This window comes from Peromyscus maniculatus, chromosome 3 (genome assembly GCF_049852395.1).
Source record: "Peromyscus maniculatus bairdii isolate BWxNUB_F1_BW_parent chromosome 3, HU_Pman_BW_mat_3.1, whole genome shotgun sequence".
NCBI classification, from domain to species: domain Eukaryota; kingdom Metazoa; phylum Chordata; class Mammalia; order Rodentia; family Cricetidae; genus Peromyscus; species Peromyscus maniculatus.
In genome coordinates this window covers 152,100,297-152,172,385 of record NC_134854.1, presented here as the reverse complement: position 1 = coordinate 152,172,385, position 72,089 = coordinate 152,100,297, and the positions used below count along the sequence as shown (strand labels likewise).

The 72,089-nt window shown below is 38.1% G+C and overlaps 3 protein-coding genes across 9 annotated transcripts; 1 reads left to right on the top strand and 2 right to left on the bottom strand.

The window, feature by feature from the left end:
• Positions 1-16,207: 16,207 nt before the first annotated feature.
• Positions 16,208-27,757, top strand: Klrk1 (killer cell lectin like receptor K1). 4 transcript variants are annotated; one of them, XM_076568066.1, is made up of 8 exons: positions 16,208-16,486; positions 18,850-18,957; positions 21,304-21,342; positions 21,989-22,081; positions 22,499-22,534; positions 23,258-23,406; positions 24,040-24,143; positions 26,963-27,757. In XM_076568066.1, exons 2-8 carry the CDS (start codon positions 18,852-18,854, stop codon positions 27,078-27,080), a joined length of 645 nt encoding a protein of 214 aa, XP_076424181.1. In that variant the 5' UTR covers positions 16,208-16,486; positions 18,850-18,851; the 3' UTR covers positions 27,081-27,757. The 4 variants fall into 4 exon arrangements, with proteins under 4 accessions (XP_076424181.1, XP_076424179.1, XP_006996451.1 ...); XM_076568064.1 differs by having other exon boundaries at positions 18,803-18,957; positions 23,255-23,406; XM_006996389.4 differs by having other exon boundaries at positions 16,210-16,486; positions 23,255-23,406.
• A 14,504-nt stretch (positions 27,758-42,261) lies between these two features.
• LOC102922550 (natural killer cells antigen CD94-like) lies at positions 42,262-56,516 on the bottom strand. Of its 3 annotated transcripts, none has more exons than XM_076568062.1 (7): positions 56,324-56,516; positions 50,770-50,857; positions 49,220-49,312; positions 49,014-49,076; positions 47,191-47,342; positions 46,021-46,124; positions 42,262-43,246 (listed from the first exon to the last, which is right to left on the bottom strand). In XM_076568062.1, the coding sequence occupies exons 2-7, from the start codon at positions 50,774-50,776 to the stop codon at positions 43,126-43,128; spliced, it is 540 nt and encodes a 179-aa protein (XP_076424177.1). In that variant the 5' UTR covers positions 50,777-50,857; positions 56,324-56,516; the 3' UTR covers positions 42,262-43,125. The 3 variants fall into 3 exon arrangements, with proteins under 3 accessions (XP_076424177.1, XP_076424175.1, XP_076424176.1); XM_076568060.1 differs by lacking the exon at positions 56,324-56,516 and adding an exon at positions 54,884-55,421; XM_076568061.1 differs by lacking the exon at positions 56,324-56,516 and adding an exon at positions 51,406-52,819.
• Positions 56,517-59,028: 2,512 nt separating this feature from the next.
• On the bottom strand, positions 59,029-70,134 carry LOC102922857 (killer cell lectin-like receptor subfamily E member 1). Of its 2 annotated transcripts, XM_015989737.3 has the most exons (8): positions 69,884-70,134; positions 69,435-69,495; positions 66,047-66,246; positions 63,538-63,642; positions 63,022-63,060; positions 62,217-62,362; positions 61,030-61,130; positions 59,029-59,274 (listed from the first exon to the last, which is right to left on the bottom strand). In XM_015989737.3, the coding sequence occupies exons 2-8, from the start codon at positions 69,446-69,448 to the stop codon at positions 59,154-59,156; spliced, it is 726 nt and encodes a 241-aa protein (XP_015845223.1). In that variant the 5' UTR covers positions 69,449-69,495; positions 69,884-70,134; the 3' UTR covers positions 59,029-59,153. The 2 variants fall into 2 exon arrangements, with proteins under 2 accessions (XP_015845223.1, XP_076424174.1); XM_076568059.1 differs by lacking the exon at positions 69,435-69,495.
• Positions 70,135-72,089: the final 1,955 nt, after the last annotated feature.

Here is a 72,089-nt window from a genome sequence, read left to right as displayed (position 1 = left end):
GATGAGGAGGAACTAGATTGAAGGGCTAGACGAGAGAGCTAGAGGAATGAGATGGAAGACAAGGAGGAGCCAGATGAGAAAGAACAAGATGAGGAAGAAGGAGATGGGAGAAGAGCTAAGATGGGAAAGAACTAAATGGGGCAGAAGTAAGATGAAGGAACTAAGACAGCACACAGAGGGGTCAGCAGATGAATGTAGAGAGAAAGTGGGCAAGAAAGGAGCTACACATGACAGCAGAATAGAAGCTGTGTAGAGAGAGAACTGGCTCAAAAGAATAAAGTGTATGGACTGAAGAGTTTTGTGTACAAATTCATTTCTTATTGTCAAAGATTGAATTACCAGAATGTTGTAGATTCTTCCTGGACCCTGGGAGGAGATTATAGAGGGGCTAGACCCCCACATAGTCCTTGTTAAATGTGGTGCCGATTGGTGAAGGAAAGATTAGTCCGGGGGCTGACTGGTGGGAGGCTCGAATGGTTAGGGACCTTACAGCTGCAGGGTTGGGGGAGCTATCTTTAGCTAGCAGTAGGCTTAGGGGCTCCTGCTGAGCCAGTGGAAGGCTGAGGAGCACTGGCTGGTTGGTTGCTCCTAAGTTGTGGTCTTCCCAAGAACTGCTTGCTCACCTTCAGCCAGTCCTAGTAAACCTAAACCAAAATTAAGTCCTGGTCCCTGGCAGGGCTTTTAGAAACCTGTCATGGCTCTGGTCTGGCTCCCCAAACCTCTCAGAGATCATAAAAGGAAAAGTTATTTAATAGCAGTGCAGGACTGCTTCTGACTAATGCAAAAAGGGAACCTGCCTTGAGAAAAAAAAAATTACCCGTCTTTATAGAACTTAGGTTGACATTCTCAAATCTCTTTAGGTCCCGGACCTAGGTTACACTTTGAACAACTTAAATAGAGAGACAGGAGACTGCAAGTCTTGCACACTGGGTATCTGTAGACCAGGCTGGTCTCAAACTCACAGAGATCTGCCTGCCTCTACCTTCCTGCCTCTGTCTCTGTGCTAAGATTAAAGGCATGTGCCACCACCACCGGGCTAGGATTAATATTAATTGCAAACCATTTGGCCTATTGGTCAGGCTCATTATTAACTTAAATTAACCCATTTCTATTAAACTATGTATTGCCATGTGCTGTGGCATTACTGGTCTGCTAGCATCTTGCTCCTTGGGTGGGTGGCTGGCTTCTGCCCCTGACTCCACCCTTCTCCCTGTATCTCTGCTTGGACTTGCCACCTGGCTCTATCCTTGCCATAGGCCAAAGCAGCTTTATTTATTAACCAGTGGGAGCAACACACATTCACATATTACAGAAAGACATCCCACATCAACTTGCGCAGGTAGGAAATGTACCCAGAAAAGATACTACTAGGACTGTTTTCAAGCACACCAGTGTTATCCATTCTCATTCTTCTCCTTCTTCAGAATATTTTTATTGAAAATAATTTTTTTCACACATTCTAATCATGGCCCCCCTCCCAATTCCTCCAAGATCCTCTCTACCATCTCACCTACCAAAATAATCATAAGAAACACATGTATATGTACACACACACACACACACACACACACACACACACACACGCCCACAGAAATCCCCTAAAAACACAAAATCAGAAACCATAATGTATAAGCAAAAGCCCTGTAGGGCAGTGCTACTGTTCTGCCTAATAGTTGTTATCCAGATTCATGTTGCCTACATAGTAGAATATACTTTCTCCAATAAGAGCGCAGGAGAATTAGTTGCAGACCAAGACTTAATGATGGCTGTGACCCTGTGCTGTCCTTTTTAGCTGCCATTTAGAGACAGGTTCCTTGAATGGACCTAATGGCTAGTTCTTAGTGAGGGTTGTCTCCTTTTGTGTGATGAATGGAGCCTAATTGGGGGTCAGTTTTGGGGAACAAACATTAGAAATGTTTTTCTCAGTAATCCCAAACTTTTATTACAGTCCAAACTTTTCTTTCCTACTATTCTAACAAGCCTGTTCATGTGGGAGGCACTGTTTAGTCAGTTAGCTAAATTCTGCTTTGCGTGACTTAATACTTCCTAAGCATGTGTATTAGTACATCCTTTAGAGCGTCCGTTTTATAACTTCAAGCTTCTCTTATATCAGTAGTTCTCTAGTGATGCAAAGACTCACTAAAAGACTCCTCTCTTCTTCTTACTGCTACATTGGAAATAACATTTCAATATTAGTTTTGAAAAAAGAACATATTAAATTCATAGCATTCAATTCCTGCCCTGCAATCCATATCCCCCCCCCATAAAGCAAGACATTGAATTTCACAAAACAGGCTAAAGAAGTCCAATTTTTTTCCAATATTAACTCAGAATTCTAAAGTCTGAAATTTTGTCTGTGAACCTGTGAAATCAACAAGCCATCCACTCCTGTTATGCAATGGTGACAAGGAGAAAGTCTAGACCTTTCTATCCTCCAGGGGAGAACTGTATCAAGAGTGTGCATCATTGCCAGACAGGGTCCTGAATATGGCAGGTATCACCATCCCTATGCTTTTGTTGAATTAAGTTTCTTGGGTGTAGGTAAAAGCTGAATGCAGTAGTTTCCCCAGGTAGGCATTGCAAGCTACCAGTGGTTCAGCTCTGCTAGGACCATGAATTCAGCCTTGTTTACATTGTCCACAACAGAAACTTAAACGGTAAATACCACTTCGAAGTCAGTTTCTACCAGGGCTCCAGACCCTCTGATGAAAGGTTTGAATTTTAAGGAGGAGGGAAGTCATTCTCTAACGGCTCTAGAATTTTGCACACCTGAGACTTACAATTGTGTGGAAGCCATAACTGTGAGACACACCTGGAACATGTTGAACCATGGAACCAAAGAACCATAGATGTTGGACTTTGAATGTTTTGGAATTGTTATACTGTGGAAACATTAAAGTTAGACCCAATGCATTTTATGTTATGGCATGGTTGTAAATCTATGTGGACAATGAGTGGAAAGTTGTGGCTTAAAGTGTTTGGGTATCAAGTTGCAAAGGGGTAGGTAGGGTTGTTATGGTGAGTGTTAATTGTTAATTTTACAGAATCTAGAATAACCCAAGAGGTCAGCCTCTGGGCATACTTCTTACTTTGATTGCATTAATTGAAATTGAATGACTGTGGGTGACCCCATACAGGGATCCTGGACTGTATGTATGGAGAAAGGGAACTGAATAGCAATATACATTCATTGATATCTGCTTCCTGACTGTGGATTCAGTGTGACCATCTGCTTCAAGTCCCTGCTGTCTTGACTTCCCTCTGAACTGTGAGCCAGAATAACCTCTTACCCCTGGCTTTCTTTTGTCAGGTTATATTAGTATAATAGCAAGAAAAGAAATTAAGATAATAACATGTTAGCATCTTATAGATTGCATAAACTACAGGACCAGAACATCTGTTGTGAGATAGTGTCATCTGTATATAACTTAGAGTTACACCTATGAATTCTCAACAATATTGTTCCTAAAGTAGATGTGAGAAATCTCAGAAGGCCTCACTTTTAGATGAAGAGCTACAGGTAACTAATGGTTGTTAAAGGAGAGAGAATCAGTCTTACAGGATGAGTCCCCTAATCTAATCTAATCTAATCTAATCTAATCACAAGTGGTCTGCCCTAAACACATATTCATGTGAGCAACACTAACTGGATTCACTAGGATATATTTGTAAAAACATATGAATATGTGCATTTATATAGATGTGTAACAATAATAATTAGTGTTCATGAATTAAGAGAGAGTTGGGGAGCAGGGAGAAGAAGGAATAGGGAAAATGTTAGGTGGAAATGGTGTAAATAAAGTATTCTTATAGAAAACTCTCAAAAAATTAAAATGATAAAAATAAGAAAAAAACCACCAAAATTAAACCTACCAAAAATTTCATGAATGAAACCAGAACCCTGATACCAAAACCAGAGAAGGACACCCACAAAAATTAATAAATAAATAGATAGATAGATAGATAGATAGATAGATAGATAGATAGATAGATAGATAGGTAAAACTATACACCAAATTTTCTAATAAACATAATGAAAAATCTCAACAAAACATTTGCAAACTGAATTCAATGACACATTAAAAGAATTATACAACATGATCATGTTGTTTCATTTCAGTGATGCAAGGATGATTAAATAATATGTACAAACCAATAAATGTGACCGAGTATGAAAAGGGGCTTAAAAACAGAAATCTCATGACTGTCTCAATAGATGCACAATAGTTCAACATTCCTTAATGATAATAGCCCTGAAGAGAGCTAAAGCCAACATTATGATAAATGACGAAAAACCAAAAGCATTACATCAAAAATTTGGAGTGAGACAATATTGTTCTTTCAAGTGTTATTCATCCTAGTGCTTAGAGTCTTTGCCAGAGAGAGAAAATTACTACATACTTTTTGAAATCTTTCTCTTTTAACTGTCATGAGCTATTTTACTTCTAGTGCAATATGCCACACATATCCAAAGATTTGGCTCTGATTTTCCTGTTCATTTTTTATGTACTTCATTTGCTCAAGTATTTTTCAGTCTGTCAATTTTTCTTGTCTTTCATCAATTCAAACATATTTCTGGAACGGTTGAGAATTTCCACTTAGCCATAACCACATATCTGCTAGTTTCATTTCTGAGCAAGTGTCCAGTGACTACATCTGATAAGCCAGTTTTAGATTCACAGTTTGAGGTGAGCATCCTGCCCGCCTCTCTCTTTCTCACCCTAAAGGGCACATTAGCTTCAGTGGTGTTCACAGGAAGAATTGGTTGCCAGGAGGTTAGTGACCAAGGAAACCATTATTTACATCTTGGTGGTCAATCTCAAATAATAGGAGAGCTTTATAGTTTGTTGTGTTGGTGGTTTTCTCAAGTGACTTGTACCCGGGCTTTCACAAAGCACAGCATGTTGATTAGATAATTATGTCCATACAATGCCCCTTCATGAACTTGAACAGTCAAGTTACTACTTATGCATGAATTCTTTTTGGTTTTTCAATTCATATGAAAGGATGTCTCCAGAAGGCTATGCTACATACTTTTGCAATTCTACAAACCAAGAATAATGTTCAGTGGTGGTTCACACATGATGATTATAGACTGTAGTAGACCTGGTAGTAAGTACTGAAAATCAAATGGGAATTTCCTTTAACATGTTTCTTTAATTAATATTTTTAACCTACCACCATACTCATCTCCTTGTGCTCCTCTTTAAGATCCCTTTCCAGGGCTGAAGAGCTGGCTCAGTAGTTAACCACTCCCTGCGTATTGGATCTGAGGATTGGAGTTCAAATACTAGTATCTACATTTACAATTTCAGTGTCCTGGAAAATATACTCCAACTTTAAGGAATCTAATGACCACTTTTACCCTCTGCACACATTTGCAAACCTGTGTATATACTCAATCCTTACACATGTAAATAAAATCTCTAAAAAAAATGTTGAAAAAATTCTTTTCCGTAGTTGTGTTTAGGATGTGTATAATATAACACCATCAGCTCTGTGCTCATCTTCACCAAGGTATTCATTTCAAAGAATTTCTATGTATAAGTAAGTGTATTTTACTGACTTCCCAGGCTGTACATTACTGTTTGAAGTAAATACATGGTTCTCAAAAAGACATGTGCTGAAACTACCCTCAGACCTGAAGACGAAAGCCAGCTGACACTCCTTAGAGTGGTACTCTGGGAAACCAACAGCCACAGGAACAAAAGCAGCACAGCCATCAGAATCACTAGGGCAAGCCATAGGGCACATCTAGTTTTACCTAAGCATAGTCACAAAAACACTTTAGTTAGGAGCACCAGCTGATATGCGATGCATCTAGATTTGATTGTGTCACATGGAGTGAGCTCTTCTGAACAGGGTGCTTGATGAGACAGAAAGATTCAGAACTGCCAGAGTTCTGTTTAGAATCTCACGGTGTGGCCCTGGATTTGGAGCCTGTACACAGTATCTTCTGTCAAGTCAAACTCATAAAACTCAGGCCGTTACTGTCTACAGCTCAGCAATAATCCCTGCTGTAGATAAATCCTGTTCTTGTCTGAAGTCCTAGAGAAACAAGGGGTTAGAACCACCTGATGGATGGTCTGAAGAAACAGAATACTAAAGGAAAGGTGTTTTAAATTAGCAGACATGGTTTCAGGACTTGCCTCCTGTGGGAGTTTCTGCTAGTTCCAAGCAATGAGAATGAGGACTTGGCACCCAATAACGCTGAACACTGACATCCACCAAAATGGCAGATCTGATCCAACTGCCCTTGCTGAAGCAGCTTTCTCTCATTTCTCACTTTGTGTGCAAAATCACCTCCTATTTTTCATCTACTCATAAAACTTCCTCTTGTCTTTATACTTTCCTCTTTTATTGGGCCAATCTCTGCTCTCATATCCATTTCTCTTGTATAAGATAGCTTTATAGTTTGAAAGAGAAGGTTCTTTGATGAGAGGTGAGAGCTCCACTCACCTGTGGGTGTAGGGATAGGTGTTTAGAATGAAGTGAGGAATTATGCTGGTAGGGGAAGTGGCAATAGTAGGATCTCCTCTAAGAACCATGAACTCACTAGCCTTGGGTAGCTGGCTAAGCTTCCAGTACCAGGCATGACTTACCTCCTCTTGAGTAGTCTTGATGCTCAATGATACAGCTGTTATTTACTGCCAAGATGAGTGCCATTGTTGCACCCTTAGGGATATCTTGCCATCCTGGTCATTCATAGGTTCAAGGAACATTGAGTCAGAGGGGGCAAGAAGATTGTTAGAACCAAAGACCCAGCAAAGCTGCTATGAGATTGTATCTCCTGGAAATGACAGATGTAATCATGACATCTCAGGAATGCAGCTGCCTACACAGGACCTGAACAAGTACAACATTTACAAACAATGCTGACATGGAAGAGCAAAATGTCATGGTGTGCCACCACAGACTGCTGTATTTGGGGGGGGGGGGCAAAGAGGAGTTACTCTTTACTGTTTGAGGACCTGCCATCCAGCTTCCAAATAAACACATAGAGGCTTATTATGACTTAGGGAATGTCCAGTCTTAGCTTGAATTATTCCTAGCCAGATTTTCTTAAATTATCAAATCTACCTTTTGCCTCTGGGCCGTCATCTTTCTCTATTCTATATAACTTTCTTTATTTCTTACTCTGTGGTTTTCTGTGTAGCTGGGTGGCTGGCCACTTGCATCCTCATCTCCTCCTTTTCTTGCTCTTCTTTTGGTCTCTTGCCTCTTCTATTTATTCTCTCTACCTGGCAGCCCTGCCTATGCCTCTTCTATGAAGATATTGGCAATTCAGCTCTTTATTAAACCAATCAGGTGTTTTATGTGGACAAAGTAACACAGCTTCACAGAGTTAAATACAACATAAAAGAATTCAACACATCTTTGCATCATTAAACAAATATTCCACAGCATACAAGAATGTAACACATCTTTAACTAATATTCCACAACATTTTCCCCTTTTTGTCTGAATAAAAAAGAAAGGTTTTAACTTTAACAGTAAAACTACATAAAACAAATACAGTTATTGTGGTGATATTTTATTTGCATGTTAATAAATAAAGTTTGCCTGGAGATCAGAGGAAATAGCAAGCCATTAACACAAAAGTGAGGCAGTGATAGCACACATCCTTAATCTGATCACTTGGCAGGCAGAGTCTCTGTGTTTTCAAGATTACACTAGGGAACAGGGCCAACCATGGTGACACAGGCCTTTAATCCCAGTACCAACTATAGAGACCTGGAGGTCTGTACAGACAGGCAGTGACAAGGAAGTGATGTAGCTGGGCTAAGAGCCAATAAAGGCAGTAAAACAAGGCAATAAAGGCACAGGTTAGACAGGAAGTAGCTTGCATTTGGAAGGTACAGAGCTGGTGAGTTGAGGTTGGCTGGTGTCTATTCTTGTTTCCCTGTTCTCTAAGGCTTTCACCCATATATTTGGCTCTGTGTTTTTTGTTTGTTTGTTTGTTTGTTTGTTTTTGTTTGTTTGTTTTTGTTTGTTTGTTTTTAGGTTTTTCGAGACAGGGTTTCTCTGTGTAGCGTTGCGCCTTTCCTGGAACTCACTTGGTAGCCCAGGCTGGCCTCGAACTCACAGAGATCCGCCTGCCTCTGCCTCCCGAATGCTGGGATTAAAGGCATGTGCCACCACCACCTGGCCAGGCTCTGTGTTTTTTATTTAATAAGACCACTTAGAAATTCATCTACAAGTTATCAAATAAGAATGACATTTACAATATTCAGTCCATTTGTGACTGGTAAATTTAGAGAAAATAATCCATTATCTATTGTATCTTAGTGAGTGCAGTTTTATACCTAATTTTCTTTCCATCATAACTAAGAAAAACTGCAATTCTAATTATTTAGTCTTTAATTCCATCAAAGACCCCAGAAGGATGTAATACTACCTAACAAAGATATCTGACTGCCTGGACAGTCACATAAAGTTCGTCTGTAATGTTGGGGCATCCATCTTCAGCCTACAGGCCTAAAATATCTAGCAGACTTTTCAGTGAGGCAGAAAATTTAAAGGACTGTCCCACTTTGTATTGTCAAAGTTCATCAAACACTTTCCTGTGTGTCCTGCAGAACCTCTGGCAGACTTTTCTGTGAAGTAGGAATTTTGAAGTTCTGTTCTCCTTGTTTTCAGAAAGTTCAGCAGTCACTTTCCTGTTGGTCCTGTATGTCCAGTTTGCACAGCATACTGTAGACAACCAAGACAAAAGTTTCTAGCCCAAATGGCTAGCCTTGTCACATTGAAAGCAAACTCCATATGGAGTTTCTTTGATGCCAATCAGATGTGTCTCATTGTCATGAAAAACCTTAGTTTATTAAACAGCTTAAATGCCATATTCTATAGGTCTTCAAAGTGTTTGAAAACTATCTATTTGTCTAAAATACACATATTTAATCTTGAAAACATACCTAATGTGACTACAAGTTTGATTATTATAGATTAACTAATAACCTCATTTCTTAACTATACATTGCATTTTTAAATGAGCTGCATTAGCACAATACCCCCAAACAAGTGTAAATATTTATATATATATATATATATATATATATGTGTGTGTGTGTGTGTGTGTGTGTGTGTGTACATATATATAATAACAAAAAATAACTTTTTTCTTTCACTATACCAAAATTCATGGCAATGAAAAATATCTGATATTAATAGTTGTCTTTTTAGTCTATATTCCTATATTCCCCTTAATTATAACAAATATCCATGATCAACCAAATAACCAAAAACCTCTCACACCCAAACTCTTGGATGCTGTGGGATGGTCTGTATGTCAAATTGCTCTGATTGGTCAATAAATAAAACACTGATTGGCCAGTGGCCAGGCAGGAAGTAGGTGGGACAAGGAGAGAGGAGAGTTCTGGGAAGCAGAAGGCTGAGGCAGAGAGACACTGCCAGCCACTGCCATGACCAGCAGCATGTGAAGATGCCGGTAAGCCACCAGCCATGTGGCAAGGTATAGATTTATAGAAATGGATTAATTTAAGATATAAGAACAGTTAGCAAGAAGCCTGCCATGGCCATACAGTTTGTAAGCAATATAAGTCTCTGTGTTTACTTGGTTGGGTCTGAGCAGCTGTGGGACTGGCGGGTGACAAAGATTTGTCCTGACTGTGGGCAAGGCATGAAAACTCTAGCTACACTTGGAAACATGGGCATTATTTTCTCGAGACTGCTTCCTGTTGTCTGTAAGTGAAGGCATCTTTAAGGGGCCCTAAAAGATTGAGATAACTGATAAGTCCTGGGAAGATCAACAGTAACCTGTGTTGATCTATATATCACTTGTCAAGATCCAGGAGGTCATCCCTAATCAAACCTTATCCATATTAATCTGGAACAAATCTATAGCCTCTTGTTAGCCATGGAAACAAAAGCAAAACCTCTTCTCCAAAGCATTTTTGATTTCCATTTGACAAATGGAATACATTTTTTGACTTCTTTTTTAAAGTTAAGATAGCCTGAATGTATCTAGGTTGGTTCAGTTTTGCAGTCCTGTTCACAATCCCATGTCTCCCAGCAGCTGCTGTTTGCTTATCAGCAATCAAAAAATTTAAAAGCAACACAATACTGTACTCTCTGTGTATTTTCCGTGGTTATGTGGCTTTTTCTTTTATATGACCATTACACTTTTTTAAAAAAGATTTTATTTCTATTTATTTCTATAACTGTCCACATTTTTTTTCTTTCTTTAAACTATGCACATTGTTAAACACACTGGAACCTGTCTAGAGGATTTTTTTTCCATCTGGACCTCTTTTACTGTGTATACTTTAGCTCTTGACTGTGAGCAACCTTTAACTGCCAGTCTACAGCTGGGTCCTCCATGTGGCTCTGGAGGTTGGCTCTGCAGCTCTGGTGGCTGGCTCCGCCCGCTTCTTGGATCATGAGAGCCAAGCCTAAAGCTCACAGCCTGGTTGAAAGTTTGACCAGGAACTTCATTCAAACCCCAGAAATCTAGAATGCTGATACTTGTACTGTCACAGGCTGGTTTTTTTGTTTGTTTGTTTGTTTGTTTGTTTGTTTTGTTTCTTTACTGATTTTGTTTCTATTTATCAAGAAAAGGCCTATTTAAGTACTCTGCTATATGGCAGTGTTTTTTAAAGGAGCCATTATCTTTTTTTTTCAGCTTTCTCAGGCCCTAGGAATATTCAAGAGCCTCACATTGGTATGCCAAAATGCAGTTGGTTGTTCTTACTCTTTTGTCGGGACCCACCATCCAGGTCCCAAATAAACACATGGAGTCTTATTATTACTTATAAATGACTGGCTTTAGCTAGTCTTGTTTCTAGCCAGCTTTTCTTAACTTAAATTGTCCCATCTACCTTTTGTCTCTGGGCTTTTATCTTTCTCTGTTCTGTATAACTTTCTGTACTTCTTATTCCATGGTTTGCTGTGTAGCTGGGTGGCTGGCCCCTGATGTCCTCTTCTCCTTCTCTTGTCCCTGGATTCTTTCTTCCCAGATTTCTCCTACTATTTATTTCCTCTGCCTGACAGGCCTGTCTATCTTTTCTCATGCCTGGCTATTGGGCGTTCAGTTCTTTATTAGACCAATGAACTATTTTAGGCAGGTAAAGTAACACAGCTTCACAGAGTGAAACAAATGCAACATAAAAGAATTTAACACATCTTTACATCATCAAACAAATATTCCACAGCATACAAGAATGTAACACATCTTTAACTAGTATTCTACAACAATAGACAATGAACTACAGGAAACTAAGGAATGCTGAGATTGAGGGGAAATAGTCTTCCTTAGAGATGAGGTCCCTAATTCATTATCCAATACCAAGTGGTCAGCCCTGAATCAAATACATACAAGTAGCACTAAACAGACTCAGCAGGTTGTATTTATATATTTATTGTGCATGTATCTGTGTGTAGATAGATAGAGAGACAGACAGACAGATAACACAAAGAAAAAGCATGAATTTGAGATGAAACTGAGGGGATATGGGGACATGGGAGAGTTTGGAGAAAAGGGGGAGTAAGAAATTATGTCATTATATTTTAATTTAAATTAAAGAATAAAATGGGTTTTTAAACACTAATTTTTAAAATTTCCATGTGTGTGAGTCTTTTGCCACAAGTATGTGTATATGTGCACCATATACCTACCTGATGTGGGTAGAGTCCAGAAGAGGGTGATAGTTCCTTCAGAACTGAAGTTATGGACTCCACCATGTAGGTGCTGGGAATCCAACTGAAGTCCTCTGCAAGAACAGCAAGTGCTTTCAATTTCTGAGCCCTCCCTCCATCATAACGAAATAATAAATAAGAAAAATGATGTCACCAACTTTTGTTTCTTCAATTGTGGCTTCCTCGATGTTGGCTATGTACTTAATACACACTGAAGATTTTCCTACAAAACCCAGACTATTAATTGGAATTAAACCAAATACCTAGGACATGGTAGGAATACTTGACAGCTTTATGAATATTCAGAACCACTGTAAATTTTTATTTTGTTATTTTTAGTGTTTCCTATACAGTTACTTGGTAAGTTCCACATAGGTGTGCTTTGTATTTCCTCACAAATGTTTCACAATGCTTCTACTCTTAGTTTAACTGTACGTTTATTAAAATGGTTGTTTCTACTAATCATTTGTCTTTAGCAATAAGGTAATATTTATAAATTAATGCTACACTGTTATGTTAATACTAGTCCTCATAAGGGAAAATTAAATTATCTTTATTTTCTATGGGCATAGGCATATCATCAACCTTAATGGGGTTATTACTGCGTAAACATTTTCTATTTTCATATGTTGGCAGAGTTTTCTTATTGGGACAGTCAGTCAACCCTGTCCTGCCAGTCCACTCCCAAATAACTGCACAGGGATTTATTATTAATTACAAATGTTTATCTGATAGCTTAGGCTTGTTACTAACTAGTTCTCACAACTTAACCCATATTTTTTATCTATGGTCTACCATGTGGTTATACCTTTTTACAGCATGACATATTCATCTCCTGCTTCTTCTGAATCATCTGGTGATGCCTCATCACTCTGCCCTTCTTCCCTGCACTCTCCACTTGTCCACAATTTCTTAACCTCTACCTGATATATATATATCAAAACAGTTATCCCATAAGAATTACAGTTACAAGCCGGGCAGTGGTGGCGCACGCCTTTAATCCCAGCACTCGGGAGGCAGAGCCAGGTGGATCTCTGTGAGTTCGAGGCCAGCCTGGACTACCAAGTGAGTCCCAGGAAAGGCGCAAAGCTACACAGAGAAACCCTGTCTCAAAAAACCAAAAAAAAAAAAAAACCAAAAAAAAAAAAAAAGAATTACAGTTACAATATCCAATCCATTTATATTTGGCAAATTTAGAGAAAATACTCTATTATCTATTTTATTTTTGTGAGTCTAAAGTTTTATACCTAATTTACTTTTTATCATAACTAAGGAAAACAATAAGTTTAACTATTTAGTCTTTAACTTCATCAAAGACCCCAGAAAGACGTGATATTACATAATGACAGGGATATCTGGCTGCCTGAACAGTCACCCAAAGTTCCTCTGTAATGTTGGGGCATCTGTATTTCACCTAAAGGCCTAGTATATCTGACAGACATTTCTGAGAAACAAGGAGTTTTGAAGGACTATCTACCTTGACTTGGCAAAGTTTGGCAGTCACTTTCCTTTGCATACTGCTGGTCCAGTTTGGAAAGTATACTGTAAGCAATTGAGGCAAAGACAGATTTGCTGTGGATATCACTCTGTATAAATAAACACTGATTGGCCAGTAGCCAGACAGGAACTATAGGTGGGATTAACAGAGAGGAAAATTGAGGAAACAGGAAGGAAAGGGAGAGATTGCCTGGAGTCGCCACCAGGACAAGGAAGATGTAAGGTACCAATAAGCCACGAGCCATGTGACAAAGTATAGATTAATAAAAATGGGTTAAATATAAGAATAAGAGCTAGGCAATGATAGGCCTGAGCTAATGGCCAAGCAGTTTAAATAATGTAAGAGTTTGTGTGTTTATTTTATAAGTGGGCTCCGGGACTGGCGGGACTTGGAAGCTGGAGAGAAATTCTCCAGCTACACAGTTTCTTTGCCCAGTGGCTAGCTTTAGCCACAAAGAAAGAAAACTCTATATGGAATTTCTTTGATGAACATCATCTTTTCTGAAGTCAGCTGGTGCTGCTAGGGGCAGATGTGTGTCATTTTCAAGAAAAGCCTTATGTTTTTAAAACATTATAAATGCCATATTCTGTAGGTCTTTGAAGTGTTTGAAGCCCGTCTATCTATCTAAATCTATCTGTTTAACATGGAAAACATACCTAGTATTACTAAAAGTTTGATTATTATAAAGAACTAACTGCTATCCTGTATTTCTTAATTATATATTATATTTTAAAGTCATCTGTATTAGCACAACACCCCAAACAAGAGTAGAAATATACATAAAGAATAACAAAAATTACTTTAAATTTATATCAATAAACAAAAATCCATACCAATGTAAAATATTTTGAGATTAATAGTTGCTTTTTTATTAAAGTAGATTTAATAATCTATCCTTTTATGTCTTAATTTCTATATCATATCCCCCTTTTTTAATTTAGAAAGAGATCTTTGAATTGAACTCCTTTGTTTAGCTTTTTTTCTGACTATAACCAATAATCACCACCACCACCCACTTTAAATGATGACAAACATCTATAACTCATCTTTTGGGAATATGAGTATTGCTTTTACTAGACTGCTTTCTATTATCTGTGGGTGTTGTTGGGATCATTGGCATAACCTTGAGAAAATTAGGATAATAGTTAAATCTTGGCTAGAGAAGTCTGTGAGGCTGGATCATCTCAGGCAGCAGTCTTGAAGATGTTCTGGATATATAACGTTTAGAAAACTGCAAAAAAGTTGCTCTGAAATGTTGGATCATCTGGGCTATCATTTTTTATTGATGTCTGGTCCCCTTGCACTGAAAATACAATAGCTTTTAAAGATAACATACATATCTGTATTAATACATATATACACTGTCTGTTGTACACAAGTCCAGAAAGATGATATTTTGTTTTATTTTATTTATTTATTTATTTATTTTTGGTTTTTCAAGACAGGGTTTCTCTGTGTAGCTTTGCGCCTTTCCTGGAACTCACTTGGTAGCCCAGGCTGGCCTCGCACTCACAAAGATCCACCTGCCTCTGCCTCCCGAGTGCTGGGATTAAAGGCATGCGCCACCACCGCCCGGCCCTTGTTTTATTTTTGAGCAGGTAAAATATACATCATGTGTCTCACAGTTTTTCTAGGTTTATTTCTTTATGTCTGTAGCAAGGATTTTTTAGGGGGCCTTCCTCAATCAAAACCAATCATCTTCAACCTTGAATGAATCCATAGTCTTTCATATTCTGTGGGAACAAAAGCATAATCTCTTTTCCAAAGCAACACAACCTTTGACATATATTTTGAAGTCAAAACATTTTTTAAATATTTAGGTTGGTTTAATTCAGGAACCTCCACAATCCAGTGTATTTTAGCAGCTATTGCTTGTTCATCAATTATAAAAATATATAATAAAGACAACATAATAACATATAGGATCCATACTCTCATGTATTTTCCATTGTTATTTGGCTTTTTTTACTTTATTCATTTTTAAGGACTTTATTATTTGTAAACTATTATTTCTATATGACTGTCTAGACCCTTTCTCCTTTTCTTTATAAGTCTATGTATATTTTTAAAAACACTGTAACTGCTTAGAGGTTTCTTCTGTCTGGATTTGACTTTATTAATCATTTGGAGTGTTCTCTGATTGCATGAGATAGATCTTAAGCTGCTATGTAAGCACTAGGTGTAGCTTAGCTTAGCTTAGTGCATGGCACTAGACCATGATGACTAGCTGCTGGCTCCATTTCACAGGCAACTGCCAGAAGACAGGTCTCTGTGCTGTGACCGGTATGAGACTGTAAGACTAAGAAGCCACATTTACTTCCATTTTTGTGTGTTTGGAACTTCTTTTTTAAACTTTTTTTGGGTTTTATGTGGAAATTTGTGTCTCACGTTAAAATGGCATTTGTAGTCAGAGTTTTCTTCTCAGGGCTGCCAGTCAGGTCTTTCCTGCCAGCTCACTCACAAATAACTACACAGAGACTTATTAGCAATAATAAATGCTCAGTTGATAGCATAGGCCTATTACTAACTAGTTCTTACAACTTATACTAGCCCATATTTCTTATCTACACTCTACCATGTGGCAGTACCTTTTTTTAGCACAGCAAGTTCATCTCTTTGCTTCCATTGTGTCTGCTGGTGATTCCTCATGACTCCTCTCTTCTTTTTCCCTGTTCTCTCTTTTTGTCCACAAGTCCCACCCAACCTCCACCTGCCTAGCTATTGAACCCTTCATTAAGCCAATGAGAACACCAAATATTCAGTGTACAAAACGATTGTTCCATAGCATACATATAACATATATGTGTGTGTGTTTCTATGTGTGATCAGGAAAAATAGTTTCATGGTTCCAACTTACACAATGCAGCAGACTTGATCCCAATCAAATGAACCAAAGCTTGTGCACAGGGTGGGTAATGAATGTATTTATTGTTTCTCTGTTTAATTTCAAACAGAGATTGAAAATCATGTTTTACATTGTTTTTACTTTTGATTTCCATCTTATATAACTCCATGCTACTGCTTACCATTAAAACCATAATTTTCAAGCCCTAAAATAGTGTTAGGGCATGACATTTATCCACAAACTGTGATCAAAACTCACTCACCAAATAAGTCAAACTATGTGTGCACAGGAAATACAAAAGTGTTGTGGTTTTATGATGTTTCATTACAGGAAGAAGAGACTAACCTCTACGTTATCAGTCTCAGAGATAGAAATTACCCAGACATCTCTACTTTCTGTTCCAATTCATTTCTGGGGACAAAGCTACATTTTCTAGTTGAGTAGAAGGCTTTGATTCACAAGAAACAGGACCTACCTTCTCTGCCCAGGTCTGTGAGTGTACATGCTTATGCATGTGTTTCTAACAACTGTTTTCCAGGAAATAAAAGTTTTATGTCAAGTTAGGAAAGTTCTATAATTATTTACACTATAAGGTAATTCTAGCTTAAGTGTTTGAGTAGAATTGCTGAATGAAAAGAGTGTTTTTCTTGTCTGAGTTATTGATATATTCTTTATCACAGTATCCAGTGTTCATAATCAGGACATGTCTACTGAAGAGTAAGGAGTTGTATTGCTGAGATAATAAGCCCTACCTCTTAAGCAAAATATCCTTTGGGGATTAGAAGGCTGACGTTTGAATGAGAATTCTCACATCTTATGGAAGGTGCTTTTGCTTCTGAGATAACACAGCTCCACACTCATGAAAAGACAGAAGTTTTAATTTACTAAAAGATAACAAGAAAATGTATCACAGAAATTCATGTATCTGACATGACTTTATCTTACAAAAATATTCATCACAAAATAAAAACAGAAACAGAAAATTGTATGTGCTGATGTTCAAAATCAGGAAGCCAAATATTTTTAACTAAGTATCTCAATGTAAGTGAATTAAAAATATTTATTATGTTTTTATGGTATTTAGAAACAATGAGTCTTTATTTTACAATGAAATGTTAATTAATTTCCCCTTATCTTGTTATTTCTACTATTTCATGTTTACAGGATTTTTTTCTGTATTTTACTTGTTCAACAAAAATATTTCATCTCAGTACAAAGATATCAGAAAAATATTCTGATACTCTACCTTATTTTTTCAAGAGTCCTTTGTGCATTACAGAAATTAGATCAGAGAGCCAAGAGTGGTGGCTCATGTCTTTTATTGCAACACTCAGAAGGCAGAGACAGGCTATCTTTAGTAAATATAGCCAGCCTGGTTTATGTTGTGAATTCTAGGATAGCCAAGGCTGCATAGAGACACACTGTCTCAAAGCAAAAATTTAACTAAATAACAAAAACCAGAACCTGGATCTGTTTGTGAAATAAATGTGTCATAATCATCACACGATGACATTAATTCATGATCGAAAGTCTCAGCTCAGCCCAGGTACATAATGTGCATGTAAGCGTATAAGTTTACTGCTTTGTAATACAAAACAATGGAAGGCCTTGGAATCTACTTACTGCTATTCTCATTATATTTATTTCATGTTGTGTTTATATTTTATTTAAAATTTAGTTTTTGTGAATGTGAAAAGAGTTTTCCTATTTACTTCACCATTTATCTACTATGAAGTCATTTATAACAGGATAGCTTGAAATAATGAAAGGACATGAGAACTTGAAGTCAAAAGCGCTGAGTTTTAATCAATCTTTCCCAGCTTTCCATTTTTAAATTGAGACAGTCCAAGGACTCTGTGGATTTTTATTTCCTTTTCTACCAATCAAAAAGTAAAGACTCCTGGATTTACCTGAGCAGAATTCTAGACTATGCAACACTTAGGATATAGAATTTGAAAGTGCTTATTATTCTAAAAGTGTTATGAATTATTCATAATTTCTAATATCATGAAAATAAACAATATTATGCCGAGTATGTCTGGTATTCAAAATTTTCACCCAACATAATAACTGGTACTATTTTCTTCAGGTTAATAATGGAATTATGTGCAAGCAATGTTTAGGGCTAATATTTAAGCCTAAAAGAATATGGATACTGTCTTTTCTTTTACAAATTGATTCAATTAATGGTGGAAATTTCAAGAAAACAGCTAAATGGCTTTGTTTAACTTGCTTTCTTCAAAGGCAAGACTGTCATATTTATTCATATTTATTCTGAGACTTTGGAGTCTACTATTTAGGCCTTTGTGTGTCCCTGACTCTCAAGAAATTTGGCACTTTAGATTTACCATTTGTATGCAGTTATCATTATTGATACCAAGTTCACATTTCACTTAATTGCTATAATGTCCCTAGGATATTGTGCTGGGGATTCACCTTTTATCTTCTGTGATGTAGGAAACTTAATACAGATTTTGAATTACTTCTGTTTATCATTATTACATGTGTGTGTATGGTATAATTAGGTTTGCCTTCCTATATTATTTCCTCTCATTATATAAAGCTTGTTTTGATGTCAGATTTCATTTTACATTGTGAATTGGTTTACTTCAAAAGTACATATTATTTTGCTGACACTAATTCTGCAAGGAATGAAGATTGTTATATCCATGTTATGAAATATAAGCATCTTAATAATGAGATAACAGAAAGCAAAAGAAAACTCGTGCTGTCTCTTAAAAGGATGCTCATGGGAAGTATATCCATAGAAAAACAAACTGAAAGGTAGAAACTTATTCTTCAAGGGGCAGAAAGTCCATAGAGTTGTGTCAGCTTGAAATATTTTCTCCAGAGATGAACAAATATCATAATTACAAACTCAAACCAACAAAGAGGGGTGCTTCTCAAGGGTGGCCGAAACAAAGATCTGCACTACCTACCAGGCAACCCAGAGAGAATGGTAAGTCTCGGGTTCCATTTGTCTCCTCCTGATGGACTGATGTGAATGTAAAAACCATGCTATTGTCAGTGACAGCACTCATTCTTACCTCCCCAGGGAAGTAAGTTGTATTTGCTCTAAAATAATATTAGGAATTAAAATCAAGTTACAGGTGATGAGATAATTTGTCATAAGGACAAGTGAAAGGAGAACTTGAGGGGTGGTCTACCTTTAAGTAAGAATATCTAGAAATAAACCATAGAAAAGAAAACTTAAAAACCATCCAACTATCTTGTTAAGCATGATAGAAGCAATAAATTGTAGCAATTTTCAGAGATCTTTCAGAATGTAGTGGAGACAATCTGTACTCAAACTATTTTCAAGCCAGAGTAAAATTTGTGATGGTTTTTACAAAGGGGAAAACCTGAGCTTGGTGTGGTCACACATGCCTGTCAACCCAGGACTTTGTAAGTAGATGCAAGGGAAGTGGGAAGTCAGGTTGTCCTCAATGACAGAGTTCAAGGTCAGCTAGGTTACATGAGACACTGTTTCAAAAATGTGATGGAATAAGTCATTTAAAGAGAAAGATTAAAAACTAAAAATTAAATTAGTAACCAAAGTTATTTTAAAGGGATAATTTGGGGATTCGGTCACGTGATATGCAATAACCAAAGTGAATGCTTACGTAGTTGTATACATGATGTTGAACAGACACTGAATAAAAGTTGATACAAAGTCTCATTTTATGAGACTTTGGTCTTCAAATTTCAATAAACATAAATGTTGTTTTTAGTATATATGTGAGTGTATAGACACATAGACTATATAAAAAACATCCCTTATTATACTATAAAATGTCAGGAAGACATTTCAATATAATTATTAAAATGCAAAAATGCTGTTGTTGCCATTTTTGAGCATTGTTTCAATATTGTTAAATTACTATTCAAGACAAGGTAAAAATGTAATATTTATCACATCAGAATTTAAAGCAAAAATATTATATTTGTAAAATATATTAATCAAAATATTTGAAAACTTGTAAATCGATACTTCCTAAATGTTAAAATTGGTAGTAATAGAATTTGAATGTAGGCTTGACAAAAATTAAGACACAAATTAAAATCAAATTCTTTTCTAAATAAAATATAAACAAAGTATAATGCAAATAATTTTCTGAACAAAGATTAAAGATAAAAGTAAAAAAAGTTTTATATTAAAAGTAATCTAGAAATAACTCTATTACTTACTTCAAATTGCTCATGAACATAGAATACGACACACAGAATGGAAATAGAAACTATTCAAAGGTAAAGACATCACCTTACAAATAAAATCCTTATATGTATACAAAGTTAAAATGATTCTATTTAGATGTCAATACACCATAGTTTAAAAGTGTCACAGTCTTGAAAAGCTCATTTTAAAGATTTTGTTTATGAGCTGGGAACAGAACTCAGGGCCTGTAGAAGAGAAGTAAAGCACTCTTAATTGGTGAAACAACTTTCCAGCCCTTCATTTAAAGTCTTAAGGCATAAGTAAAGTGCTATAATACTCATACTAATATGAAAAGGAACGGAAATATGCTGTTATAGGATAGGCACTATTAAATATTCAAGCATTTTATGAAGGTAAGAAAGTTGCACATGTATGGAACAGGCAGGCTGATTAGCAGATGTATGAATAATACATATATAGTAGAGCCATAATATACTAATGAAAGCACTTCATATAAGTGACAAGATGCAGATTTCTTCTATAAGTACTGCTAGAAAATTTCTGTGTGCATTCTACAAAGAATGCCTCCTGTAAATTTCATTTCTGCCAAATATCACACACACAAAATCAAATGGCCCAAATAACAGTAAATATGTGACATTATTATAAATGCATTTTATTCATATCTAAAAAGCATGAGCCATTAAGGGAAGTTTGATCAAGTTAACCTGGGGAAAAAAAAGCAATTCCATCCCTGTGAAGGTATCATAAATGTAAATGACATCTGTAACATATGTATACAAAATATATGACAAGGTATGGTGTCATATTCACCAACTGAGAAGTATAGAACAAGCCAGTAACTTGATAAAAACAAGAAAGACCTCAGAGAAATAAAAAAAGTATTATTTAAACATAAGTAAAAATTCCTCAACTTATTCCTAACAGGAAATAAAAAATCAAAACAGAAAAATATTGCATACTAAGTTTATACATTAAAACAAGAAAATAATGTTCACTACTGAGGTAAATGCAACTGAGCAGAGAATTTCATTTGTCTGTTCTATGGTAAAAATTAGTGTAAGCTTTGTGTATTGAAATTTTCAGTCACTAGAAAATGTAACAAGGGTGTGTCTTTTCATACACTAGCTATCATAAGAAGAAAATCCTCCATAGAAGAACTCAAAAGTGAGTATGAAACATATTATCTTTTCTAACACTGAGACTTAAAATACAACTGAAATGTCCACTAAGAAAACTAGCAGTCTATTAAAAGACTTGGTGCAAATATCAGTGAAAGTGAATACAAGTATTTATGCAATTTCATCTCTTTATATATCAAAATATGGCACGATCCTAGAATGTTGTCCTAACAAAAAACATATAGAATATTTTCCTAATATCTGAAATGCATGTTTTTAAAACCACAATTATGAGTATTCATATTTAATAACTTTTGTATCTACATAGAAAATAAAATTGAGAGATGTGAATTATTCTAAGAGAGGAAAATTGTGGTATGATCTGTAATCCCACAACTCAGGATCTGTGGTTGGAAGACTGCAAATTTGTATACAGTCTGAGGCTACATAGATAGACTTTGTCTAACAAAGAAAAAAAAGTTTAGAAAACTTGAAAAGATTCGTGGAAGTGGTTACCACATTTTGTACTCTTATATTTAAGTCATTTATAGAGTATTTATTCTGCTTGGTCTAAGAAAAAGCACTTCCTCTACCTTTTCATAAAGATGCATACCAGCATTTATACTAAACCGGAAGCAGGGTTGTCCATTAGCCTGCCTTTTGCTTTGATCTTTCCTGTTTTTCTTTGACAGTATCTCCATTGTTCGTTCGCCGAGTCATTGCTGCAGCCATGGCAATACGCTTCGTTATTATCACACTGATATGGTTTGCCATTTTCATAACCTGTAAGTTAATCAGTGGGGTGTAATGTGTTACCTTGACTAGACTTCAGAAGCACACTGGGGACCAGAGAGATGGGTCAGCCAGGTAAAGGTACTTTCTTCATAAGCCTAACAACCTGAGTTTGATCCCCAGAAATCTCAGAAAGGTGGAAGGAGGAACTGACTCCACAGAGTTGTTCTCTGACTGCCATACTCATTCCATGGCACACAGGTGCCCTCACACACATGCCTACAGGCACGTGCAGATGGGCACACACGCAGTTTAAGAAGTAAAAGTTAAAACAGAAGTATGGAAACACACAGTAGCAATAGTGAAAGTGTTTTTTTTTTAACCATAGTGCTGCTGTTCAACAAACATAAAAGTCACTTTTGCTTGCAGTAGAAGTGACTAACTTTTAAAAATTTTAATTATTTTGACAGTGTTATGCAACAATGAGGTTCCAATTTCTTCAAGAGGTGAGTGAATCTTTTTAACATTAAACACAAATTGCATACCAGCTATGTGTACTAGGCATCCAAAAGACAGAAATGAAATAGTTGGGTTTTGTCTACAACTCACTATAAAATTTATTGCTTTTAACTGTGGAGGCCAGGTAGTGAGTAGAAGATCCAGTCATGGTATTACATTCCTTTAATTCCAGCACTTCACAGGTTGAGACAGGAGGATCAAGAGTTCACAGCCAACCTTGGCTGTGTAGAGTTCAAAGCCAGAATGGGTTACATGAGGCCCTATGTGGAAACAATAATGAATAAATTATAGATTTTGCTTCATCTATTACATTTTATTTTGTCATATTTGGTGGTTATCTTTTAGAAGCCTGTTATTTTCTAAATGAGGAACGGAAAGGGAATGGATCTGGATGGGAGGGGAGGTTCAAGGAGCTAGGAGGAGTAGGGCAGGGAAACTATAATCAGTATATATTGTATGAGAAAAAAATCTATTTTCAATAAAAGAAAAACAATAAATAAATAAATAAAAAGAATCTATTTTCAGTAAAAGAAGAGATAATAAATAAATAGTAGAAAACCCTTAGTTTGGGGACATTCCTTCGTTTATATTATAATGATTCAATTATTGAGAATTTCAGAGTTGAAACAGGAGATGTGTTTAACTTGCCCAGATAAAATCTGCTTCAATAGTCAGGTGATCATAGAGTTAATCTATTCTCTTTCTAGAAGGTTACTGTGGCCAGTGCCCTAACAACTGGATATATTATAGAAACAACTGTTACCATTTTTTTAATGAGAGAAAAAACTGGAACCAGAGTCAAGCTTCCTGTTTGTCTCAAAATTCCAGCCTTCTGAAGATATACAGTCACGAGGACCAGGTCGGGTATTTAATTCCACTTAATTCTAATACATGAGGTGGGTAACTCACTGGAGATTGTATTGGAACATACAAGAAGCACGAAGATGTTCTAACATGCACTCCAGACAATACTGATAAAAATTAAGGAAGTAGGAGCTGGGGAGGGGCCTTATTGAGCTAAAGTATTTATTCTGAAAACTTGAGAATGCAAACACAAACCCCACAGCACCCATCAGGCATTGCTGCACATGTCTGTAACCCTAGCACTAGAGTCAGGGACAGGTAGATCCCAAATGCTCCTAGCCAGATAGCTTAGCTGAAAAGGTTTTTGCTTCAGTGAGGGGTCATGTTTCAAGGCAATAAGGTAGGGAACAAATGGAGGAAGATACCTGATGTCTTGTCCTACCTTCTATGTGAAGAATGATCTGCTGCACAGTCGTAAGCATACACACCACACAACTGTTGACCACCTCCAAAGAGAGAAAAATTAAGAGAGCAAAGATACTTTGCGATTACCTATGGTTAAATGAGAATTACGCTGGCCCCGGTACAATGCATCCTTGCCCAAGTGGGAAGTGAGTGATGTGGCTTTGTGTTTCTGATGCTCTGAGCGTCTTGGGTTTCATCTTACTTTTCTTGTGGTTTCTGATAGGATTTCTTGAAGCTGGTAAAGTCGTATCACTGGATGGGACTAGTCCAGACCGAAGCAAATGGCTCCTGGGAGTGGGAAGATGGCTCCACTCTCTCACAAGACCAGTGAGTCTCAGACCAGCAGGTTTTGAGCTGGGTGTCTGTTCAGCTGCCCCTATGAGCACTCATTTGTCAGTTTCATTTTCACAATCCGATGCATTATCGTATTCTAGTAGAGTTTGAAAAAATACTTAGACCCGAAACCTAAAGTGCAGGGAGAGTGGCAGAGCAGCATTAATTGGTTACTTTGGGCTAAGTGCTGAGAAAGATTGATCTTATATTATGTTCATTTTATAGATAGGAAGATGAAGCACCACATATTTTTATGTGGATATTTGTGACCAGAATTATGGAGATAAAACTGATGTACAATAAGCTGTACCCTTCTGTAGCATGATTCTTAACAGGTCTTATTAACAAAACCAAACCCGGAGCCAGGTATTAGGGTGAACATTGAAAGATCAGAGAGACAGAACAGGCCACAGCTAACCTCACCTCGCCAACTTCTCAGCTGAACTTATATCCTCAAACTGGAAGCCTCTGAGTCCTCATCCAAATGGATCTCAGATGAAATGCTGCTCAAAAGCCTAGAAGCTTAACCAGCTCTAGTTCTTGGTCCTCGTGCCTTATATGCTTTTCTGTTTCCTGCCATCACTTCCTGGGATTAAAGGCATGTGTTACTATGCCTGGCTATTTCCAGTGTGGCTTTGAACTCACAGAGATCCAGATGGATTTCTGCCTTCGGAATGTTAGGGTTAAAGGTGTGTGCCACCATTTTCTGGCCTCTATTTCTATCTAGCGGCTGTTCTGTTTTCTGACCCCAGATAAGTTTATTAATGTGCACAATATATTGGGGGACACAATATCACCACATCCTTCCATCCCTAGTAGCCCCCTTTCTGTTTTCATGTTTACAGATATTTTAAAAATGATGTAACTTATTATTAGCTGTAGGCACTATGTTGTATAATGGCACAATTGAAATAACAAATGCATGAGGCCCCAGAGATGCTAAATATCTTCATATGATCAGTACATGACATTTACGTGTATCACATCATGAGGTTATACTCCACATATACATACAATTATAGTGACAATTAAAAATTAATAATGGATGCTTAATGTGCTTGGATCAAAACCCACAAAGAAAATTCCTAAGAGAAATTCATCCCGTTAAATGAGGATAACATCAGATCACTGTCTTTTTAGTTTTCAATTTCACTCTGAAGTGACATTATTGATTTATTGAGTCTTCTACTTCTGACTTTTTCTTAGAAGAAGAAAAAGTTCATTTATTAAATTAATCCATGGAATTCCAAATGTCAAGACAAAAATAAAACACACACATTAGCATGCATACACACATGTGTCAGCACACATACACCATACTACATCACCATACACACACACACACACATCACAAATATATGAATGAATGCATATACATACACATTTATATGTATATATGTGGATGTGTGTTGAGGAAATTACAAATACTTTTCATTTTTTTTACCAAGTAATATTGTGTATGCAGTCACCCCTTGGTAGCCATGGGTGACTGAGTCCAAAGTCTCACTCTCTCTATAGACACCGAATTCCATGAATGATCATCATCTTTATTCAGAATAGCATAGAATCTGCATGTAGACTATGGACAATTATGCAGCTAGAGTTTTCCTGCCTTGCCCACAGTCAGGACAAATCTTTGTCACCCGCCAGTCCCACAGCCGCTCAGACCCAACCAAGTAAACACAGAGACTTATATTGCTTACAAACTGTATGGCCGTGGCAGGCTTCTTGCTAACTGTTCTTATATCTTAAATTAACCCATTTCCATAAATCTATACCTTGCCACATGGCTCGTGGCTTACCGGCATCTTCACATGCTGATTGTCATGGTGGCGGCTGGCAGTGTCTCTGACTCATCCTTCCACTTGCCAGATTTCTTCTCCTCCTTCCTTGTCCTGCCTATACTTCCTCCTGCCTGACTACGGGTCAATCAGTGTTTTATTTACTAACCAATCAGAGCAACACATTTGCCATACAGAACATCCCACAGCACAATTATGTACAATTTAAATAATTTTTATATTGTATTAATTGTATATATTATATAATACAATATTGTATAATTGTATATATTTATATATTTTATATACACTGTTTATATTATATAATACCAAGTAGAATATAAATATTATGTACATGATTCTCACACTGATTATTTAGAAAACCAGGACAAAATATAAGTGCATGTTCAGTACAGCTGTGGGATTTGTTTAGAGTATTAGTCAGTTGTATCTGACAATGATAATCTGTTTACTTGTGGAAAATTGCTTATTTTTGCACAAAACACTACAGCAATAAATTCTAAGTTTAGTTCTACATCCATTTATAAAGTAAATATTTACCATTATAGAAACATATTGAAGCTTTTTTACTCAGGTATATATAGAGACAATTTAGAATTCTGAGGTGACTAATTTCTGGTATGACCAAAAGAGCCAGGTGGTGGTGGCACAAACCTTTAATCCCAACACTCAGAAGGCAGAGGCATGTGAATCTCTGTGAGTTTAAGGCCAGCCTGGTCTACATAGAGAGTTCTAGGATAGCCAAGACTAAGCAGAGAAACCCTGTTTCAAAAAACAAAAGCAAAAACAACAAAACAATTTTAAAGACATTTTTACTTTTATTTTTATTATCTGAATTGGCTCTATTTTGGATGTGTGTAAGTTAAAAGGGCTAAACATGGTGCTAAAATGATGTGACATATATTTGATATCCCCACATTCAAATCCTACAAGTAAGATTCCATGTTTGTATCCTTCATTAAACAAGTCTGGATACCATAAACAAGTCACATACCACTCTCTCTGTTCCAGGTTAACAGTGGTGGAAATGCAGAGCGGATCCTGTGCTGTCTATGGCTCAAGCTTTAAGGCCTACACAGAAAACTGTTCAGCTCAAAACACATACATCTGCATGAAGAAGGCAGTGTAAGAACTTCATTAACCATCGTAGCAACAGCTAGGACAAGAGAAGGAATTATCCCAGGATAAACTGGGACTAAAAATAAAAGAGACAGAACATATGTCCAACACAAAACAGCAGGCCTATGCCTTGCAGAAACAAGCCACAGAATGATTAGCTGAACATTCTGTGTCCCTTAAAACAAGGGAAGCTAACTCAAAGGTCATCAAGGCTACCATTCACACCATTCTCCAATCTGACTAGCATTAGGAGAAGGAGGCAAGGAGGAGCCTTGATTTCAAGATGAGACCAACACATAGGGGAGCTGTGAGAGTGGGAGAGAGCAGCCCCATAGCACGGCAGTGTAAGCTCCAGCACTATACAAAACTGCATGCTGAGTGGGACTGCAGCAGAGAACCACAGGGTCATCGACACTGTACCCAGCATTGCTGCCATCCCAGCGGTTCAAGAAAGGAGGCTTCTGTCTGGTAGGGCACAGTTTGAGTAAGGGCAAGCAGAACTGCTTTTGGAACTTGAAGATCTCGTAGTGTTTGCCTTGTTGATTTTTGTGCTTTCGTGGGACTTCTCCGCTCCTTTTTTCTTTTATTTTCCTGTTGAGATGGCAATGTCTACTGAAGACCAGTCCCACCACTGTATTTTGAAAATAAATGGCTTGTTTCACTTTACAAGTCACAACTACAAAAGAATTTTGACTGTCTGAATCACATTTGACTTGGGTCAAATTTAGATGAGTCCTTGGACTTGAAGTTTGAAAGGTGACAGGGTGACGCTGGTGGGAATTGAAAGCTCTGCAGTGGTTAAGGTGAAATGGGTAAGAAAATGAATTTCTGAGACCATGGGTATAATGTTGTACACTGAATATTTATGTATGTCCAAAATTCATATTGAAATCCCAACTCCAAGTATTCTTTTAATACTAGGACATAAGCATTGGAACATTACATTTTAAGTCATGAGAGTGAAGCCTTGTGAGTGAGATTATCACTTAAAACTTAAGAAAACAGAGACTTCTCTCCTTTTTGGCTACAAGAGAATACAGGAAACTTCTGATGTACAACCTATAAGATACCCTCACCAAACTCAACAGATGCTTTTACCCTGGTATAAGATCCCCAGAATTCATAATTGTGATAAATGGATTTCTGTTATTTACAACTTGTCTGGGTATTTTATAATAGTACCCCAAATAAGCTGAGACCAGAGGAGAAGACAGCCAGATATTAAATCTTACTGAAATTTAAAAAGAAGGGCTGGAGAGGAGGATCAGAGGTGAAGAGCACTGGGTTCAGTTCTAAGCACCTACATGACAACTCATACCACCTGTGACTCCAGTTCCAAAGGATCCAACACTTGCTTCTGGCTTCTGCAGATGCCTGCATACACATGGTGCACATACAAGCATGATGAAGATGAGCACTCACACATAAAAGAAAGATAAATCTAAAAATAGAAAGTTTTATGCCATAGTTGTATAATATTTTGCAACATAGAAAAAAATATAAACCAATAGGCAGGTTAAAACACATCTGTAGAATACCGTAAGTAAATAAAACAGGGAATCATGACAGAAAAGCAACCATAGAACCTGGCTTTCATCTGAAGGGTTATAGCAAACCTGGGGAGCCTTAGATTTCTCTTTTGAAAGTTTTTGTGACTCCTTGGAAATAGGCTTAGCTTAGAGATCACCTGAATGAGGGATTTCCCCAAAAGCTAGAAGCTTATCCAAGGAATGAAAAATAAGACCCACATTTTAGAAAGCAGCATCAAGGATCCTTGCAATCCTTACCTCTAAGGAGGTGGGGCACAGGGATGCAAACCTCCATGAAGCATATGTATCCATGAAAGAGCCTTCACTTAAGCTTACAGTCCCATGTCTGATTAACAGTATTTGCAGTGAAACGACTCTGAAGTCAAAAGCAAATAACCCTCTACCAGCAACACTTCATTTTACACGTCTAGTGTGCATCCACTGTGCAACACAGCCACCCAGCAACACTTCATTTTACACGTCTAGTGTGCATCCACTGTGCAACACAGCCACCCAGCAACACTTTGCTTAAGGAAAATAACTTCAACTCATTCCTTAAAGATTTTTCACACATAGCTTGAAAAGTAAAACAAATTGCAAAACAGTGATAAAGAGACTAGTTATTAGCATGTCCAGGGGACCCAGGTGAGGGGTAGTATTCTGATTCATTGAATAATTAAAGAAAGTTAGTCTTAAACTTAAGAAACAAAAATGGGCCATTCCTATGTTCCAGACACTGTATTCAACCTGAAGATCCAAAAAATTATTAATAAAATCCAACTTGCTTCCACGAACTCAATTTAGACAGCCATAAAATATAAAAGCCAAACTAGAATGTTAGGCAGGTTGATACAATAGGCCACAGAGGAGGGAAATTTGGTTCTGACAGCAGTGTCAGTAACTTTTCCAGAACTAGGTGTTTTAAAAAGACATTTTAATAAGAAAAACATGAGAATAAGTATAATATATTCAAATACATTTCATGATGTGTTTAGAAAATGACTTGATATTTCTATAATAATCATCTCCAGTGTCATGCAGAGAGTGTTATACTTGGTCAGGAAATTGAGTTAATTTTGAAATGTAAACAGATTCCTCTGTGGCTAGGGGAAAGGCAACTTAACACGTTGTGGTTTTATTTAAATAGATAAGCTTTCTAGACAAGTGACTCACAGGCATGAAGGCATTTGCCACTATATATAGTCAGTCTTTCATCAGGATTGTTGACTCCCCCAATAATGACCTAGAGACTTATGAATTATAAAAGCTTGACCTTAGCTTAGGCTTGTTCCTAACTAGTTCTTATAACTTAAATTAACCCATATTTTTAATCTATGCTCTTTTATGTGGTTGCCTTTACTCTGTACACGCCATCTGCTTACTCTCAGTCTTTCTGGTGACTCCTCCTTTCTCTTTCCTGAGACTTCTCTGTCCCCAGAAGTCCTGCCTAACCTTTTCCTGCCTAGCTAATATCCATTAAACTCTTTATTAAACCAGTCACAGTGATACATCTTCACACAGTGTAAAGAATATTCCTCAACAATTAGAGCAATTTAAAACTTTACCTAATTTCCAATACCATGTGATGAAGATACCCTGAGATGTTAGAGCCTATTGTAGCTCCAGATCAAGAGAGAAAACATTCACTTGACAATCACTTACTCTTGAGTTCCTACTAGCTGTTCCATAGAAAGATTGGAAAAGAGGAGTAGACCCTGATCATGCATGTTCTCTATCACAGAGGTGCATGGCCTGCTATGGTCTGAGGATGCTGGAGAACTCTAGAGTGGACCCTCTGATTCTAGAGTGAAGGGAAAAGCCTTAGATCCAGGAGTCCTGATGAAAGAGCTCAGCATTGGTTCTAGAAACGCACTTAGACCAGCACTGGTGATAGGAAGGGGCTTTATTGAAGCATTAGCACATCCACAAGAACAGAAGTCTATTGACAACATCTTTCTTCAACGTGTTTATAACAGCAGGAAAAAGAAACAAAGCGAGGGTCACTGGGGTTCTGTGGTATCTATCTTTGTTGTCTTGATCTGGCTGTACTGATATTACTTTGGGTGTTTACCTCAGAATCCTCCATGTGGTGCTATGATAAGAGCAAAAACAATGTGTGTAATGTAGCTTCACTTCTTCATCTTAAAATGTTCACAAATCAGGCTTGTTGTTCTTAAGATGCAAAGTAATTGCAAGGAATAAAACTCCAAGATATTCTAGTAGTGGTGGTGCATGCCTTTAATCCCAGCACTCAGGAGGCAGGAGCAAGAAGGTTTCTATGAGTTCAAGGCCAGACTGGCTAATATAGTGGGTTTGAGATCAGTCAAGGATTCATAGTGAGACCCTATTTCATAAAAATAGCAACCCAAGAGAGCTCAGAGCCAAGAAAGAGAAACAACATGGCATCAGAAAGAAAATGTATTTAGCCAGACTGAGAGCTCTTCCCCTGATTTTTTGCTGAGTAAAGGATGGTGATTTGTTTCTCTTTGGGAACAGACACAAACCCATGTAGTGTCCTTATTCTAGGACTAAGGTAAAGACAAGCAGCCAGGAGCAAAGCATTCAAACATACTAACTGCTCTCTACCACTGTGGGGCCTTGAACCCCAAGCTACCCCATTTGTTCTGGACATGAGAAAAGAAGTTCAGCCGCTCACCAGGTTGTCCATACTCCACTCTGGTAATAGTTAAAGACATTTGCTTCTAGACGTGAAGCAGGAAACCACCTTGTAACATAGACTCAGTGGTGGAAAATCAAAGACCTCAGCTAGCAAACAGGAAATTGCTTCACATGCGAGATCTCACTGATGCCAGGCAGATGCCACAGAGATGGGGGCAGGGAGCCCATCCACTCAAGGAACAGGCAGCACCCACTAAGACAGATCCCAAAAGGAAAGCCTTTAAAATCAGATGGAGATGAACCAGACACATTCTAGACAGGGAATTGAAAAGCAAAGATCAATACTTTAAAGGCTGAAGCAGAAAGGATGGCAATCAGCAGGACCATTGAAGACAATTCAATAGATATGTGAAATGTGTAAGAAGCATGAAATGGAAATGTACATGGGAAAGGCAAGTTATTAGATGAATGACTTGCTTCATGAACTCTCTTCTAAAATTCAACATTGCAGGCTAAAGAATAGCATTGATAATACTAGCAATTTATCCTTAGATCATGCAAGCATTTGCTCAAAAATCTGGCATTACATACCTCTCCTATTGCAATTTCTTCTTGTTGTTGTTCCTGTTTTCCTTCTTCTCCTTCTCCTTCTTCTTCCTCTTCTCCCTCTTCTCCATCTCCCTATCCCTCTCCCTCTCCTCCTCCTTGTCCTTCTCCTTCTTCTTCCTCTTCTTCTCATTTGCTTACATTTTATTTTTATTTTATTCATTGTGTTGGCAGGGGCACATATGCCACAGTCAGCATGTGGACACCAGAGACAACCTACAGAAGTCAATTCTTTCCTTCCAGGAAGTTAGTTCCAGAGACTGAATTCTAGTCATCAGGTTTCATAGAAAGAGTTATGAACTGAGCCATCTTCATGGTTCCTGAACTTGAATTTCTTGAACTTGTATTCTTCAGTCTCTAATAACAAATGAACCTGCTTGTCAGAAAGAGATCGGTTAGAAACAGTGCCTGAACTCACCTTGTATTCATTTCAATGGCATCCATGTCTTTTATGTCAATTCTTAGTTTTGTTTAAATCATTTATAAAATTATGATGGGAAACAAAGTTATAAATTGGTTACTATTTTAGATTTGTTATCCAATGTAACCAAAGTTTACATCATACACTAGACAGAGCTCTGTTGGGCTGTGTGGACAGAAGCAGAGACATGAGTGGTTCAGTGATGTGCTGGTGCTCAAGGAGGTGGCACAGGCTAAGTAAGACTTTTAAAAATGCTCATTCAGAGTTGGACAATGTGGCTTATGCCTGTAATGTCAGCACTTGAGAAGAAGATTAAGATTGGAGGATCTCCATAATTCTAAGGCTATGTGAGCACTGTGCTGAGTTAATGAGTATTGTGAAGCACCAATTAGACTTTTTCTGAAGAATCTAAGAAAGAGCAAAGCCAGTAAGCAAGCAGTTTCAATGAAAAAGATAAGATTACATGACAGAACTAAGAAGATGAACATTTTTTAAGGTATAGTGATTGATGGTAAACTACTAGTTAGGGTTAGTTAGGGTTTCTATTGCTGTGGAGAGACATCATGACCACAGCAACACTTATAAAGGAAAATATTTAATCAGGGTGGCTCACTTACAGTTTCAGAGGTTCAATCCATTATCATCATGGCAGGGAGCATGGCAGCATGCAGGCAGACATGGTGCTGGCTACATCTTGATTGGAAGGCAACAGGAAGTGGACTGTCTCACTAGAAGTGGCTTGAACATATATGAGACCTCAAAGCCCACCTCTGCATTGACACAGTTCCTTCAACAAGGCCATACCTATACAACAAAGCCACACGTCCTGATAGTATCACACCCTCCCTGAGCTTATGGGGGTCAGTTACATTCAAACTACCACAACTATAATATAGACAGTCATTTGTTACAAATGATTAAACCACACATACACACAAATGTTAGTTTTATTCTATTTTAGGTTCACATTATTAAATTTTATCATCTTGTTAAATAAAAACTTCAAATTAATATCAAATGGCACTAGCAATCTCAATTTTCAAGATTAGAAATATCCTTTAACTTCATGTTGGCAAATCTTTAGGAAATAAAATATATGATGTCTATTTTCCATTATCTCAAAAACTGTCAAATGCATAAGAAAGGGCCTAATAAAAGTGAATCATTTCTGCCAAAGCTAGAGGTGTTCAATGGGAAATGAACAATATAAAAAGTGATTGAGAACACTTGTTCATGGATTGGAAAAGCCAGCACTGTTAAAGTTTCTTTATTTATATATAGTCACATATATAGTCTATGCAATTTTGTTGTATATACAGTTGAGACTATTTGGGGCCTTTTAGCTTCTTCCTGTGGTCTGTCTATTTTAATATTTGCAAATGCATCCCACACTAAGTAGATGCTATTCTTTGTCATAGATGTACCTTTTCTGTAGATGTAACCAATCGTCTTATTAAAATAAGAAACACAGAGCCAATGTAAAAGAGAAAGCCGAGAGGTCAGAGCTCAGAGCTAAAATCTTACCTCCTGCAGTGCTCCTAGCTTCCCCGAGAGAGCTACTTCCTGTTTGTCTGTCTTTAAATACTCTTTCTGTTCTGCCTTCTCATTGGTTATAAACCCAACCACATGACTGTCTCGTCACTGCCTGTAAGTACCGCCCTCCAGGTCTTAAAGGCGTATGTCTCCAATACTGGCTGTATCCCTGAACACACAGAAATCTACCTAGCTCTTCTAACCACCATGCTCTTGCTATGGCTCTAATAGCTCTGACCCCAAGGCAACTTTATTTATTAACATAAAATTAAAATCACATTTCAGTACAAATAAAATATCACCATACTTTTCAGTGTATTTTATCTCTGTGGTCATTTTTTTAACTTTCTTTTTATTTATTCTTTGTGTGCTTCACTTCATGTATCTCCATCCCATTCATTTCCCTGTCCCTTTGTATCTACCCTTTGCCCTTTGCAACCTCCCCTCCCAAATATAAAATAAAATAATATTTAAGAGAAAAAAAGAAAAAGAAAAAAAACAAAAACAAAAAGGAAAAATGAATCTCATCATGGGAGCTGTAGTGTGACACAGTAAGTCGTGCAATAAACCCTTTTTATCCACATATCTTTACTTTCAACTGTTCACTGCAAAGAGTCATTGGTCTGGTTCAAAGCCTCCAGTTTCTGCTACACTATTGATGCTGGACCACTGGAACTTGATTATCCTGTTGTTGCCTTGTGTTGTGAAGATCCTGCAGCTTTGAGTCTTCAGGATTGATCCCTTCATGTGCTTCAGCAGATCACGGGGGCGGGGGGAGGGGGGGTGCAGATGAACTTCTGGTTCTGAGCCTGGTTAGTTGCAGAGTTGGTCAGCCCACCAACTCTCCCTTGTCCTCACCACCAGGGTGAACTCTCCTGCATTGCCCTGGCTGGATCACTCCTTGCAAGGGGCAAGGCCAGTTCTCCCACTTTCCTGTGTTCAGGGTCAGTTCTCCCTCACCTACACCTACAGGGCCAGCTTTGCTGTGTTGCCCAGGCGAGGTGTAGAGCCACTCTCCTGAGTGCTGCAGCTGATGAGGGGCAGAGACGGCTCTCCTGCTGGCTCATATGATCTCAGGGCCAGCTCTCCCACCTGCCTCAGTATTGATGGGCAGGGTAAGGAGTGGAAGGCTGCGGGGATGGGGGAGGACATGTCTTCCCTGCCCAGACCACCACATAGAAGATGAGTAATGGGGAAAGCTCTCCCATGCTCATAACTTCAGGACTGGCTCACCTTCTCCAACAGGATTGGCTCTATTGTGCTGTCCAGGCAAGGTACAGGACCTGCTCTCCATGGTATTACAGCTGGTGGGAGACAGGGTCAGCTCTCCCACTATTATGACCTTAGTGTCAGCTCTCCCACCTGCCTCAGGTGTTTATGGGCAGATGGGTATCTCTCCCCTACCCATACTGCCACACAACAGATGAATAATGGTACAGCTCTCCCATGCTCACAGCTTCAGAGCTTGCTCACCTACACCTCCGCCAATGACGTTGGCTTTATTGTGCTGCCCAGGTGAGGTACAGGGGCTACTTTTCCCAGTGTTGCTCCTGGGGGAGGGGGGCAACTTTCTCGATCATATGGCCTCAGGGCCAAGTCTCCCACCTGCCTGAGGCATTGATGGGGATCTCCCCTTTCCCCCCCACCCCATGCTACTCTGTGGCTAATTTTATATATTATCTCTGTCAAACTGCTCAGCTATATCAAATATGTCACTAGGTTTCTAATGGGAACAATTCATTTCTTTTTTTTAAAAAAGTTAATAGAAAGGTTCAAAAAATAAATGCCTTTATATTCTTGTCTACTTTTCCATCTTTCAGTAAAGATTTTTGCATATGTTTCTAATAGCTTTTTTAAATTTACTTTTAAATATTTTGTCTTACTTGTTGTTTTAAGTGTGGCTTTTCATCTATTATGTCTCCTTAACTGGTTACTATTTATGTAAGTCAATGCTATTGGGCTTGTGCATATTAATTTCATTAAGTTAATCTGCTAACTTGCTGAAGTATGATTGTTGAGGTTATCACTGAATTGGTTGTTTAGATGTGATTGGTGCTATACAGATACTTGCATTTTTCTGTTTTTATCTTTATAGCTACTTATTCTAGCCAAATTATATTTGGCTGACACCACGAAAAACATGCTAATGAAGTGCAAAAGGAATGAATATCTGTGCCATTTTCTTGGCCTTACTAGAAGTGCCCAAGCTGTGAGATTGTTACCAAGAGCCTGCCTGGGCTAGGGTCATTTGAAAGTTTGACTTCAGCTACAGCGTGTTGCAAAGAAGGCTTGTTCATTATGTAGATGATGAAAACAGATGTCAGTCCTTCCAGACTTTCAGTCTTTCTTTGTAGCTAGAGTTTTCCTGCCTTGCCCACAGTCAGGAAATATCTCTGTCACCTGCCAGTCCCACAGCCGCTCAGACCCAACCAAGTAAACACAGAGACTTATATTGCTTACAAACTGTATGGCCGTGGCAGGCTTCTTCCTAACTGTTCTTATATCTTAAATTAATCTATTTCTATAAATCTATACCTTGCCACGTGGCTTGTGGCTTACCGGCATCTTCACATGCTGCTTGTCATGGCAGTGGCTGGCAGTGACTCCTTCTGCCTTCCTGTTTGTTCTTTTCTCCTCTCTGTTAGTCCTGCCTATACTTCCTGCCTGGCCACTGGCCAATCGGTGTTTTATTTATTGACCAATCAGACCAATTTGACATACACAGCATTTCTTTCTTACAGTCTGCTCAGCAGAGGTGTTAATGGTACTATGTCTAGGTTCTCCCAGATTAACTGAGGAGATAGAAAGAAAAAGTCTAACAGTGTCTAATGGTCTACCTTCTTAAGTGATAAACTCCTTGCTGCTCAGTTGCTTTGGCCATAATTATTAGCCTGGATGTAATGTAGAAGTGACTCCCTCATTGCAGCATTGGTACAGACACTGCAAGCTGTCACAACACGTACTCAAATTTCAGAACAAGCACATACTAAATTTCTACATGTTATTTTTGGACTGTTCTCAATAGCATAGGTGTAGAAAAGCCCTTTGACAAAATTCAACTTCCCATTGTAGTGCAAACCCTTTGTAAATCAGAAATATCAGTAGCACACTTCCGTATAACACATGTCTTAATATATGACAAACCTACAGCCAAAATAACAGTAATTGGAGATAAACTGGCATTGTTTCCTATAAAATCAGGGATAGGACAAGGGTCTCTGATATTTAATGTACTGCCTAAAGTCTTAGAGATAGTTCAGAAAAAATAAATAAAAGGTATGCACTTAGAAAAGGAATAAATCAAATAATGTCCATTTGTAGATGATATTCTTTTGTTCTTAAAAGACTCTAAAGATATCCTCAGAAAATTCTTGAATATGAGAAACATGTTCAGCATACAATAGGATACAAAATCAACAAAAGATTCAGTAGCATTTCTAAATACTCATAAAGAACTTGTGGAAAGGGAAATCAGGAAAACAAAACAAATCTATTTACAATAGTTTAAAAAATAGGAATAATCCTGGCCAAGTGTATGTCATACTTCTATAATGAAAACCTTAAAATGCTGAAGAAAATATGAAGAAGATGCTAGGTGAAGAAAGACCCACTGCCAGGCAATGGTTGACTAGGATTACTGTTGTGAAGCAATCTGTCAAAGTCTTCTTCAGGTTCAATTCAGTTCTGATACAAACACTGAAACCACGTGGATAACTTAATATTCTGACCTGCCCCATGAAAACCAATGTTAATATTCTGACCTGCCCCTTGGAAACCAATGTTAATATTCTGACCTGCCCTTTGGCTCCACCCTGCATCTTGACATAAAAGCCTTATTTTAAGGAAAATCCCCTCCCCTTCCTCTCTCTCTTCTGCCTCTCCTCCCACAAGGTGTGCACCCTCGATGCCCCCTCTCTCCCTTTCTCTTTATCTCTCTTCTCTCCCTCTTTCCTAACTTTCTCTTCATCTCTCTATTATAATAAACTTATTTCCATGCAAATGCGGTGTCTGGGTTGTGAATGTCCACCCACCACCCTGCTACTATGCCTGCATGGCATGGGTCATCCGCCAGCCCACCATTGCATCTGCCTAGCATGCCAGCATGTTTCCCTGCACACTTAGGGTACCCGCACGGTCCTCCATGCAATATATAATTCATAACACTGGTGCCTGTGACATCAGCAGGCAGTCTCACTGCTTTCTCCTGCCTGTCAGCAGTCTGACAAGCTCAGGGATCCTGTACCACCCACTATTTTTCTGACAGGAGCACTGTCAGGGACTCTTCACCCTATTGGTAAGATTTCTTCCCTTCCCTTTTGGCCTTTTTCCCACAACTGAAGATTCGCTCGTCTCTCAATAGTGGTTCAGGCACCAATTGTCTTCAGACTTTAAGCTCTTCAGCCCCTGTCCCTATGTGACAGCATATAGAGAGGACCAGTGCCCACTCAACTCCATGGTCCATAGCCTTTGTTACGATGGTCCATTGGCTATCTTGTGCTATTCATTGGCCCTGGCTGACCCTCTGAGATGGGACATTGGAGGTCAGTCCACTGGGCCTTATACCTCACTGTGGGAAATGTGCCTATGCCTCCCCACCCCCACCACTGACACCGACCCATGGCTTGTGTTTATTCCTCTGCTGCAGCCTGAGGGATCCCTTTCTCCTGCTTGGCTGCACTGATTCTGTTTCCCAGTCCCCTCCACTGCACAGCCTCTGAGCTCCAATGCATTAACTGTAAAAGTTTCTCAGGAAAACTTTTCTCTGTCTTCTTTCACAAAATCTATTTCCTATGTGCAAATGGAAACATATGGTTGATATGGCCATCTATATTTCTTTCTGATTGACATTTAAATGCTTTGATTTATCTGTTCCTTATCTGCTCAGTTCATTTTTGAACAAAAAAAATTCCCACATGAATATGTGGTCAGGCACCATATTTGATAGAGGTGATCATGTGGTCAAAGCCATCTTAAACAACGTAAAAACAGACAGGTCATATGGCCTCCTCACCATCTTTACTAAGGGCAGCAAAATGTTACTCCCTGTCTATGGCTTGAACATGGGCAAGGCACCTGGCACTCAGGCTATCTGCACTGGGAAGAGGCCAGGGAAGTTGCCTTACACAGAGCACTGTTTTACAAGCCAAGGAACGTCCTCCAGTCTTGGCTTTGCATTCCCTAGTGGCCATTCTCAGGCTTGAGCAGGTGGGGACTGGAGACCCATCCTCCCCACATGCTGGCAATATAGGCAACTTGTCAGCCCACTTCATTGCCTGACTCAGTTGTGGGTAGGGGTAGCATGCTCCTATGCCGGGATAATGTAGCAATAGTAATGCTTAAGAGATTTTAAATCTTTTTAAAATACCATGTACTTTATTTTTGATATTGCAAGAAGACAGTTGAGAGATCTTGAACTTTTCCTTGGGAACAGATTTTAGGAAATGATTCAGAATATAAATACCAATTATAAATAGTTTTTAATACAAAACTGTAATTCTGCCAAAATTTAAGGTTATGAGTCTACTTCTGCTGTTTTGCAGATACTTTTGTCTGCTCTATTATGATGTGGATTTCAGTACTGATTGATAATACTAATTTATCTAAAACTTTTATTTTTTTATAAAATAAAAATTCATATAAGCCTCAGAGGATCAAAAGAAGCCATTGGATCCACTTCACAGAAGTCAAATGAACTCCAGATAAATGAATTTCCTCACATGTCTATTCCTGAGAATGGTATTTCTCTCCCTCCTGGTCTCCTTTTCCCAATCACTAAGACTATGGGCCAAAAGGTTCCAAATAAATTCATAAATTTTAACTCTCATCTCTAGTTTATATTTCAGCAGTCTGGCAGAAACATCAAAGCAGCAACTGTGGACCACAACCTACAGTGCTTTCCCTGCTACGGATGGTAGCAGAGACTCGTGTCTATGTGACATGGACCAGTCCAAGCAACCATAATTGCTCCTAGTCTCTATAGCTATGTCAGATGATCACATACTCCTGATAAATACCCCATTTCCTCAGTTCCCTCTTTACCCTTAACTAGCAGGAGTCCTGACCCCCTGCGGCCCATTTCATCTTGAAGCAGCTATGGAGAATACATTGCCCTATGCTCCCTACTTCTAGGACAGGCTAGGGGCCAGGTTAAGGATGGAAATGGTGGCATAGGGGACCAAATAGGCTATCTAATGCCCATTGGCATACTTGGAAACTAGACTCAATATTGTCAATTGATATTTGTTGGCTAGAATGGGCTTGCAATAGGATGAGAAACTTGACCTTCTTTATGCAGAACCAGGAAGGTAGCGTATGACCTTAAGAAATTATTATTTCAATATAAATCATTCAGGATTATAATCTGGCTGTACTCAAAGATCAGATTCACAGATACAGGGCCTTAAAAATATATAATAGATTCTGATATCACTGCCAAGGGCTAAAAAAATGTCGCTACTTGCTCAGGACCTATTCAGGCTTAAGAATATAGGTCTCCTTGTCCTTGCTGACTTTATTAGGATGTGACCAACTGGTAAACCTGTATATTCAGATTTAATTTTTATATATGCTCTCAAAGTTATATATGTGCTGTCAAAATTACATATATACATTTAAAAGATTTTGTTCCCCCAGTCCTTAAATACCCGTTGAGATCTGAGAATGATGGCATTTAGCATAAAAGCTTTTGATGATAGAGAGACACATCAACTCCTGGCAGCATCCTATATCTCCTCCAAGAAGATGAATAGCCACAGAAGAACTTCCACCCAGAAGCTCATGGCAAGGCTGGCCACACAGCACTCAGCAAAAAGCTGAGATTCTGTCCAGACTGTGAATAAGAGGAGCAATAGGGATCAATTGTCCTCTCTGCCAAGACAGGTAAGATGACCTCCCCAAATTTCTACTCCACAGAAAAAAAATTGTCAGATCTTTTGGGCCTATCAGATGAACAAGTGCTACTTTTTGGGGCTTCTGTTCCCCAATGACCATGGAGAGACATGGGATTACTGCCTAGGTAGCTGGAAAGCTGTTTCACTTCTTCTTAAATTTATCCTTCTCAGATTTGATAATGTTTAATGACCAGGGTATCAATTTAATAGCCCCAGTCCCAAGATTGTGTGTGTGTGTTTGTGTGTGTGTGTGTGTGTGTGTGTGTGTGTGTGTGCTCTCCAATTACAGACAGGTATGCCTTATTCACAGACTTCATGGTACAGGATAAACTGGTTTCAGATATAACCCCAGAGGTTCAAAGTTTTAGTATTGTTAAATAAAGCTTTGATAAACTGATAAAACATTGATTACAAAGAGTTCTTAAGAGTCCTTAAACTGATTTTTAACCCTTTTGCTATGATAACAATCTATTCCACCAATCTTACAGATATCTACACGCTCCTGGGAAAAGTTCTGTTACTGTATCAAGAAATCTGGTCTGATGAAAACTAGCAGTCTCCAAAACCGTTTTTGACCTCACCCATTTCAAGCATATTTTGCAATTTCCTTCCTCTTTCCTGGGCCAAAGGGCTTCCCAGATATGCCAGCCCCTGCACCAGCTGGCACCAGCTCCAAGGACACCAACTGGGATGGATGTTCCCCCACCTCCAGAAAAATGTCAGATGCGATGGCTCCTGTACTGCTAAAGAACACATCATCCCTCAATTCACTGCCAGTATCACCTCTCTATGCTCAGGTAGGCACCTGCCCAGCAACTGGAACCTGGATTTCCATGATGTCCCAATAAAGAGCATATTTGCTCTCATGTCTTACTCATTCACCCTTGCCTCTTCTGTACAATCAGGGCACTTATCTGTTCCATTCTTTCTGGCAGTTATCACTCTTCCATGGCCAGCCCATCTCATAAGGCCAATGAAAAAAAAATCTATTTTTTTTCTCCTAGAAACCTCAAGGAACACAATGACAGCCAACTATTTTGCTTCTTTACTCACACCTCCCACCATGCGTGACTCCTGGCCTCCTCCTCCCCACCTTGGCCCTTGTCAGCCTGAAGCAGTCTCAGGAATTCGGGATCCTTGTTCCCCCACTTGCTATCCATAACTCACCTTTTTTATAATAATCTAAATGGAGGAATGTTAATATTCTGACCCACCATTGGAAACCAGTGTCAGTATTCTGACTCACCCTTTGGTGCCACCTTGTGTCCTGATGTAAAAACCTCATTTTAAGGAAAAAACCTTCCTCTTCCTCCCTCTCTTCTGCCTTTCCTCCCATGACCCCCTCTCTCTCTTCCTCTCTCTCTTCTCTCCCTCGTTCCTATCTTTCTCTTCATCTCTCTATTATAGTAAACTTATTTCCATGCAGATGCAGCATCTGGGTTGTGAATGTCCACCCACCACCCCACTGTCATGCTGGCATGGGTCACCCACCAGCCCCCTGCTGCATCTGCCCAGCATGCCAGCATGTTTCCCTGCAGTTGTGGAATACCCTCAGGGTCCCCTGTGCAATATATGTCATAACATACATATGACTTGGTTTAGAATAAATTTTATTTAATGTTTCCAAAAAACTTTACAAGAATATGTGAATAAATTATATTTTATATCTGTAGCTGAAGTTTTCTACAGTCCTACCTGGCCCACAGTCAAGACAAATCTCTCTCACCCACCAGTCCTGCAGCCACTCAGACCCAACTGAATAAACACATAGAGACTTATATTGCTTACAAACTGTATGACCGTGGCAGGCTTCTTGTTATCTAGTTTTTCTATCTTAAATTAACCCATTTCTATAAATCTATACCTTGCAACATGGCTCGTGGTTTACCAGTATCTTACATGTTGGTACTCATGGCAGCAGCTCCTGACTCAGACTTCCTGTTCTCAGAATTCTCTTCTCTGCTTGTCCTGCCTATACTTCCTGCCTGGCTACTGGCCAATCAGCATTTTATTTATACAGAGCGATATCCACAGCATATATCAAATATGCATCAAATCAAAATATTGATTAAAAACTCTCTACCTTGTTATCCTATTTTTACACATAAGTATGAAAAATCCATCAAGCATAAAATAATTGGGTTCAAATGTATAAAAATGATAGAACATAGAAACATTCTACCAACTCAAGATGGAAAGATAGTAATACTGTCAGAGGTAAGTACTTTTTAAATAATCCTGGACCTTTCTTGTCTATACTCTTTGCCTTAAAAAATGTTTAAATAGGCCGGGCGGTGGTGGCGCATGCCTTTAATCCCAGCACTCAGGAGGCAGAGGCAGGTGGATCTCTGTGAGTTCGAGGCCAGCCTGGTCTACCAAGTGAGTTCCAGGAAAGGCGCAAAGCTACACAAAGAAACCTTGTCTCGAAAAAACCAAAAAAAAAAAAAAAAAAAATGTTTAAATAAGCGATTGCTTACAGATAAAACGACTTTTACTTTCACAGGAGTCAATGAAAACAGTTTTTCTTGGGCTAAGAACAGGACATCCCCTTGGCTTGATATTTGAGAACACTGGCAATCTGTAATGAAGAAGAAATTGTTAACATTTGAAAAACAGTAAGGATGTTTAAGGTTGTTTTTATTAACTCGGAAGGTGAGATAACATTTGAGTGAGATACTTAAATGGTGTAATTTGGGGATTTGTTTATTTGGTCTTGTTTTGTTGCCTTTCACCAACAACTTTCACAGTTCCAAAGTATAATGCTGCACAAAACTCAGTTACTTCCTTACTGACCACTAACACTAAGACCAGAGAATGGATTCTAGGTGTGGTTTTGTTATTTCTTTGCTGGTTTTTCACCTCTATCACACAAAAATGGCTAGGTGGCCTGTTTTGGCTTTTGAAATAAGGTCTCATATGCAACTTTGGCTGATCTGGAACTCACAGACCAGGCCAGCCTTGAACTCAAACACATATGCCTGTCCCTGTCTGTCTAGTGCTAGGATTAAAGATGTGTGCCACTATGCCTGGCCAGAAATGTTTTTTATTATATGTTGGTCTTCTATTTGGTTAAGAAGTGTGTTGGGCAAAACCAACCAAACAAACAAACAAAAACAAAAAAAAAAAAAAACAAAGAAAAAGCACAAGAAACATATACATATGCTGAGACATATGGATTAGCACACACAGAAAACCCATACAAACAAAGTTGGAAAGCATAATATATAAAAAAAAAAAATCTGAAAGGTTAGAAAAAAAGTGTCTCAATGAAGCATTATGGAATGAACAAACAAACAAAAAAAAACTCACTACCACTAAGCTCATTTTGTGTTGTTTTGTGTTGGTCAGCAACTGCAAGGAATGGGACTTGCCCTGAAGTGTGGTTTGTACAGGATATTTGGGGGGTGGTGAGCAGATCTGGGAGAAGTTGAGATAAGGAAAACAGCAACTGGATTATACTGTATGAAAGAAAAATCTGAGTTGACCTAATCTAGAGGGAAAGAGCATAAACTTGGTCACTGTGTGTGTCTCCAGATTTCATGCTTGTGAATGAGAATGAGATCTGAGGATAATATTTACACAGAAAATAATTGCTGGATGTTTGAAAATGATAAAAAAAAAATAGTGGAGTCCTCTAGAACAATAAAAATAAACCTGCTTTGTTCTCTGGGCATGCTTGTGTCTGAGACCACCTGGTCATGCAGACACATCTGATGTTTTCTATTATATGACAGTAAGGAAAAGACTAAAATTCTCTTATGGTCTCTGTTACACAACTCTCATGTTACTTGAGCATGAATGTTATGGATGGAACAATGACTACCATCCTGTTTGCCCTCTAGGATTTTATATATTCTCATGCTCCACACAGGATATTGAACTTCTGAATCCCTAAAAATGAGTTTTTAGAAGTCACAACTAAGACAATGCTGTGGATATCGTTCTATATAAATAAAACACTGATGGCCAGTGACCAGGCAGGAAGTAGGTTGCCAGGCAGGAAGTAGGTGGGACACGGAGAGAGGAGAATTCTGGGAAGTGGAAGGCTGAGGGGGGAGACACTGCAGCCACCGCCAGGATAAGCAGCATGTGAAGACATTGGGAAGCCACCAGCCACGTGGCAAGGTATAAATTTATAAAAATGGGTTAATTTAAGATAAAAGAACAGTTAGCAAAAAGCCTGCCACGGCCATACAGTTTATAAGTGATATATTTCAGATAGATAGGTAATCTTCAAACATTTCATAGACCTAGAAAATATGGCATTTAAATAACTTAAAATTCTGTTGATGTGAGACACAATTGCTCCTGGCTGCACCAATTGATCCCGAGAGAATGTTGGGCTTCTAAGACATTTCCATTTGGAAGTTTGTCTTTTTGGCACAAAATGGCCTACTGGGCAAAGAACTGCCCTTGCCTTGATGGCTGACAGTACAAATATAATGCTGTCCTTTCTGGACAAGCGGGACACAAAGAAAGCGACCACTGTACTCTGCCAAGACAAGGTAAGATGGTCTCTCAGAATTCCTGCTTCTAAAAATGGTCTGTCAGATACTCTAGGCCTGTAGCCAATTTGAATGCACCAACAATGCTGAGAAACATTAGGTGACTGTCCAGGCTGCCAGCTGTCTTGGTCTACTTTTGCAAGATTCCCGAAAGTTGCTTGCATCCATCTACCATTTCTCAGGTACCATTATGTTCCTTCTCAGGTCTTTGATGTGGTTGAAAACTAGATAGTTGTTATTTCCTCAGTTATGATAAAAGATAAGTTAGATATAAAACCTTAAATTCACAAATATAAGATAGATAGGATATCTTCTTTAATATTGTAACTGTAATTCTTGCTCGATAATTGTTTTGTTATATGTAATTTTACCATGTTAAAGTTAAAACCTTACTTTAAAAAAAAAAAAGAAGAAAAGGGGAAGTGCTGTGGATATCGTTCTATATAAATAAAACACTGATGGCCAGTGACCAGGCAGGAAGTAGGTTGCCAGGCAGGAAGTAGGTGGGACACGGAGAGAGGAGAATTCTGGGAAGTGGAAGGCTGAGGGGGGAGACACTGCAGCCACCACCAGGATAAGCAGCATGTGAAGACGCTGGTAAGCCACCAGCCACATGGCAAGGTATAGATTTATAGAAATGGGTTGATTTAAGATAAAAGAACAGTTAACAAGAAGCCTGCCACGGCCATACAGTTTATAAGTGATATAAGCGTCTGAGTGATTATTTTATAAGTGGATTGTGGGACTGAGGGGCTTGGGGAACCTGGAGAGAAGCTCTCCAGCAACAGGACAAATTCACAAAAAATGCTCCCCCCCCAAAAAAAATCCTCATTACCCAGAAACTTACAGATCTTTTAAGGGGAATGAGCCATCCTCCCATAGCCAGGCATTCAATTCTTCACTAAAATGCATTCCAATCCAGAAAAGGTTTTGACTGGCGTTCATAAAACTCTGCTTAGAGGCAAGCAGAGTTTTAAAGGACAGATTAACCAAATCTGAATGTGCTTTGAGAACAACATACATTTTAAAAGGCATCCAGCATAAGATTCAGATAGTGGGTGAGCAAATTGAAATCTTTTTGAACTTCTAATTTGGGAGGCGTAGTAATCACGTCTTGAATTTCTCATTTACCAGGCCCATTGACTCATGTGGAAAAACACTACAAAATCTTGCTTCTTGAGAGATGAAAATTGTCATGAAGAGAATGAGATTCTGTAATACATTGATCTCATTCATGGGATCAATGCTCAAATGTGACCCCAAAGACAACATCATGAGGGATAACTCTCATACCTAGAACCCCTTCAATCTGAGCAGAACAGCTTGAGAATTTCTTCATAAGAATTGAATGATTTCCAAGAGAAACCTGGTGATTCAGGCCTGTAAACCCTGGTTCTCAGGAGACTGAAGCAGAATTTCACTTTGTTGTCTACAGAGGGAGTTTAAATGTAAACCAGGGATAGCTCCCTCTGTCTCAAAACACAGTCATTGTTTTTAAGATACTTGGGTATACAACACAGTGGTAGAATGCTTGCTTGGCATGTGTCAGTTCCTAGGTTCATTCCCCTATGAAATGCTAAATAACAACAATCATAATCTGATTGATTTTATGTTCATATGATTCTCTGCTGGTTCTACAGTACATTCCAGAAAGTTGGCAAAAAGGCATATAACACTTGCAAGAGGTTATGTATTCTGCGCCAGTAAATAAGAATTAAAAGTCCCTCCGTTGGTTCTTTTGTCCCAGTTAAAAGTAACAGCCTACTAATTCTGGAAAAGTTGGGTTTCTTTTGTACATTTGTTCCTAACCTATTTAAAAATTTACTCCTATACTACAAATCTTTGAAGGCTTTTTTGTAGGCTTTCTAGTGAATATTACAAGGTACATCAAACTCAGGGTCTCAAGAACCACCATTTCTACCTGGTAATAAAGACTTACATGCGAGTGCTCACTTTAGTTAGGTAGCACATGTTAGTAGGTGAGAAAGAATGTAAGAAACAAGAATGAAGTACATGCCATTTCAGTTCTGGTTTTGAGCTGAAGAAGACTGGAGTTCTGAGAGGCACAGAAATCTCTGCTTTCTTCCCAAGATTTTTCTTCTTTGGAAATGAAGTAACAGTTGCATTGATATCCAATCCACTTTTCTAGGCAAGCACAGCATTCAGAAACTAAAAGACAAAACATGTCATTACAGATTTCAACTTCTTTGTTGTTACTTGCCATTCAAAAAATACTTGCTAACTACACATTTTTTTTCTCTAAATACTCCTTCAGTATATGTTATATACATCACATTTTGGTACTGTTAATCCAAACACTTTGCCTCATGGAGAGGATATGCTGAAGACAAATTCAAAATGAAATCATTTTCTGTCCTTTGTTATGTCTAGTGATAATTAGATGAGAAAGAAAAAGAAATCCAGCATGTAGCAGAGAACAGGATGGAGCAGAACTCAGAAGAATGACTTTGACGATGAACCCACAGCTGAGAATTTCGGTGACCATAGGTTTAACTAGATGAAAGAGACATACAGGGAAGGCTCCTACCAATTTTCTAAGTCAGAGGAGGATAAGGTACTTTAAAAGAATTGTTACATGTTCTAAAAATGAGGATAAGTAAACCAATTAGCTTCAAGACTGATAGTTTATGGGTGACAGTGTGTCCTCAGCATCTTTCTTTCTCAGTAATAAACATCATGACACATAATAGGCACTCAAATCTTTATCATATAAATGACAGTAAATTGAAATAAGAGAAAATTAACTGTATGATCAGAAGGTTATAAATTTCAGAAGCATTTGAAAAAGAATATTAAAATAGAGTTTGGGGCTATCTCTTGAGGGTAAGCAAGGTTTACTACAGAGATGTCTACACTGTATTCTGAATCACAGAAGTTGAATAAAAGAAAGAATATGAAAACATAGGTTATTGGCAAACACAAAATAAGATTTTTCTATAATGTTTATTGTCATTTAATTTTGTTCATTAATTATTCATGAGCACCCTTAAGAAACATATACCTGCCATTTCAGGCTGGTATCTTCTCTTTTTGTGAAATTTATTTAGTTCTAAAGCCCATTTCTCAATTGGACTGTTGGTTGTTTTGATGTCTAATTTCTTGAGTTCCTTATATATTCTGGACATCAGTCCTCTGTCACATGTGGGGTTGGTGAAGATCTTTTCCCATTCTGTAGGCTGTCGCTTTGCCTTGTTGACCGTATCCTTTGCTCTACAAAAGCTTCTCAGTTTCAAGAGGTCCCATTGATTGATTGTTTGTCTCAGTGTCTGCGCTACTGGTGTTATATTTAGGAAGTGATCTCCTATGCCAATTTATTATGGTGTTTTGCTAGACTTTGTATCTGGAATCTTCCCCAAAGCCCATACATGAGAAAACTGGCACCCAATTTGGTGCAATGAGGCAGTCACACAGCCCTTCAGATGTAGAATATAATAGGACCAGGGTAAACTTTTGAATAGAGAAACACCCCTATTCATCTTCTTCTTTTTCTAGCCATGACATGAGAGGCTCTGTACCCACACATGCTTCCACCACGATGCATTGTCTCAGCATAGGTACAAGACTAACAAGCCCAGCTGACCACAGACCAAAACTTGTAAAACTGTGAGGAAAAAGTGAACATCTTCTCTATTCAGTGTTTAAAATACTTATTAAGTGATCTAAATGCACACAGTTCAGTTTTATTTTTATTTTTCTTATACTACATCACAATGCCATGAGACCATTTCACTGAGTGCAACCATGCTACTGTACATGAGAATGAACCACTCTGTCTTGTCCCATCTCAATCAAAGTTTGTGGGAAAAAAATGAAACCTACCTTCCTGGAATTCTACAGTGGAAGTTGGAGAAAGTGTTGGTTGAATACTCTGCATAGTAAATGCTATAAAACATGATATAGATTTGCTTAGTTTGACATTCATTTATGAAATAAAATATTATACATTAGAAAATTAAATATTCATTATTAAATTAGTTCATCACCATGTTGATTTTTTTTCTATAGATTTGCCTAGAAACACTTACAGTTTTTCATTAAAATTCCCAAAGTAACCATCAGCAAAAGACATTTTATTCCAAAGATCACAGACATCAACCTCCACATAGTGGTCCTAGAATCTATAGAAAAACACCAAAAACATAGATTAGTAACTAACACATTAAAGGACGAACATAGAAGATGGCGTTCTTAAGAACAGAAAGAACCCGAATCCTTCCTATCGTGGCACAGACGTTGCTCCAGTGGAACACTGGAAAGTGAAAACATTGCTTCAGAACTCCACCCAATAGCAATCTTTTGATGTGGTGTACCTTATTTTTTGATGAGGTTATTCATACATATTTCTGCCTCATTAGAATCATTTATCACTGACTCTTTAAATAAGTAGTGAAATTTATCTCTACAGTAAGAATAGTTCGCCGGGCGTTGGTGGCGCACGCCTTTAATCCCAGCACTCGGGAGGCAGAGCCAGGTGGATCTCTGTGAGTTCGAGGCCAGCCTGGGCTACCAAGTGAGCTCCAGGAAAGGCGCAAAGCTACACAGAGAAACCCTGTCTCGAAAAACCAAAAAAAAAAAAAAAAAAAAAAAAAAAAAAAAAAAAAAAAAAAAAAAAAAAAGAATAGTTCAACAAGCAGTCATGGTGTTTAGTGGGCTTACTAAATGGACATTTTTTTCTTTCAGCAATATCATGCACAAAAATATTCTGCATTAGAAAGATGAGAAAACTAAAGGATTAATCACAATGTTATTTTCTTATGGTGTAAAACTAGTAAGTGCCTGGCAGAAATCTAACAGAATAGTGTCAAGATCCACTTTGTCATTAATCATATTCCATCCTTGTCAAGAGGATAACATTGCGGAATGGACTCTCTCCAAGTTTGAATGCCGACCACGATCAGACTAGCAACTTGTAGAGGTATGCAGAAAAACAGAGAGAAACCTTCTAGACCTGGTGTGTTGGGAGGTCCCACACTGATGTATGAATTGAGGATCTGAATTCAGTCCACAGCACCTTGAATTATGGTACAAAACTATTCTTTGACTTTATGTTTTCTCAGCATTATAATAGCTCATATCTAAAGTCACTTCCTTATTGGCTGAAACACTTCAATATTAGATGGTTCTCTCTTAACATTAGAATATTGTCAGAAATAGTGCTGCCATTAACAACAGTACAAGGTATCACTGAAGAGGCCACAACACAGAAAGGAAGATTATAAATCTGTACGTGTTGTATCCCTAATATTTGCCATTCCCGTGCTAGAAGCATGGTGCTGACGAGTTAATCAATTTAGTTTCAGTTTCAGTCTGAATTTAACAAAAACCACTCCCTAACTCAGTTAGAAAAGGTTTAAACAAGGTTTAGCTTCACAAAGCCATGTTCAAGTTTCAAAATGTGGAATCAAGAAAACAATGAATGCAGAAAACATTAAAGCAGGGAAAGTCTAAAAGTATACAATGCTAATTATGACCTTTCTGTTTTACTTTTATGAAAGCATGCCCTGAAATTACTTAATCCGTGAGACATCATTTCCGGTTATTATTTTAATCATTGCTATGACAGGGGCACACGTACCTGCCATGAGAAGTGATGCTCCAAGGATGATTCAGAGGAGAGGTGTTTATGTTTAAGAATGATGTGGATCACGGAGCTGAGCAGGAAGCTAAGGAGGAGACATTAAGCATTAGAAGAGGAAGGAACATCGTGTGTTGCAGTGATGCTCTTGAATCTGTTGGTGATACACGGATGCACAGTAAGAATGAACAGAAGTAAGGCCACAAGCTTCTAACATGACCTAGGAACCACAGCACAGGAAACTCCCTCTGTAATTTTGTCACAAAACACTAGAGCAGAAGGAGATGGGAGGGGGCTTGTTTTCAGTGAGTGAACATCAAAGTTGTCTCTAAAAAATCTGTTTAGAAAATAAGGACAAGATGTACAAACCAATTGATAAATTCACTTAGTATTATAAAATCCCACACAGAATTTCCACCTCTATAATAACAAATACTTATTTATTTTGTGTTAAACAAATTTCAAAGCACATATCATTTTTCAAAATATTTGTTTTTGATGGCTTAATCAAGAAGATGCCAAATTCAATAGTGAGAAAACTAGGGCAAATAGCGTTAAGTTGCCTAAGGCTACGTAAGCTTGATGCCCAGTCTTTCTCCAAAGCACACGGGAATTTATTTCAAACCAAACCCCTACCTGTATTTGCATTTCCTAGGTTGACATTTCCCTTCTTAGTACAGACTGGTTGGAATATCCATGTCTTGTTCTGTGTTTCTGTTCCCTGAGGTATTAACCTGACCACAGCAGATAAAACTCAGAAAAAAATTGAAAGCAACGTCACTACCATTGTGCTCTTCCCACCCCCGCCTCTCCTCTGCCTCCCTCCGTCCCTCCATCTCTCCACAGACACACATTTTTAAACTTGCCTGTAATTCTTCTAAACTGCAAACTCCATTTGAATCTGTTCCTGTTTTTGTACACAGATAACTAAATTGTTTTCACACCATGGCATCCCTCCTACTCATCTTCACTCAAAACCGAGTTTATCTGCCACAGTCATCTTGCTTGAATGTCTGATATAAACTCCGGCCAAATACTGTCTGAACCCCTGTATATATGGTCTCCATTGTATTTCTTTTAGAACTGCTGGAAATCTTGATGCTCTCACACGGGGCAGTCCACAGTGCTGACTAATTATCATCAGGCTGACCTTTATGGACGTATCTCAGAATCTGACACAGGTCAGCAACACTGGCCTCCAGGCAAAAATGTGGACACTCTTATTTGTCCCAGTTCTGAGAATCAGCTAACCATTGCAGGGTCCTACTCCAAATAACTGGTTAAGAGAAAGAACAATCACAATTGTGTTCGCCTTCTTCTCCCTGTGTTAATAGTCCCCAATTTTTTATATATTCCAAATAAATTTTGTACTCAAAACTTTTCTCAGAACTTACAGAAACATCCAAACCAATGCTAAGCAGGATGTTGAGCTTTACTGTATCTATTTCAGATAGTTATGTATTCTTCCAAATGTTCCATTTCTCTCCCTCTGCCTCCCCTACTCTTTTGTCCACTGCCCTTTCTCTGTAATTCCCATAGAATTATTTCAGAATAAATGTTGATTTTAATATCTACATCTTTAAAACTTGATGAAAAAGCTGGGAAAAGGAAGCTAATGCCCATTGAAGATATGAGTAGTGGAGTATTTTCTATACCTAGGCATGTACAGCTAACACTGTAGAATGCCTTGGCGAGAAGCATTCCAAAGGAGAGATTGATTTTCATTTCACTGCTTCTGAAAAGATATATTTTCCCATGGTGCACCAGGTTGCAAAGCAGTCTTTTTTTGTGAAGGCTTCCTGAAAATGAAAACGTCTGGCCTGTCGTAAAGTAAACACTATAATGAAACATCTGACAAACTCTAGTGGGTTTTGCTAGATAAAATCCTTATATATTGGATATTTTCTTGAGGCTATGTTAGTTTTCAAATTAGAATTTCTAACTTGATGAAGTATGATTTCTTGCCAAGTATGATGGCACACACCTGTTCTCCCAGCACATGGGAAGTGGAGATGGGAGAATCAAGAGTTCAAGGCCAGTCTCAGCTAATGTATTTTTATTGAAATAGAAAACAATAACAAAGTTGAGTAAATATATTTAATTCATGACTAAGTCCATTTTTTTTTCACAGAAATATAGGTGTCTTTTCAAATATGTTATTATCCACTTTTATTAATCATAAATTTTATTGAATCATATGACTTTTTTGTCTAAAATTCCCCCTTTTGCCTACAAACCAAGAAACAAACATTTTCAGAATTCACCATCCTTTTAGCCTTCTAGTCACTTCTCTTCCTCTTTCTGTGTTTTAGGACTCTCTCTTGACTTCTGATACGATAGTTAATTTACCTGTTTTTAAAAAATGTACCTGGAACAAAACAGTGCAAGCTTACTCCTATGTACAAGTGATCCAGAAACCCCTCCCTTCTGCTTTGTACCTGAATGGACTAAATAGAAACTTCCTATAGTGGATAAGAAACTCTGGGTGGCTTGAACGTCATGAGTGAGATTCCCATTTTCAGCCCTGGAACTTCAGTTAGATGGACAGCAGCAATCATCTCAAGGAGATGCTGATGTACAAGAACACAGCATGGCAAACAAATTGACCCCATTGATACTTCCTTGAGTTTCCTTGTTTAGTTTCTCATGTTAGGATTGATGTTTCTGCATGAGGCTTTCACTAATCTACTTGTGAAAGTTTACTCTGAAGTATAATCATTGGGGAAAGACGACAAAAGGCGATATACATCCGAGTGTGATGTGTGTAATGTCTGTAAAAAATGAAACTTAGATTAAGAATCACTCCCTTGAACTTTTATCTCTGATGTGGGATAAGTCTTTTATTAAACAATATAATAAATAGAATTGTGCCTTAGAAAGAGAGCCAACAGAGGGTCTGAAAAAGGAAGGATGGGAAAAATGGTGTTAGCTCATATTGATATCAAGAAAATGAAAATACTGTTAGCTTCTTTTTTTTAATATAGACTAGCAACAGTAGCATAGGGAAATCACTTATACTATGGACTTCATTTTCCCCAGTGTTGATATCTTACACAGCTAGAATGCAAGCAAAAACCAGGAAACTAACATTGTTGGGATCCATAGGAATTTACTCAGATTTTGCCAGTTACATAAACATCCATTACTTTGTGTGCATATATGTACAAACCATACATAGTTCAAATAGTGTACATATTTTTAATCATGACCATATAATGTCTTTGTTGGTATTATACAAAATAGTTATTACTAAATATTTTGTTAATCTGAAGTATGGCTTTATTATAGAAAAACAGGATAAACAAATTTTTTTACCAGTGTTTACCAATTTTTGTGAAAATAGTTGGTTCAATAGGGAAAAAATTAATACATTATATGCGGATTTTAGAGTTTGACTTATATATCTCATTTGAATATACATGCACATGTATGTGGATACATCAATATATGTATATATGCATTTGTATATGAGTGTATGTATTTTTTAATGAAGTATTTTGATATTCCACTCTTTCATTGATGAAAAAATTGTTATTCTCAATAGTATCTGTATGTAAAGAGAATCACAGAAATGTACCCAGCAAAAAGCAATTCCTCCTATCTCTGAACTTTCTTCCTGGAGCTTAAGATTCTGATATCATTTTAATTAAGCAGCCAAGTTCTTTTTTGTCATTGATCCCTGCCATAGAACATTGCTAAGAATTTACTAAGACCGTTCTCTCATCAGCTTTCTGTGGATTTCTTTAAGGTCCTTTAGAAACAGCCACCCAGTACCTCCCATCCAGATGAGGAAGTGTTTGACAGAGTATAAATGCTTGCCGTTCTAATTTAACACCATGTTTTACTTGACCTCTGATATGCTGTCTAATAATTTTGAAGTTATACTTTGGGTACTCAATCCTGTCTTTTTCCTAACAAATGCAAAAATATCATTTTACAGTTTCAAGCTAGGTTGCAGATTTAGTCATGGTTATTCACTAGAGATATTGCAAAGTACACTACCACATTTCTGTATTCACACTGAATTAACAGTACCGAGAGACACACTTCTCACAAAGAACTAAGAAGTATGTCAAAGCAGCAACCTTCACCTTTGTTCAGGCAGTTTACTCACCCTGGATGAGAAGACGTGACAGTATGCGATTACGGGATACTGAAGTTTCTTCTGAGCACCCAACCCTGTCTAGGTGACTATTTACACAGGAGTGATATCTTCACGGAAGTGTCCAGATGAATATGACATAATGATAACATACTTTAAACAAAAATGTTTACATTCTTCCTGGTTGTTTAGGGTATAAGGATGTTTATAAAGCCAGAGTAGAAAAGCATATACAACTTGATTTGTAATTTTAGTCCCTAATGTACGCTTTTTCTAAATATTATTTGAGTGCACTAGAGAGGACGTCTGAGCAAATGTAAGAACTTCCTCAGAGAGCTGCAGCTATGGCTCCTCACCTCCTGGGTAGCTGAAAATAGTTTAACTGTGGTGAGTTTGGGTGGGTCTTCGGGTCATCATTCTGAAATATCACAGCAAGGTTGACTGATTGGTCAGTTCTTGACATCCAAAGCTTAAGTACTTCCACGGATTATCAGTGAGATATCACTGATTCTCTTTCTTGTTTGTTTGTTTGTTTGTTTGTTTTAGCAAAATGTCTACCTTGTTATTCTCTAGGTAACTGTCTGCCAAGGAAACCTGGACAAAAAGAAGAGGGATTGTGACAAATATAAGGATTCCGTAACTAAGAACAAAAGGCACATGAGTATCCAGACAGAAGACTAGGAATCAGTAAGGCCATCTAAAGGGCTCAGCGTACAGTCTTTGGACACTAAGCTTTCACTTGGGAAGTGAGTGTCAAACAATTTACGTGTTATTTTTTTCTTTTTTCACTATTCATCAAGCTTTCCTGAAGCTTACTATGAAGTCCAGAGGAGCATGAAATTGAGGTAATTCTCCTGTCTCAACCTCCCAAGTGCTGAAATTCCAGGCATATGCTAGCTTGCCTGAGTTCAAGACAATGGCCATTTATCATTGACTACAAAGAGTTTGGAGACTAACTCTTTGAAAGGATTTAATTTTATTATTTTTAAAAAACGTGTGTGTGTGTGTGTGTCTGTGTGTGTGTGTGTCTGTGTGTGTGTGTGTGTGTGTGTGTGTGTGTGTGTGTTTGACTATGTCTGTGTCTGTGTCTGTGTCTATGTGGGTATGTCCACCTGAAAACAGTTGTTTGTGAAACAGAGGTGTGTATTCCCCTGGGGCTGGGATAATAGTCATGTGATCCACCAGACTTGAGTGCTAGGCACTGAGCTCAGGTCCTCTAGAAGAGCAGCAAGCATTCTTAACTCCTGAACCATCTCTCCATGCCTGGAGATAAGCTTTTAAAGGACCTCTCTGAATTGTGATATGAGCCTGGCCACTGTTTGGATCTGACTTGAGTCAATAACTCAGTATACTCCATGAGCATAAAAGGCAAGCCTGACACATCTCACTGTACACTGCTGAATATTTCCAATCATAGAAGTACTACCACCTAAAATAACAGTTCTTGCTTACCTGAGCCTTGATGTGACCATGTGGTCTAGGAGAGAAGTAGAGGGTGATTGACAGGGGGAATGCTATATCCTAAAAATAAGAGGCTATTGCAAAAGGCTTTGGAGTTGAAGCATTGCCACTGACCAAGTAGCAGAAGATACAGGAGGGAAGAAAGACGGGGCAAAAGAGAGGTTTTGCAAGTGTAGCTGTGGTTGATCGTTATCTTTGTAACTGCAACATTGGTGTGATTCTAGCAAAGCATGGCCACAGGAAATAACATTAAATTTGAGCCCATGACAATATTTACTATATAAAAGGAAGGTAAAAATAAATGTCAACCACAAAGATAATCCAAAGAACATGAAACATTGAGTGGACTGTAAATACCACTCACTGTTTCCATGGTATCCTTTAACTGTCTTCTACTAGAGAACTCAGGTGGAATGACCTGTGCATGGAAATAATAAATAGGCAATGGGTGGAGAAAGACTTGAAAGAATTCCATGCACAACTATAGGATGCTTATCATAGCTCCTGACATCAGAGACAAGCCCACGGCAGTAAAAAGAGTTAAATTAATGCTCTGATGAAAAGTGTCATACTGCCACTGATTTAAAAACAAATATGGAAACATTGAACTCAAGGTGAGGGAAGTTCTTCATCTTCTTCTCCTGGTCCTCATTGAATTCCTGTCACCAGAATTGAAACAGGAAAAGTCCAGAAAGGGTTTTATAAAAGCTTTTCAGCTCAGATGAAAAGAAAGCTGACACCGGGCAAAGACCATTAATGTGAACTTCATAATGTAGTCTAATCAACCCAAGTTTAGCAGTCAGCCATGTGGCTGTTCCACTCTGATAATTTAGCATGAGCACAATCTTAGATTAAGAACTTATTTTGCAAGTAGAACTTTTGTCTTCAGTTTTTTAACGCTTTCCAGTATCTCATCATTTTATTACTAATTGACAATAATTTTCTACATCATAAGTACCCTGAAATGCTATATGCATCTATGGTGTAAAAATTAGACCAAATGTGTTTTCAATATGGAAATGGTATTCTCATTCAGGATTACAAGGAGCATATCTCAGTTGAGGTACAGTTTTGACAACAAAGTCAGGAAATAAAGTAAAATCAAGATAAAATAGCCAATGATTGCTCTTTTACACACAATATTCTCTCACCATCTCTTTAAGGAATTAGAACTCAACTTTAGTAAAGTATATTGTGCAAATATAAATGTGATGTTATTTATTTAAAATTTTGGGGGCAAAAGCTGTTTTAAGGTTCAGATTTTTCAGAGGCAAGAGATGAAAATATGGGGCTGGAGAGATGGCTCAGAGGTTAAGAGCACTGACTACTCTTCCAGAGGTTCTGAGTTCAGTTCCCAGCACCCACATGGTGGCTCACGACCATCTGTAATGAGATCTGGCACCCTCTTCTGTGTACATAATAAATAAATAAATAAATAAATAAATAAATAAATAAATAAATAAATAAAAAATCTTTTTTAAAAAGAGATGAAAATATGTTTAAAAATACTGACCTAGGGGTAGAATTGTGATGGCCACTCAAATAAAACATGGACCAGCTTAGGAAAACAAAAGTACTTGACATCACTCTTTGCCTGAACATGCACACTGCACACACTATCAACAATAAGTCTCAAAATATCACACTAAGGGAACATGTTTTATATAGGGGAGTACATGCTATGTTTATCAATATTTTTTTTACAAAGAAAAGGAAAGGCTTAGTTAGATACTGCAAAGAAATAGAGCAGCAATTTGCTCTGGGAAATGGTTAGGGATTTACTGAAATGGACTTATTTAAGGATTTCATAATATTATGTATTTGACCAGTAGTTACAGAATCATTGAGTACTATGTTAAGATTTGTGAGTTTATATATATATATATATATATATATATATATATATATATATACATATATCTTCAAAGAAAGAATTGTAAACAGATTATGAAACTAGTCATTGGTAAGCATGCTCTAAAACTATGAGGGAACTGTCTTGACATAGAGAAACCATTCTGAAAGCCATAAATTTTAAGATGTGTCAATGAATCAGTAGTGAGAGGGGAGATGGATACATTTGTGATAGTGAGATAAAGAGCAAAATGTTAGTAGTAAAGTCTGCAGGTTGTCCTCAGTATTGCAGCAATCACCAAAACTTCTAAAATGGCTGAATTAAAATAAATGCTTAATAACTATCTAGTTCTAGTATTTTTAAAAACTGTGTAAGATACAAAGAAAAGAAATGAAAATTTGGCTATTTCAGTTTTTAAATCAAATTACAAGAAAACCTGACTTAAACTTTTGCCCCTAATTGGTTGTCTTGAAGAATTAGATAGTAAAGTTAATTGGACAATGTATTGATAGCTAATTCCAAAATTTTTAAAATTATCGCTCTTGTGTGGTCAGACAACTCATTTTTTTACTATAATATCTCTGTTTTCAGCTAACAATACATTTTGACACTTTGTGGAACACACACACACACACACACACACACACACACAGATGAATATGTTGAGCAGAGAACTTTACATAGGTCAAGCTTTTAAGTGTCTAACCTGAATGGTTTAACCTGAACTCATAGGCTTTATCTCATTATTTCATTCAGAAACCATTTATCATAGTGTCTTCTAAAATGCATGCAATATGCAATAAATATGTTAGCAGAAACATTGACAAAGAATGATACTGGAATGGATTTGAATAGAATTTATTCAAGCAAAGGCAAACATTTGCAAGGTTTTCTCCAGAAAATAAGCACCCAAGGAAAAACATTTGATAAGAAATGTTTCATTTTCATATCTTCTGTGACCTCGTAGAATTAAATATGGTACTTCTTGCAAATATATGCCAATTTATTTGTACATTTTTCAGCCAAATAAGCTCCTTTTGATTTATAAGATGCACAGAAGTATTGCATATTAGTATCAAGATCATAAAACCTAAAATGAAAGAAATTCCACTGTTATCAAGAAATTACATGTCATTCAACTCCCCATGAGACTACAAAACTGTTACCCTTCATATAAAATTTAAAAAATTCAATCTATGTGATTTCCATAACCCATAATTCATATTGGTAAAATGTTAGTAAACTGCAAAGTTACCAAACCAGTATGAAATTGTAAATATTAATTAATATTTCAACTAAGAAGAAAGAGTCGATGGGAAAGGAATGTCAATTTATTGTCAGGTTAAAATGATAAATTTTTTAAAATATGAGCCTGTGAATAGGGCTGAGAGGTGTAACTCAGTGAGGGAGCATGATGCTGGCAAGATCGGGGCCCTGCATTAGATCCATAATTTTAAAAAAATAGAGCAAAACAGACTGTGGATAACTCACCTAATTAAAAGTTTCCAGTGGTATAAATATACACTTAGGCACTATAGTGTTTAGTCTCATGGTGAGTGGAATATTAAAGCCCTGGAGGACATTAATGACATATTGAAGATGATATTAATCCTATATAATGCAGTCATTGGTCTGACAGGCCAGGGGACAGAATGCTGAACTAAGGAGGGTTGTTCTTGAGACTTACAACTAAAGAACTTTGTGTTAAATGAAGGTATGTCAACTTATCTTCAGTCAGATAGGAGTTGCCTGATCATCTAGTTAATGATATCATTTCCTGAATGTTGGTCTCTCTTCTGGTAAACTGCTAGGAAAGCTCCTTCCTGATGGGGAGGGGAAGTGGTGGATTCAAATCAGGAAATAAGGTGTCAAGACAAGTGCGTGAGGATAATGTTCATCTGCCAGGGAAACGTGTTTAGGTTCAGCTCTAGGAGCATCTCCCCCTGCTGGCATTTTTTATGAAGTGATGGGTAAACAGAGGACTATAAACACTGTTTGCTATTGGTTTTGTTACTCAGTTCTTGCAGTGTTTTAAAAGTTAAGTAGAGAATAAAAGCAACTGTTGAAGTAAAGCAAAACAAACACCAGTGAGCTTTGCCTCCCCAAAAGTTTCTAGTTTGCCTGGCGTTCAATATGCATTTGTTTCTGCTGCTTCTTTCCAGAATGAGGAAAATGTGCCACATGTCTGTCCCACTTTCAGATCTCATAGACAAATCATGCTTGGATCCACAGATTCACACTGGAGAGAAGGTTTGTCTTGGGGTGAGTCAGATCTCTAGTCAACTGAAAATTAGTGCTGGGATAGAATAGATCTCCTTGGTGCTTTTAGAACAGTGTGCAAATACTTTTGCATTAGGGGAGCAAGAGTGCAGAGTGTTTATTATGCTACCTCAAATCCTTACCTCCAGTGTTCAGAATCTGTTTGGAGGTGGAGTCCTTAAGAAAGAAGTGAATTAAAATGAGGTTTTAGGGTGAGCCCCAGTGCAACTTGGCATCTTCAGAAGTGGAATTGGTGAAAGGACAGAGAAAGGAGGGCTAGCTCTAAGCTGAGGAGGGCTTCGGACCTGCTGACATATTAGGCTAAGACTTCTAGCTGGGAAACTATAAAAAGAAAATAAAAAAGCCTTTTGTTTATGCCACACAGTTTCTTTAGTTTATTGGAGAAGTTCCTAAGAAAATTTTCAGTGGAAACTCGATGAAAGAATAAAGTAATGCATCTTTCTTCTGAACATGGATGGGTATAAAAGACTGTCTCCTCAGTTCTATAATGCTGCTGAAATTGTACCCAGAACCCTTCATTCACACCATAACTAAATTAAACTCCTGATTCAGTGTGGATACTTACATCTCATAGGGTAGAACAGAATGGTTTTCCCACCGCCACTTTCTCACAGTTTCATCATAGTAAATTCCAACCCAAAAGAAAGACTTCAAACTGAAAAAATCCTGAAAGTGAGAAAACACAAACACATAAGATTCCCATCATTATCTTTTCATCAGCGCTATGGAAGTGCCTTTGAAAGGGTCAACTCCCTCTGTATATATTTATTCTGTGTCTGAAGTCTGCAGCCTCTCTAAATGATGCTGTATTATGAGACAGACCTCAGCAATGAAAAGTAAAAATTTTCTGCTCCCATTGGAGATTCAAAAATAAACAAATTGAGTAAAAGTTAAGAAAAATAAATTAAAAAGTAAAAAAAACTAAGTGAGTAAAAGGATAGTGTTGGTTTGAGATGAAAGAAAATGAGGATATTTTTAAAAGCGTCTGCATAGTTTTCTTGGAGACTAACTTTACTCTGGTACCTTCATATATATAATGAAGAGACCCTCTACTGGGGAAACACACAGTAGACAATTTAACTTGATGCTGACATAATTGCCAGAGTTAGAAAAAATTTATTTACATTGTCACTTGGTATTCTAGACCAAGATGCCTGTGCCATCTTTGTGTTGGACTATGCAGGGTTGTTTTGTTTTGTTTTTCCTATCTCTCTGGCTGAGATATTACTGAAAACAAGTTTCCCTCTGAATTCATTACACACGTGTCTATCTATCTGTCTGTCTATTTATTTATTGGTAGTGCTGAGGATTGAACTTTAGGCCCTACATGTATGAGAACTGTTTTATCACTGAGTTACATGCTTCAACCCCGTATAGTCTTTTTTTTTTTAGGGGGGGCTTGTTAAGTTGTCCAGGCTTTCTTTCAACTCACTCTGTAGCCTTGAATATTTAATGCTCTAGCTTTGGATTCCCAAGAAGATGGGATTACAGGCCGATGCCACCAGGCCCAGCTTCAATATATTTTTCATGAATGAAATTCCAAATATTATTTTACTCTCTCTCTCTTTTTCACACAATACATATATCTACCCTATATTTTGCACATAAAAACTGAAACAAAAGATAAAACAGTTTCATCCTTCAGCCATTGATCTAGTGCTAAATTTAAGCAAGTGTGACTGGTAGTCAGTTTAACCCAGTTAATCCCTTTGGGGATCTCATACCTTGTGACTCACATTTGCAGCAACTTACCATCTCCTCTTTGCTTATCCTTATGAGAGTGGAATTGAGAGACAAGCAGGCACGCTGACTCTCTCTCCAACTTAGCATTTCCTTGGAGAAGTAATAACAATTGCATCTGAACCAGACCCAGTTCTCTGGACAGGGATAATGAGGTCCTAGGGAAGGAGTGTCTGTCACTCTACTGAAGAGGTCATAGACTCTGATGTTGCTTTTCACTTGTTTAAAACACAGAGCATGCACACTTAATATACTGTAACAATATTCTATAAAGACAACTAAAATGGTTGTAATAAATCTGTGAAATGGAAACACATATTTTTGGCTCTATTTTTATCTGAACTTTCAGACCTTTTCTACTTCATAGAACATACATCTGCTGAGGCCTATCCATCCTCATTGCTGAACTGTTAGTTTGCCTAAGTCTACTGCACTTGGAGTGGAAACACCCCTTTACATAATCATTGGATTCTGCTTTTTGTTGAGAAGTTGCTCTTTCAAAATTTGTTCTCACATTAATCCTATTCCCACACAAAACCACGGAATCTTGCAAGATTGTTTATGCTGTATACAGAGCATACAAAATAGCATCTATTGTATACAACAATAGAAATATTTTGTTACAGTTTGTTATACAAAAACCTCTGTTCCATATTAATGTTAGTTGTTAAATTTCTGGGACCATGTCAAATCTTTTCTTAGTTATGCTGAAGTATCTTGCTTTTGAAGACTGTCTACTATTCATGGAGTTAATACAGACAATGAAATTGTTTTCCTGATTGAATCTGCCCACAAAGGCTAGGAAACAAGCACTTACCTCTTTGCTGGATCATGGAACATGTTCTTTCAGAAGATACTACAAAAATGTCCACATAATAATTAGTGCTTTATTTTATTTTATTTTATTTTATTTTCAGTTTTTTATATACAGGGTTTCTCTGAGTCCCTTTGGGGCCTGTCCTGCAACTGTAGACCAGCTTTAAACCAGGCTGGCCTTGAACTCACAGAGATCCACCTGCCTCTGCCTCCCAAGTGCTGGCATTAAAGGCATGCACCGTGACCGCCTGGATCTTTCTTTTATTTTGACACATCAACAAACTTAATAAAAACCTCTGTTCTAGAATAATGATAAGCAATGCTAGAGAAAATGTTTAAAAGGAAGTCTTGTTTTATTTTGGTTGCTGTTTTCTAGTGATGGTACTCAGGAGCCAACCCAATATCTCACACATAGCAGACAAGCACTCCAGCTGTGCCCACAGGTAAGGAGGAACTTTGGTAAGTTGCTGCAAGTCTGCCCCAAAGGAGAAAAGGGAGAAGCACTCGGAACACTCACAGTGTGTCGTGGAAACGCTCACTGCTATGGCTACAGCCATCAGGAGAAGGCATATGGCACCAAGCACACTAGAGATGAGCCTCCATGGAGAAGGTGAGAAATTCTCTGAGAAAGAGAAACCAAAGAGAGATCAAAAGCAGCTGGCAGTGGGAGTGAGGTGATGGAACAGACAGGGTTGTGCCATGGGCTGCTTTCATCATAAGAGCATCCCAATGCTCATTTACTTCTGATTCTCATAGCAAGTCTGTTAAATATTTTTCACCCAAGGGTTAAAGCAAATAATGACATGTTAGCAAAAATTCCTGAACAACAGAAATATATGTACTTACTAAAGATCACAGGACAAACTAATGTGCCTGAGATATTCCATGGAACTAGTTTCAATGTCCTTAATTTAAAACAGAGTTCAGTAGTCAGTGTAGGAAACACAAATACCACAGTTGAAAAATAAGCCAAAAATATCAGTGAATAATTCACAGTTTGTATAATACAGGAACTGAAGTAAAAAGCTTTTTATGTAGCATTTATGGCTGAAATAATCAATTAATAGAACTGAGCCTGTAATTCCTATATTTGGTCTCCAAACCCTACTCTCTATCACCCTCTTAATCCTAAAGAGGTTGTATGGGGAGAACTAAAAAAGAATACAATTTGAAACCTAAATGGGAAAAGATTGGTCTAGCTCTGAATTCTTCCCTGTAAAGGTGATTGCATCCTGAATTGGGAAGCCAGAGGAGCATCATTTGATCAGTCTTTTTCCCTTCCATATTTCATGACTCTTTTCTTTAATCTAATGAACATATGTCATGGTTGACAGTGCAAAAATGAGACTTAGTAATGGAGCTCAGAATGAGGGGTGGCCCCACTGCCAGCATTTCCCACTTTACCTGGCTGGTTAGCACAGGCTAACCATGGATTCTACCTTCTCTCTGCAGGCAAATGGCTTGGGGCCAATTTACATCCATGACAGACTCTAACCTCACCTTGATCTGCAGTGCCATACTTCAGTGCCCTCTTACTCTTGGTCAGCTTCCCACATCTATTCTTTTGTTTTGTTTTGCTTTGCTGCCAATATTCTATTCCAAATACTAACTGCTGACTGGATGCAATTTCCCGTTAGGAAAAATCAACAAAAATCAACAGACTCCAAGTGAACGTTCTATAGAAGCAAATGTCAGAGGCTTATGCTTCATTGCAATGGGCTTTTGTTTTCTTTTCATTTGGGGCTTAGTTTTCAGATTACCTGAATTGCTATGCAAAACTTAATTCACATTCTACTTTCTCTGCTTTAACAGTATCCTTCACTGGGAATATCCCTGTCTTTAAAGAAATAAGGTAGGACTGAATGAAGGGGGCATTATGGTTCCCAGCACTTAGCCACTCAAGCTCAGATATATGTATTAGAATATATATATGTGTGTGTGTGTGTGTGTGTGTGTGTGTGTGTGTGTGTGTGTGTGTATGAATCTGTGAATTGCTTCTGCAAATTCCTAAACTCCCTTCTTTTATCTAACCTTGGATCTTCCAGATATTTAGGTCTGGAAAAGACAAGCCTGTGAAAATCAGAGGAAAATTCCACAACCTATAACTACATTAACTACAAGAAACCTTAACAAAAATTTATCTTTGTTGATATCCAACTTGTTTGGAATTCCAAGTCTGAAGGAAATACATTCATCTTTTGTTTGTTTCAGGATATAATGAGAATAAAAACTCGAGTCTCCACTACACATTACCCTTGTCCAGAAACCCACCAGCTCAACTAAATTCTCAGTACCTAGAACAAGACTCCCAAACCCAGTGCCCTGGAGAGCTACACCCTGTAATTATTTTACACTTTAGTTCCTAAAACGTTGTAGCCAGAGAATTCAGTTCCAACCTTTTTCACTTGTCAAAAGTTGATTTTTCCATTCAAGGCTCAAACAGCTCTCACTTAGTGAAATGTCTAAACTATCCATATTACTCTTTAAATTGTTATGGTATTGACCACTTGGTCTTTCTTGTGATATAGATTAAAGTGATACTTCATTTTAACTTATGTATTTCTGTGGGAACCCAGCTGGGAGATCAGCTCTCACATTTTCCAATGGGGTACTCTTGAGGAGAGAGAGATAAGAGATATTAGAGGGATAGAGGGGAGAGAAACAGATAGAAACTCAGGATAGGCTCGGGAGGGCCTGGATCACTATCCACCAGCCCCTCCTGTCTCTTCTATTTATAGGAATGCCAAGGGGTGGAGCAAAAGATCTCCCCCTAGCTCAGCCAAATGTAGACACTTTCAATCACCTTGTAACCATGCACGTGGTCAAGCAAACCTCTAATCCAGCCCTGCTGGGTCAAGCAAGCTCAGATCTCACTAGGAAGCCTTTGTAGGTCTCCACATATTTCTAACTAAATTCAGGAAGAAACCTTTTTGCCACTTTTTGTATCTCACTAGTACTTAACAAACCTTAATCTTAACCTTAATTTTTCAACAATCTCTCCTTATTCATAAAATACAATATCATACCTTCACCAGAGATGTCTTCTGCTGTGTTTTCATGCTTCTTACTACGTTTTTGGTATTTTTGCCTCTGCTCAATGAATGACAATTCAGTTGAATGAAATGTATTCTTAATATTGTTCTTTGCTTTGCACTTCTGTTGGGAGTTCACATTTAGGGTAGAATGAGTTATAGGCTCTTCATTCATCTTCATAAAGAGAAAAAAGCTGTGTGGGAGAGAATGCAATATCAGCATTTATTAATTTTTGGAAGAATATTTTAGTAAAAATGAATAAAGCAATAATTCTAAAAGATTTTGTGCTGAGGAATAGACATGCCCATAAGCTTTTATGAATGTATGTTTCCGACTGTAAAGCTTAAAATATATGTAAACACAGTACCAAAAACTTACAAGTAAATGAAATAAAATAACTTTAGAGGGGTTCAAAGTCATCTTTTATTTTCTAAAATGTTGTGATCCTGATGCTCTAACCCAGCACTTTCCACGCTATATAAGTGCTTTACCAGTGGGCTACATTCCAGCCCTTGGTTTTGTAAGACAGAGTCTCATTACACAATATTAGACAGGCCTTGAACTTCTAATTCTCCTGCCTTTATTTCCAAAGAGGTGGTTTCCAGGCATATGACTGGCCAAATTAGTTCTTAAATAAAAGTAACTAGGTTGGCTACATAGTTCATTAGTACAGTGCCTGCTTAGCATGTATGGGGTACTAAATTTAATTGTAGTATCACAAACGAAGAAAGGAAGAAAAGAAGTAACTCTTGTCTTTAATATAAACTGAAAAATAATTCAAACATCCAGGAGGCAGAGGCAGGCAGATTCCTGAATTTGAAGCCAGCACCTGGTCTACATAGCAAGTTCTAGACCAGCCAGTGCTACATAGTGAAACTCAAAAACAAGTCAGCAAACAAACAAACAAACAATCAAAAACCAATGCCAAAACTCAGGTCCAAGTGATCAAAAACATCAATGTAAATCAAGTTACACTGAACCTCTTGGAAGAGAAAGTAGGAAATAGCTTAGAATACATTGGCACAGGAGACAACTTCCAGGATAGAACACCAATAGCACACACACAAAACTCCATAGCAAAACTGAAGAGCTTCTGCAAGGCAAAGGACACTGTCAACAGGACGAAATGGCAGCCTACGGAATAGGAAAAGATTTTCACCAACCCCACATCTGACAGAGGGTTGATTTCCAAAACATACAAAGAACTGAAGAAACTAGACATCAAAAAGCAAATAACACAATTTAAAAATGGGGTACAGATATAATTAGAGAATTCTCAACACAAAAATCTCAAATGGCAGAGAAACACCTAAAGAAATGTTTAACATCCTTAGCCATCAGAGAAATGCAAATCAAAACAACTCTGAGATTTCATCTTATGCCTGTCAGAATGGATAAGATCAAAACCACAGATGACAGCTAATTCTGACCAGGATGTGGAGCAAAGGGAACCTTCCTCAATTGCTGGTCAGAGTGCAAACTTGTACAGCCACTTTGGAAATCAGTATGATGGTTTCTCAGAAAATTGGAAATGGATCTACCTCAAGACCCAGCTATACCACTCTGGAGCATATACCCAAAGGATGCTCAATCATACCACAAGGACACTTGCTCAGCTATGTTCATAGAAGCATTATTCACAATAGCCAGAACCTGGAAAAAACCTAGATGTCCCTCAACTGAGGAATGGATGAAGAAAATGTAGTACATTTACACAATGGGAGTATTCTTCTGTTGAGAATTCTCTGTTTAGGTCAGTACCCCATTTTTAATTGGATTATTTTGTTCCTTATTGTCTAATTTCTTGAGTTCTTTATATATTTTAGAGATCAACCCTTTGTTGGATGTGGGGTTGATGAAGATCTTTTCCTATAATTGTAAAGTAATGGATAACCATGCTGCAATCCATTGACCCATAGAGGTTAGATAATAGGAGGGCCCAAGGTAAGACCATGGATCTCCCTGGGAAGAAGAAATAAAAGGTATCTCCTGGTTGGGCTGGGGGAGGGTGGGCATGGGAACTTGAGGGATCATGCTAGGGGGTGGGCAAAGGGGACAGTAATGAGAGAGATGACTGGAAAGGTGGGGGGCTTTACAGAGTTGGGTAGAAGCCTGATGCAAGGGAAACATCCATGAATCTACAAGGATGGCCCTAGCTAAGACTCCTGACAGCAGTAGATGCATAGCCTGAACTGGACAACCCCTGTGATTGGATTGGTGACTACCCCAGTTGTCATCGGAGAGCCTTCATCCAGTGACTGATGGAGGCAGATTCAGAGACCCACGGCCAAACACTGGTTCAGCTCAGGGAGCTCTGCTGAGATGGAGAAGGGGTTGTAGGAAACTGGGGGGGGGGTCCAAAACATCACAGGAAAACCCACAGAAATCATAGCCTGGCTCATGGGGACTCACAGAGTCTGAACCAACAACCAGGGAGCCTACATGGGACCAACATAAGCCTTCTGCATATATGTGACAGATGTGTAGCTTCGTCTATATGTGGGAGTCCCTGCAATGGGAACAGGGACAGTCTCTTGTACTTTGACTGACTCTTGGTAATCTATTTCTCATGCTGGATTGCCTTGCCCAACCTGAATACAGGGGGAGGTGCTTGGTCTTATGGCAGCTTGATATGCCACGCTTTGCTGAAGCCCATGGGAGGCCAGCCCCTTTCTGAGCTATTATGGAGGAAAAGCAGACTGAGGGGGGACAGAGGGGAGCGGGGAGAGAGTGAGAGAAGAGGGGTGAAGGGGGGTTGCATTGGGGATGTAAAATAAATTAATTAATTAAAAATGAAAGAAAAATGCATCCACAAAAAAGATAAAAATAGCTTGTGAAAATTCTTTAAAATCTGTATTGATACTCTAGGAATGTGATTCATCAAATGAACCAATTATTGAACCTGAGAAAAGTCAGTTATAACTCTAGAATGAGCTAATCTTCAAAGTTTCTGGACCCAACCTCCTCTAAGACCACTGATGCTCACACAATGAAATCCAGGCAATGCACCAAGTGATTTTCTGCTTATGTGCCTAGAACTCTAGCATTATAGAGCCTGTAATTAGAGTATGGGGCTAAGATATGCTTTTCACTGTTTCCTCTTGTGTGGCTATGAATGACTCTTTAATACTACCATTGTATCAAATCAGTATTTAAGCAAGTCCATACCCCATTGATTCAGTCCATGAAAAACAAACAAACAGAAACAGTCAATACATACCAAATATCAAAATATCTAAAGCCTAAAATGAGAAAATGTCATTGCATGCTATCTCCTAATTGTGGTACTCTGCAGAAGAGCTGGCAAACACTGACCAGACCACAGTCACTTGTTTGTGACTCAGATTTCCAGAAAAGATTCATTGTGAAAAATTACCATACCTGAAAGTTACCATACAGAGCTGGAGTTGATGGTGTCCTTAGTTTGATCTGCCATGAATTTCTGTAGATTTGGGAATAATGAGTCAAACAAAATGAAACCTTGCTTTCTTATGTACTCTGGCTAATTTTGTTTTCATTAAAATTGCCTTAATCGAGGCTGGAGAGATGGCTCAGTAGTTAAGAATACTGGCTGCTTTTCCGGAGGACTTGAGTTCAATTCCCAGAACACACATGGTGGCTCATAATCCTCTGCATTTCCTGACCCAAGCTATGTCATGCTATCTTGTAGTCACCTGGGGCACCAGGTATGCACATGCATGAAGGTATGATACCCATATTTATAAAAAAAAAAAAAACTACAAACATGCCTTAAAAGGGAGTTATTTCCCCAAGAACAAATTATATTAGCTATATGTTTCAAAACTTCAACCAGAAGTAGTTAAACATACCTGAAGCAAGGAGGAAATCCCAGGAACGTATGCTAAAACTTTAATATGATGTAATCAGCAGAGTTGGGAGCAGGATATGTGAGAGAGAACTGGAAGCCTGGGAGAAAGCGTGTTACTTGTTCACATTTCACAGTCCCAACAGCAAAGTCCTCACTGATGTTTTTCATTTCCCTTTAGCACCCACAAGATGGGTGAAAGCACAGCTTAGAACTCAGGTGAGACCATGCATTCATTCCCAGCCACAGCAGGTTGTGCTCTTACAAAAAACAGGAAAACATTGATGAGATCAAACATACCTTTCCCATAAGTATATTTTCACCAAAATTTTGTCATATCTACCTCTCTGGAGGCACAGTTTAAACTCAATTGAGTCATAATGGCATGAAAAACATGTGTGTGTGTGTGTGTGTGTGTGTGTGTGTGTGTGTGTGTGTGTGTGTGTGTAGTAACCTTCCTTTGAAGTTAACTAAATTTTAGACAGTTTTCTCCCAGACTAAAGCTCACTGACATTCATGATTTTAAAAACATATACATTTGAAGACTTGCTTATGAATTCTTTCTATATCCCTTTGAGATATAAATCTTCTGCCTGTTTCCAGATGTATACCCTAGGAATGTCTCTGTCAAAGACTTGGAAGCCATTCCATTAGGATTCAGTCATTAAGAAATAAAAAGGGCCTCTGCCTAACTTCAGCACACACTGGGAAAGCAGACATCTAAGCCATTAGCTGACCTCCTCCATAATGCCCTCTGGGATTTTCCCATTAGTTCACATTGGCTATCTCTGTTGCTTCTGCTTTTTACTTCAGAAGAACTGCACCCCATTTCCCCCTATGTCAATCACCTTGAACAAGTTTTTTGCCCATCTAATTCTTTCCAGTATAAATTTTCCCTGACTGTATATACATGTATACTCTTTGCAGAAGCTCTGTCCCATGCTTTGCATCTTTTTTGTAACATTGAAAGTTAAGTGATTGAGTGAAAGGAAAACAAGTAAAAGAAAAAAGGAAAAAAATAAAAACTTTAGTGATTGTTAATCTTTCCAGTCCAGACTTTCAGAATCACTAAGTCTCTTAAATATCCTAGTAATGAGAAGTCCAGACAGACAACAGAGTGGCAGGGATTTGAAGAGTTCTGGCCCCAACACAGCCACCAATAGGCAGTATGGTGGGGACCCTAAGGAAGAATCAGGTTCCCCTGAGCTGTGGTCTGGTGGAAGTCTAATATCTTCCTATTGCCCTTATCCTGGGTCCCTTTTCATGTCCCTAAGAGTCACCCTTCAGACAGTGGCCTGGGAAACAGGGATCAATACTCTGGATGGTGCAGTCTGACGAGTCTTAAGGGCCTTTACTTGGGTGCAGCTGAGATTCTCTGGTTGCAGTAAAGAATTCCAAGATAAGTCAAAATGATACAAACTCGGCTGGTTGTTGATTAGGAGAAAGGGCATATGTATTTTGAATTGCATCAGAGAGAAGTATCCCTCAGTGTGTCATCAAGCATGGGAAGTGATTTGGGGCTTTGGGAGTTACGCTATTTAAAGGAAAGAAAGAAAACATTTTGACTCACTCATCTCCTTGCTGACAAATTTTTAAGTACATATGTAATCATAGGGTGACTTATGAGCACATTAGACAGGCTGACATATGTAGCAGGAGTCTTAAAGGTACTTATTAATAAAATCAAACCTGAGCCAAGAATTGGGGTAAATACTGGAAGATCAGAGAGACAGAACAAGACACAGCTAACCTCACCTGGCCAACTTCTCAGCTGGTCTTGTTTCCTCAGACTGGAGGCCTCTGTGTCCTCATTTCCGAACGGCTCTCAGCTGAACTGTGCTGCTCAAAACCTAAAAGCTTAACCAGCCAAATGCTTCTAGTTTCTCGTTCTCTTGCCTTATATACCTTTCTGCTTTCTACCACCACTCCCTGGGATTAAAGGCTGGCTTTCTGGGATTAAAGGCGTGTGTCACCATGCCTAGCTGTTTCCAATGTGGCCTTGAGCTCACAGAGATCCAGAGGGATTTCTATCTCTGGAGTGTTAGGATTAAAGGTGTGAGTGCCACCATTTTCTAGCCTTTGTATCTAGTGGCTGTTCTGTCTCTGACCCCAGATAAGTTTATTAGGGTGCACAATATTTTGGGGAACACAATACCACCACAGACATACAAGGAAGGGATTAATAAAAAGACAAAGCCATGAGTAAAAAA

Coding starts and splice junctions, on each gene's coding strand:
- LOC102922550 (XM_076568062.1), bottom strand. Junction 49,077..49,219: donor GGGAATTTTAATGAAAAACT/GTAAGTGTTTCT, acceptor CATGTTTTATAG/CATTTACTATGCAGAGTATT. Junction 47,343..49,013: donor CACTGTAGAATTCCAGGAAG/GTAGGTTTCATT, acceptor TTTGTCTTTTAG/TTTCTGAATGCTGTGCTTGC.
- LOC102922857 (XM_015989737.3), bottom strand. Junction 63,643..66,046: donor AGAAGACATCTCTGGTGAAG/GTATGATATTGT, acceptor TCTCTTTCTCAG/AGAATTTCTCACCTTCTCCA. Junction 59,275..61,029: donor TCTGTTCTACCCTATGAGAT/GTAAGTATCCAC, acceptor CTTTCATTTTAG/GTTTTATGATCTTGATACTA.
- Klrk1 (XM_076568064.1), top strand. CDS start 18,852: ATGAACAAATATCATAATTACAAACTCAAACCAACAAAGAGGGGTGCT. Junction 21,343..21,988: donor CTCCATAGAAGAACTCAAAA/GTGAGTATGAAA, acceptor TTTCTTTGACAG/TATCTCCATTGTTCGTTCGC. Junction 24,144..26,962: donor TCCACTCTCTCACAAGACCA/GTGAGTCTCAGA, acceptor TCTCTGTTCCAG/GTTAACAGTGGTGGAAATGC.